Source organism: Mixophyes fleayi, chromosome 12, assembly GCF_038048845.1.
Source record: "Mixophyes fleayi isolate aMixFle1 chromosome 12, aMixFle1.hap1, whole genome shotgun sequence".
In the NCBI taxonomy this organism is placed as follows: Eukaryota; Metazoa; Chordata; class Amphibia; order Anura; family Limnodynastidae; genus Mixophyes; species Mixophyes fleayi.
In genome coordinates, this window is record NC_134413.1 from 26387340 (window position 1) to 26459428 (window position 72089).

The window sequence follows — 72089 nt, forward strand, 5'->3', positions numbered from 1 at the left end:
CCAAAAGCACTGAGGAGTGCTACAAATTATTTAGTAGATACTGCTGACAGATATGACTTTTGACAGCCAGAAATATTAATGCATAATTAGGGAGGACACCCCAAAAGCACTGAGGTGTGCTACAAATTATTTAGTAGATACTGCTGACAGATATGACTTTTGACAGCCAGAAATATTAATGCACAATTAGGGAGGACACCCCAAAAGCACTGAGGAGTGCTAAAAATTATTTAGTAGATACTGCTGACAGATATGACTTTTGACAGCCAGAAATATTAATGCACAATTAGGGAGGACACCCCAAAAGCACTGAGGAGTGCTACAAATTATTTAGTAGATACTGCTGACAGATATGACTTTTGACAGCCAGAAATATTTATGCACAATTATGGGGGACACCCCAAAAGCGCTGGGGAGTGCCAAATATGAAGAAAAAATAATAAACCTCTATCCTCCTCTCTGCACTAGCGATTTTGGTTAGAGCAATTGCAAGAACAATATTGTATTCTCTGTCCCTGCTCTAATTAGCCTATGACTACACCCTGCTCTCTCCCTCTGTCAAATGGCGATGGATTGCTGTGGAGGCGTGTATTTATAAAGTTGAAGTATCGCGAGAACCGAGCCCCGAGATCCGACGACGTCACAATGACGTTCGGCCTCGATTTGGATTCGGAATGGGCGGGAGAGTACCGAGCTGCTCAGCTCGGTACTCGGATACCCAAAGTTCGGGTGGGTTCAGTTCTCGGAGAACCGGACCCGCCCATCTCTACAAAAAATGTGGCCATATTACCCATGCAGGGCTTAAACAAATACACTGGTTGATATTGAAATGAATTGCTGACATATTTTTACATAAATTGAGATTACAATGTATTGTCTGGTTATTTGAACACTTACCTAGCAAATAACGCTAATGTCAAGTACAGAAAACAATTGTGTTTTGTGTTAGTCAGTGTGTTATTGTCAAGGTGTAAAAAGTATACAAATCAAATTGGGAAAATATAAAAGAGGCAGACAATGCTACAGTAGTGTTCGCTCAACTTTATGATGGTGGAATAATAATATTTTCACATTCATATTTTTAATTTTTAGTAACACACACATATCAACTTTAAATTTCAGTGTACAAATAAGCTATCAAGTATTTGTGTGCTACATGAAAAAACAGTCAGTATTTAACTTATGTGCAAAACAGAACACTCATTTGCACCCCTTGCAATGTAAAATGGTTTTGTCCAGGAGACTGAAATAAGAATCCTTTTTATTTAAGATCCTTAATGAATCAGACCCTGAATGCCCATATAATGAAGGAACTCAGTCATCCCCACCCAGTGGAAATATGGATATTTTCCATCTAGACCAGACACAGGGCCTGAGTCCTTAAAGAAAGTAAGGCAAAAAAGGAGTACATTTTCTCCTGGACAAACCATGTTACAATGCAAGGGGTGTAAATTATTTTATTATTTTGCACATAAGGAAAATTCTGACCTTTTTTTGTCATGTAGCCCACAAATACTTGATTGCTTTATTTTTACACTGAGATTTAAAGTTGATCAAGGACATGCCCTAGCCCAACTATAAATCTGTCCCCACATTTTCAATTTATCTCCCCCCTCCAATGCAACATGGTTTTGCCATGGTGCAAAGTTACTCCTTTTTTTGCTTTGCTCCCCTTGATGACTCAGGCCCAGTATTTCTACTTGTGTGTATAATACTCTCGTGACCAACAGTTTCATTTACTTACTTTTTCCATTCCTGGAAAACGGGGCCATCCAAACTGTAGTGATACAAACTTTGGCAAAGGAAATCAGTCTTGATAATTTATCCAATTTTGTGGATATATTTTTCAATGAAAGATACATATTGGTCACACATCCCATTTATTAATAAGGCATATGTACTAGAGACTAATTTATTAGGACCTGAGTTCAAAAGATGGCTTTTTATAGGGACACCTAGTAGAAATGGATGTTTTCTTTCAAATTGTACCACCAAGATATGATAACGTTTTAAATATTTTTTAAAATTTCAGATTTAGGAATACCAAATGCCATACTTAATTGTTCATTAGAATTTAAGTAATTATTAGGATAGAGCTTGCCCAATTTGTCAATTACATACCTTTGTCAAAACCCTCTTCCTTCAAATTTTAGGATTTTAGAGAACTTCACATTACACTAAAGAGGAGAATTTTTATCTACACCTACCTTATGCATTATTGAGTTACAAATATTCCATATTTTGGGGACCATTTGATCTGCCTCTAGCAAGGTCTGCAATGTGTTATGACCAGTATTCAATTGTTGCCTAAATTAGTTCTGAAAATTGTTGTTTTGTGAATTGCCCAACAATGGATGAATAAGAACAATATGTGAAGGACAATAATAGAGTATGAAATTTGGGAGAGAGAGTCCTCAAGTCTTTTTTCAGATTTCGATACCTAGTTTAATTTAGTTCTCTTATCTGCTCAATTCAAATACAATTGGTCAATTTTTCTAAACACATGGCCTGGTGTGAATATAGGTGAGTGTTGAAGTAACAATTTGGGTTGTACAAACATTTTAATAAAATGGATCCTACCAGTCGTTTTAAGTGGTATCTTTTTTAATATTGTCTCCAATGTAATCATTGACCTTGTTTGAAATCCAAATACCTAAATCATTAAATTTCATATTGCATTGGAGAGAGTGCCTTGGCAAAGCATTTTGAATAGTTTCTCCATGAAAACAAAAGATGCTGGATTTGCTCCAATGTATTTAAGTCCAGAAAATAATCCACATATTTCAACTACCTGTAACACAAAGGGCCTAAATCATTAAGGAAAGTATAGCAAAAAAAAGGATTAAATATTCTCCGGGACAAACCATGTTATATTGCAAGGGGTGCAAATAAGTTTATTATTTTGCACATAAATATAAATACCATCTGTTTTTTCATCTACTACACAAATACTTGATAGCTTTATTTTTACACTGAAATTTAAAGTTGATCTAGGACATGCTCTATCCCAACTATAAATCTGTCCCCATATTTTAAATTTACCTCTCCCTCCAAAGCAACATGGTTTTGCCCAGGTGCAAAGTTACTCCTTTTTTATGTTTTGTTCTGGAAGGAACAACAACATATGATCCTTGTAAAGTGCAATGATCTCCCTTCCCTCCCCTGTCTCTAATCCCTCGATATGATTTGCTTCTAATTAAGCATGCTAAAGGTTCAACAAAAAGGGAGGGATACAGTGGGCAGCCTTCACGAGTACCCCTCTCAAAGTCAAAATTCATTATTTACACAAATTCATTTATTTACACAAATTCTAGCAGAGGGTGCATAATTAATAATCTAGCCCATTTAATAAATTTGGAGACTATTCAAAATTGACTTAGTATGTCCAAGAGATACTGTATGGTGTATCCACACCACTGAATTGTGGGCTTTAGCAGCATCTAAAGATACCACCTTGGCTTCAGTATTATTCTCAAGAAAATGTTTACATCTGTAGGTAGCAGAGATATTGGTCTATACGACTTAGAAAACAATGGATCATTATCAGATTTAAATAAGTACTTCCTTCATTAAAAATTACTTTAATATTTGCAGATTTCTAGGGGCCAAAAAAATGCTTATGTTTTTCAAATAATTCAATTGGGAGGCCACCTAAACCTGACCCTTTACTTTAATTTTGGAAAAGATGAGATGAAATTTCCTCAAGAGTTAAAGGAGTATCTAAATATTCTCTACAGAGTGTGGCAGTGCCACTTTAATAAATAAGAAGAAAGTCCATGTATATTGAATAGAGATTTGGTTTGATATAATATTTTATAATAGCCAATAAAAACGGACTTCATGTCTGGAGTTAGATCAAATATTTATCTCCTTTATCACATTGGTCATATTGGCCTTGTGAAGCAAATAATGCCTTTGAAATTATGCCATAAATAATCTGTACAAAACTTTTGAGCCCATAATTAACCTATATGAGTCTTAATTGTATGGGAATTGAAATAGCTCTGTTGCAAATTAAATGGGTTGAATGTTCAAAATTTCTTTACTTGTGAAATTTAGAGATTTAAACTCAGGGGAATGGTCGGAAATACTTCTTGAGCTATAATCCACCTTGGCAAACAATGGGACTGGCTTGCGAGACACAAATTAAATATTAATACAAGAAAAGCTATGGCGAGATGAAGAAATACATGAAAATTGCTTACCATCTTGAATTCTAAGATGCATACATCTACTAAACCCATTTCATGAACCAATTGTTGGAATGCTTTACCTACATGGGACTAGGCAGTGGCCGATTCTCTTCACCTATTCAAGTGTACATCAATTACATGATTAAAATCACAGATGCAAATGACAGTTTACTCTGGGCATTGATTCATAAAAGCAGAACAGTGTTTCATATCCTCAGTACTTTACGAAGGTGGAATATAGACATAAACATCTCAATCTGTGTATTCCTAAAAATTTTACGAACCAAGGGGTCAATCTGTATTTTCGCAGTTTTGATACTTTAGTAGTAGATAGTTTTTTACTTATTAAAACAGAGATTCCCCTTGAGTTTCATGTAAATGGAGCATGATATGCACATTTGATCCTAGCCTTAGATAATGAGAATGATTTATTGCTAACTAAATGGGTCCAGACTCTGCTAACATACTGCCTGATTTTGCTGTCTTGCTCACTCAAAGGATTGAGTCAACAATTTCGGACTTGACACTGTAACGGCCCCAGCAAGCCCGTAAGTGTACTCAATGGGTCTGATGCAGAGGGAGTACTATGTCAGTTTATATAGTGTATTTCACATGAAATTTCTCTGTGTATGCCCAGAACAGTGGGCACACACTTATGTGCCCATGCACATACGTGTGAGAGGTGGATAAGGCATGATGGATGTGTTCTAATATAGGATGAGTAAAGTAAAAGCATGTTCTCGCAATTTTGAGAAAATGCTATTACTCTTTGCTCAATTCGTCTGGTCATAAAGGGATTAAAACCAATTCAGGGCAGAAATAAAGCAGATGGAATTATCCAAGAGAAAATATGGTCTTCCGTGAACCAGGTTTATAGAAATGTGAGAGCTTCCTGCACTTGTCATGCCAGGAAGACTGTAAGTTATGCAATATTTTAGGCTTTAAAAAGTATCTTTACTGGGTTTTATTTAAAACGTGTCACTACTCTCTAAGCATTATCTCTCTTGCATCTTCCACGTGACAGCTTTAACATTATTTGTTAATGGTTTCAGCCTGTGACCAGTTTTATAAATGTCCCTCATAGGTGGTAGCAATATTGAATGCACTCACTTCTTGCAAAAATGTATTAAATACTGAGAATATTATTCATTAATAAAGAATTGCACAGTGCTATTTTTGTGTATGTGATTTGTCATTTAAGGCTATTGGAGATAAATATTTGCACACCTCCTAACTGTCCCGATATATGTTTGACAAACCTGATGTGAAGGCTCTGTCCCACCATCCCACCCACTGACAACTTTGTCCTGCTGGCCGGAAAGTTGGGATGTGTACTCCATTAACTGTTGCTCTGCATAGCATTTATATAAAAAGAACATTGCAGGGGTTAGATTGAGTACATCAAATAATTCTTACAAATACAGACATTCAACACTCAGTAAAAATCCAAGTAGTTTATTGTAGAATTCCACACATAGCCCAAGGTCGAAGGTAAGGAGAAGAAGCTGCCAGGGACTATTTCGATCTCGATTTAACTAGCCTTGATAAGGATCTGTAGTCTGGAATGCTACAAGAAACTCTTAAATTTTTATTGAGTGTTGATTGCTTGAATTTATGAGTTTGTTTTAGATATATATAAAAATATTGTGACATGGACACAATTCAGGTGATCCACGCACGAAAACCTTCTTGCTTTTTACTTTGCTTTTATTGTCATTATGGTAAAGTCAATTGACATTATACAGTTCCCCACTCATTCTTGTGAAGATAGCGCTAGATAGACAGAGACTCCTTAGCCACTGGCCACTATCTGGCATCGGTCACAACTGAGCAATGAAACAGACAGGTTTAAAATAGTTTACACTCCTCCCACAGCCCTAACGTGATGGACAGATGACACTCCCACCTTGCCTTTAAAAGGGAGTTCGTTGCAGGTACTCTGTTTGATTGCTTTGATTGCAGATACACCTTGTCAGGCTGCTGCTTGCTTTGGAAAAGATGTTTGTTTTAAACCACTTCAAAACAAATTAAGTTATATCCGAATCTTTACTATTATTTTGTCACACATATGTTCGCCACCTGTATCTCTTTAACTTAGGTGAACTACTGTGCAAATGTGTAACTCTGTTTGCAGCTTTTCTTTGCAGATTGCCAGCTAAATACCTATCTCCTCTTTTAGAAGTCTCTGTATCAAACACCTCCCTTTGTCACAATATATATGATGACGTGGCAGATTTCCATCATCAAAATGACCTATCCACAAATTAATTTGCAAAGTATAAAACAGGAGTGGTTAAAGAGATGCTTGTATGTATGTATGTATGTATGTATGTATGTATGTGTGTATGTATGTATGTATGTATGTATGTATGTATGTATGTGTGTTTTTGTATGTTTTTGTGTGGAACACAAGGCTCATTCTAGTATAGGAGCAGTGCTGAGACTATAGAAGAAGAAAAAAATGAATTGAAGATATTTGGACAATACTGTACATTATGGTGGTTAATAAACAATTGCATAGTAATATTTTGTGCTGCATGTTTGTTTTAGTGTTAGTTATCTGTTGTAATTCTGTTTTGGCAGGTATAAAATACTGTTCATCATCTACTTTACGATTAGAAATGGGAAAAATGTTCAATACTATTGTGCAGAAAATTTGCCTTATTCTGCATTCGGCTGCTGAATTTTGCTTATTTCTCCAAATAAATTTGGCCCTAAGTATTCTGTGTGTAATTGTCACCATTATTTTTATTCTGCCAGGATTTCAAACCACAGCATAGAGCAAAATGAAGTGACACAGCTTTATTTATAGACTATAGTGCAGAATGGAGAAACCATAATGGAACTCTAAAATTGTATGGATGGAGATTTCACTTCTGGAAAAGGTCTAGTTCCATCATGAAATGTGATTTGTATGAAATGTCACCACTACTTCTTCCAGTTCAATTTATGATGGATGAAATTCTTAGTATCTGTTTTTGCTCATTATTCATTAACAGCTGCATAGTACCATTTATATTATTCATTAGGGTGCAAATTCTCACTAGTAGATATTTAATATATATAGACAGTAGCACTAACATGTTGAAGTTAATGTGTCCTTATTCTGCATGCAAGGGCTACTCAACATTACTTAGTCTGTATAGGGATTTAATTAGGAGTATGTATTACTATTAAACTTGCATTGATAACTGAGGGTTGGGCAACTGTACAATATACTGCATGCTAGGTGCAATTTTTTTCTTACCGTGTAGTTGCACTTGCAACTATATAGTACCTGGTACCTCTTATCTCACCCAAACAAATACACCCACACAGAGCCACTAAACACACACACAAACAGTGCCCATACCCATGAGCCCCCAATGGGGTAAACTGCAACTTTAAGATAATGTAGGATCAGCCGGTCTATTTACTAGCACATGGCTATAGGGCTGGTTTTTTTTTTTATCAATGTTTACCGCAGCAATAGTACACAACCTAACACCATGATTAATCAATAAAAGCTCACAGAGGCGGAGTCGGGAGCTGTAAGGCTGAATTTACAGCTTTGCCGGTCCAGTCTCAGGTGGATATGCGCATGTGTGAGTCCGGCTAGCCAGGACTTAAATAAATAAACTTAAATAAATAAATGCTTAAAAATAGTAACAGATAGATAAAAATATTTTTTTAAATATCATAAAATAGCGTCAGCAGAAGAAGGATTCTCCTTTAGAGCCACAGATCTTCTATGGGCAGTTTGATCTCAAGGAATGGGGAGGGGCAAACGGAAAGGCTCTATATTGATTGTCAGCTTGGAGATCTTTTTCAGGGTCAAACTCTTTGTTGGGCCTGAAATGTATTATATGGGCCATAAAAAGATTAGTCGCAATCGTGAGATTTAGGGACCGTAAACTCAAGTTATTCTTGTTGTATATATTTTTTCATTAATAATTGGAAATTTTATACATATTACTTTGCTTTAGACATCAGATGGAGGTGCAATCAGCCAGCTGCAATTAGCGTCTATTATCAGAAGGAGAAAAGGAAGAATGCTGGCTCTTTATTGGTGCACTATTGGTTTCCCATCTCTAGCCAAAAAGAGAAAGCTAGAAAAAGCTATAGATCAAATCAGGTGTCGGTGTTTGCTGAATGCTGACTGATCCGCTTTAAAAATGTTACTTTAGCTGGTTATGATCTCCGACTCCAAGCTAGAGAATGTACAGGCAGTAAGTAATTCACCCCCGTCACTATTTATATAGCTAGAAACTGGCCTATTAACCGGTATTAATCTTCTAGCACCAGCTGTTACAATTTCAGTCTATCAATACCTGAGGCTCGAAATATAATATCAGATTGAACCACCTATTATTGTGATTGCTCCATATATTTTTTTTTTATCTAGTATTAGATCAGTATTGAACATAAGTCTAAAATATGGGAAACCAATAGGGTATTATGAATAATATTTGTTAGATATTTGCTTCTTCAATACAAGGGTGATAATATATTCTTCTGCCACAAGTGAAGAGACATTATAAATTATTTACATAACCATATAATGTTTAAATGAGATCGAAAGTCGCACTCAGCAGTTTTAAAGCACTGTTTTATTTCACATGTCACGTATACATTTTGCTGCTTTTTATTGACATTTTATTGAGGTTAAGGTTATATTTTTACAAGGGTTGGTCCATGAACATTAAATATGTCTTTTGTGCTGATATAACCTAGGGCAGTTCTAGTGGTAAAATTGTATTTAATAGTAATTTAAGCAGTAGCAAGTACCAAGGGATCTGAAACAGCGCAGAATAGGAAGACTGATTTCCAAGGCCGTTCAGCCTCCATTTGTTTTTGCAACACTAACTTTGGACCTTAATTATTACTGTTTGAGCTAATGTTCTTTTTTTTTGTAAATCACTTTATCTTTGTACTTACTGTCTTGCTATTAAATACAATTTTACCACTTGAATTAAAAGTCCCTGAAATATCCAAAAATAATCTCACTGGTTTCAGATAACTGAGATTAGACCAAAAACCAGTGAGATGATTGAGATTTCCCATTCATTTCAATGGGCTTTCCAGATTCTACGCAACATGCAAAAACCCGTTGTAGTGAATGGCCAATTGAAATGAATGGAAGAAACACTTGCAAATAAATCTATATATAATTAATAAATAATAGAATTTTAAAAGATGGTTAGCTCTACTGGGCAGGGATTGATGTGAATATTTAAAACATTCCCTTTAACGAACAGCGTAAAAAGCTAAGTAATAATAATTGTTCTGTTCAATGGTCAGATCATACTGCGTAGGTAAAGTAAACCAAGTATTACTAATTCACCTGCCCAATAGCAAGGTGTTACTGATAACTGTTTTTATATGTTGTACTCAAGGTAACATTTAGAAATGAAATTAAGATGATAAAACATAATTTCCAACTAATTTAATTTATGCAACTTTTTCTTTTCTCACATTTTCAGTGTTCGGGACTAGACATTATTTTCGATCATTGTGCATCAAAACAAAATGCGGAAGGTTTATCGAAAGCTGGTATTTCTTTTCATCTTTTTTATCCTCTGCGTCTTTTTCTTTCATATTAAATGGCCAATTAAACTGTTTTCCTTGGGTAAGTGTTTAAATGTACAAAAAATATTGTGAAACAATATGTATAAAACTGTGTAAGTAGTTTGCTGGAATTTCTAACATCTTTATTTAAGTGTAACCAAATTTCACCCAGGGACCATTGACACCTTCATCTGTAAATGCTCCTGGTCTTTAGGAAATATGAAGTATATATAAGAATTAAGTTCACCAGGACAGTTAACTTTGTCATGTCAGTTTCCCTGCTTGTATACGTGGGTGAACTTGTTTGCTGTCTTGTGCATGCACAGTGGAAATGAAAAACTCAGATTTGAGTATCAGTTACACTAATTAAAAAAATATCTAAAAATATATATTGTGACAAAAACACAGGAATAGTGTTTTTTGGCAGATATGTTTGTCCCAGGTTTCTTATCTTCATGTTTTAAAACCCCAGGAAAATGTTTGTTTGCATTTAAATATAAGGGCTTGTGGTCCCTTTGGTAAAACCTGGTAAACGGTTCCTAGGATTGTGGATGGAGAGTGAGGGTGGGCTCCATCTATTAGGCCCATTTCAAGTCTTTTGGACCTCCAGCCTAATGTTAGGCTGATTAGCGCTTCGACCTGTGGATGTGTGTTAAAATGCAGTCAGACTAGACATCCTGACTGCTCTGCTTGGGAGGAGGGACTGCAGAGTCTCTATAAGAGAAAGTCTGATATTTGTTGTGAACAAACTGTACCTGTCAAAACTTCTAATGCTTTCTTTTATAATATGACAATCAGGAACAATTTGTGTTTAGTTAGTGCCGTACAGACAAGGTGTTTATTTTGAAGTTTTTCTTTCATTTTTCTGCTTAATATAACTGGCTAGGGCCAGTTGTACCAAAACCTTGGACTTGTGTGATTTCTTGACTGCTGTACATTACCATCTACCCCAGGAGATGGCACCTGTTCCCCTAAGCCATTTACAATATATAAAATTAGGTTCAATTAAACAAACTAAATAAATAATTTAAAACAGTAATGCATTTAAAATGCTTTGTCACGTTTTTGTCCTATTATTGTTGATACTTTGTAAATAGGCTTCCCCAATCATATTTTTCATCCAGCTATTTAGAAGAAACTACAAAACAATCTACAGGTAATTAGCAATGAAAGGTTTTTATTCACTGTAGCCACTGTAAAGCAAGATGTAACATTATACATAAGGTTGATAATGACAGTGTACATAGACATTTCACTAAGTATCATAATTCAGATCCAGAACGTTTGGAGTTTAAGGCCCTTGAGCATGTTGAAATAAACAAAGCAGGAGATAATTGACTTTTATATATAGCCAAATGTGAAACCTTTTAGAGAATTACCTAAGACACATTTGCACTAAAGAAGATATAAGCAAGGGTAGAAGGCATCCCCACATAGAAATATTTGGCTAGAAGCCTGGTGATGTTGCTCTAGCCTCCAAATAATTAATTCAACATGCCTTGTTTTAGTCACTGTTTACTAGTTTTTTTATACTATCCTTCTCCTTTTTCTCACATGTATAAAATATGCTCCATATATAGTTCAGATTGTGCTAACTTTTACTCTCTACAACAATTGTTCCATTTTAGAACACATATATTCTGAAGATTATTTGAAAAATTGGGCTGGCAATTTGTGCAAGTTAAATAGGTTTAAGGATATTTGTTAGGACAATACTCATTGAGATAATGACATTCCTAGAAACGCTTCATGGGGTCTTCACCTTTAGCAGCCCCATTCCATGTTAAGCGTGATATGCTCTTGAATAATCAGCTGCCCCAGGACTTGACTTGTAGTATTAGGTGTTTATTTTCTGTGGATATTGCGGGGATAAATATGGACAAAACATGGTTGAAGGCAATAGGAAAACCAGAAAAGGAATGGTATCTTTTAGAGGTTAGAGCAAAGTCCAATAAACTGAAATCTGAGCTCAGAGGTAAGCAGAATACAGAAGCAGGGTCCAGTAAACAATCCGAGGTCAGGAGCCAAAGACAGAAGCAAGGTCCAATTCACAGTCTCAGAGAGAGGCACACACTAAGCACAGGTTCAGCACACTGGGTCTGAACAAACAAACGCTAGCACAGGTGTACAGGAGAGGAAGCCTAAAAAAAGCCTGGAGAGCTAAGCCGTTGAAATCTGGAAGACAAGTCTACTGATCACATGACCCACCTAAGGAATATGCCACGTAACCTAACAATCGGCCACACCTGTGTATAGACTCTGTCCTGTTGTTTAAGAGACCAAGATAGGAGCATAAACATCAGCTTAAGTGACGTTGACTGCAATCACTTAGCAACCAGTTCTGCAAGCCAGAAAAACTGTCAACACCTGAAAGACACTGACCATCATTGCTAAGCGGCTCACCGTTGATTATAACAATATAAAGTGGAAACATTTGGTTGGTTCATTTGTGTGAAGGTTTATATTGCTTACACCAACAAAATATATTTCAGGATAAAAAAGACATATTGACTTTTTGTGACTATTTCTGCTTACTGAAGCTCCACTTGCCAGAAAAAGAATCTGACTTTTCACGCTTGTTCTATACTGAATTAATGATAGGAGACATCCAGATGAGCCAGAGATGGAGACTGATAACATAAATGTGCTCTGTCCCTAATCAAACACACTTTAAACAATGCCAAAAATCTCATGACTTAACACATATTAATTTTGTACAGCATAGTAAAACATAACAAACCCTTCGGATAACACAGAAAAAAAAAGATAAAACAACAGGCGTTTAGTTCCAATAAAGTAAGAAGTAATAAACTATTGTGTAAAGGTTTAAGTTAGATTGACATTTTTAAATTTGTTGTCTTGTCTGTCTAGCCTTGTCCTTTATTGTTAATGTACGGATTTGGCTCCCACTGAGGTCTAAAGTTTACTGGTACTTGAACCTGTATCAGTGAATGGGATGCACCTAGTGGGTTTGTGCATCCACCATAAAATGCACATGATAGAAAGATTAAAAATTTCTTGTGTTAATTACTCTAAAGTTTTTTCTTTCATGATAGGTTAATACTTAATGCTGAAGGAATGTATGTGTTTTGTTTTTGTTATCATTTATAAGATCATATGCATTATTGCAGTGGTTGGCATCCAGTTCAGTGCTTTGACACACCTGCTGAATTACCGGCTTCTTAATCTGTTTTTAGTGCCACTTAGTTACAATATTGACAACAAAGCTGCATTCATTCAATTGATTTATTTTTAGTTTCACTTGAAATATGTTCACATACCCCCATTGCGTACCTTCAACTTTTTTAACCTTAATAAAGTTTTAACTTATCAGTATTTCCCCTCTACAGTCTATTCAAAATGCAGCACAATCTATATCTTACTCTTTTGCTGCTGCACATCCACTGCACCACTCTGCAAGTCCATACACTGGCAATTCAAGCTACTCAGTATCACCTTCAAAGCCCATACCAACACGTTCTTCCATACACACCATTATCGCAAGATACACTCTCTTCAACTCTCTTGTATCTGCCTCAGACCTTCACCTCTTCTTCTTTTTGATAACCACCTCTCACTCCTGCCTCCAAGACTTCTACTGTGCTGCTCCCCACTGTCGAATCTATATCAGATTGTTCACCTGTAAGTGTCAGATTATCAGTTATGAGCTCATCAGCTGGAGAGAATTAAATACACTGCATGGTTTGAGTGTACAATAAACTCTGCTTTATTAGTTACAAGTTCCTATCTATATAGCAAAAATCACGTATTGCAGAAAACTACGCCCCAAAAGGTTTTAACCACTCATGTTCCCTTCACACAGATGTAAGTTTATTCTCTCATTATCCACTCTAGAACTCCCCAGGAGGGGGGGGGGGCTGGCTTATCTCCTGTCTGGTATGTCCAAGGTTATAAGCTTAGCCTTGCAAATAATGAATTACTCCTACAAAACAGGTGCATCTAATTGTATTTAAGCTATAACAGAACAAAATGGCTATAAGGCAACAAGCTTAGCAAAATCACATTTCTCACCACTTAGGGCCTGAGTCATTAAGGCAAGCAAAGGAGTAAATGTTCTCTGGGGCAAACCATGTTACAATGTAAGGGGTGCAAATCAGTTTATTATTTTGCACATAAGTTAAATACTGCCTGTTTTTTCTTCTAGCATACAAATACTTGCTAGCTTTATTATTACATTGAAATATAAAGTTGATCTAAGACATGCCCTACCCAAACTATAAATCTGACTCACATTTTAAATTTACCTCCCCCTCCAATACAACATGGTTTTGCCCAGGTGCAAATGTTACTCCTTTTTTATGCTTTACTCTCCTTAATGACTCAGGCCCTTACTCTCCCCAACCATCTATCTTTCAAGTGCTCTCAAAACTCACCTCATTAGGGCCTATCCAACCCTCACCTGATAATACTCAACCTGCATGTTCTACCAGCTACAGTCCGATGTCCATTCTGAGTCCCACTAGTTCCTAAACGTCTCAGCATTCCCTTCTCCATAGACTGTAAGCTTTCGCGAGCAGAGCCCTCTTTAATCCTTTGTCTCATGTCTGCACCTCCGTTGACCAACTTAATGATAATGATGATTTTGTTATTATTGTTATTATTATTATTATTATTATTATAGTTTTGTGATAAATCCCACACATTGGGCTTTACTGGTATAATGTCAGCTATTTTAAATCCTCTGAGGAGATCTTGCTGAAAAGTGTTTAGAACACAGCTAGCATCAATGCTTAGTATCCTTTGCTGATGGAACTCTAGCTTCAGGCACAGATTTCAGCCCCATCAGATCGTTCCCAAAAACTTTTGATTACAAAGCCATGAGTTAGAGCTAGGGAAAAATACCAGCACTCAAACAATTCCAAAGCTAACACCATGAACATCATAATTTTTAACTCCATGTAGGTGCACGGGTGTAAAACAAAAGTGGCCTGCGGTGCACATTCAGATTTAGTAAGGAACGTAAATGCTGACACTTGCAGTATTTTGCGTTATATTGCACTGTGCATTCCCGGAAGCTAATTGTACACCAGAGAACGCAAGTGTATGCAATTCATCTTCATGTGCAAAATACAATTAAGACAGGCTATGATTTCATGGGTGGAACAGGGAGGGAAATATATAATATTTAAATTTTTTGGAATAGGAAAATTTAGACCCTAGTAGACATATTTAAGCAATGATAAAGAAACTTTATCAGGATTCATTTAAGATATAAATTTTAGGAAACAAAAGTAAAAAAAAGTGCTTAAAAGAAAAACAAAAAATAAATATTTTACTGCTTGTTTTATGAAAGCAGAATCACAGTCTGTGCCTGTTACTGCATGTCTATAATATTATTGTACAACCATGAGGTTAACTGCTTGTTTTTTGAAAGTAGAATCACATTATGTGCACGTTCCAGTATCTCTACAAGAATGTTGTACAATGGTCATATTCCCTTGGTGATATCTCTGGATCTATTAACTTTGTTCACTTTGCGCAGGGCATAACTACACTATACATATCTTTCTAAAGCAATCAGCAATTATGCATTTACTCAGCAAAATGTGACAAGCAACACAGAGAAAGGGGAAGATGACAACAACTGAAGGTTGATATTGCAGTGACATTTATTGAGCTCAAAGAAACAAAACAGATCAACTTTCTTAAAGAGATATTCCACCATTAGAGTTCTTTTTTGGATTGTACATGCTATCCTGCAACTTTTATTAAATCAATTACATGTCTGTGTTTGTCACCAAAACTCTTGTAGGTTTGAAGGGTGAAACCCCTTTAAATCATCATCATCATCAACATTTATTTATATAGCGCCAGCTATAAATCCATGATTAAGCATAAATGTAGAGCTTGGTGACAGTGTGCTTTCCCCATTACACATTACCCATTTATTCCTTCGGAGGATGATTTACTTCAGGTCTTCCTCTTCTACCAAATTCTAGCTATGCATCTCCAAGATTGACAGCTAGAAGTGGAGAGAGCTATCAGCACTGACAGAGATTTAGGGGTATATTTACTAAACTGCGGGTTTGAAAAAGTGGAGATGTTGCCTATAGCAACCAATCAGATTGTAACTGTCAGTTTGTAGAATGTACTAAATAAATGATAACTAAAATCTGATTGACTGCTAAAGGCAACATCTCCACTTTTTCAAAAAGTTTAGTAAATAAACTAAATATGCCTCTTAGAAACCCAGTTTGTATACTGTATAGTGATCAAATTTAAAGAGAAAGTTCAGCTAATCCAATCAGAAACTGTATTTGCCACAAACCCCCTTTACTAACGGTGTGTGGCTAAGATGGGTTACATTCAGCATAGTGGTTAGCATTGCTGCCTCAGAGTGCTGGGTTCAATTCCGACCAGAGCCCTATCTGTGTGGAGCTTGTATGTTTCCTCCGATTACTCCAGTTTCCTCCCGCAGTTCAAAAACATACTGGTAGGTTAATTGGCTTCTGACAAAAATGAACCCTAGAGAGACTGTGTGTGTTTTACAGGGAGCATGGACCGATGTGAATGACTATGGTTTGTCTGTACAGCACTGTGTAATATGATTATCACTATATAAGCAAAAGATAATAATATGAATTAATAAACAAAACAAACAAAAAATTGCTTACAGCTTTTTTTTCTCTTTCTGATTTTTGAGCTGTTGGTCTTGAGGTTGCATTCTGAAAACAGTGGGTGGGAAGCTGGAGTTATAAATTAAGGAACTTACCCAGATGGCATTCTTTTCTTTTCTGTATAATTTTGTGAGAGGCTTAGCTGGCAGTCCGGAGCCCGGTGGGCTACTTCTGATTGTTGAGACTGCCCTCCTATTGGCCAGGTCGGTGAGCCAATCAGGGCTCACCTCCTGGCCATTTCAATGTTTGGTGCAGTGCTCGCGTGACAACAGCGTGCCTGCAGCTATATTACCCGCTGGGTGCCGTCATTTTGGAGAAATCCAGCAGCGGAGAGACATGACGGACATCGCGTGACATCCAGAAGCGCCGTGTCAAGAAAAGAAGATGGCTGCTGTGACAGGGAGCCCTTGTAAGGGCTAGGAGCTACCCTGTCACAAGAAGACGTTGGTAGAGGCACCCACCGGACAGAAGAAAGACGCTGAGTATCAAGAAAAAGAAGACATGAATGGCGCAGAGCCCTTGTAAGGGCTAAGAGCACCCCCGCCAACAAGACAGCAGAAACCAGTGCACCAAACAGACAAAGAGGCGCTGTCAGCTGAAGGGTTTGGAAGACCCAAAGATGCCTGGGACAAGTTGAGTATTCTGCAGGTAAGTATAATTATTTCTGTAGGTTGGGCATAAGGCCAGTAGGCGCAATTCGGGCACTAGGTCCATGGAAGCTCAATGAGTACAAGTTCTGGCACCAGTAGGGTTCGATTAGACACTTAAGGCCCTTAAGTGGGCACTAGGCCTTAGGCAGGCACCAGGCCCCTTCAGTTTAGCTGGGACACAAGGCTCTTTTAGTTTATTGCAGCACTAAGGCCCTTTAGTTAGGTGGGCCCAAGGCCCATTGGTCTAGGTGGGCACCTGGCCCATAGTAACTGGGGTCTAAGCCCATTAGTTAGTTGGACATAAGGCCCATAGGTTAGCTGGGCATAAGGTACTTTGCAGTTAGCTGGGCATAAGGCCCTTTGTAGTTGGCTGGGCACAAGGCCCATAGTTAGCTGGGGGCAAGGCCCTGCTAGTAGAAGAGGGCATTAGGCTCTAGTAGTAGAAAAGGGAACCAGGCCCTTATTGTTAGCAGGGCACCAGGCCCTTATTGCTAGCAGGGCACCAGGCTATTACTGTTAGTATTGCACCAGGCCCTTGGTTTAGCGGGCACTAGGTCCTTGATCGTTGTGGAGAGGGCGCTCGGCACTATGTATTTCAGAGGATACTAGGTCCTGATAGTTTAGGAGGGCACTCGGCCCTTGATGTTGTGAGAGCTATGGTCCCCGGTGAGTGAATAGAGTAATAGGTTGTTAAGAGTTACATACAGGGCCCCTCAACTCGGTCCAGAAGGGTAGTCACAAAGTCCTCAGTTTCTAAAGTACAGGCTTAGAGGCCGGGGTTTCAGGCTCAGGCAGAGGCCTGCAGTGTAGCTCGGTGTTGGCGAATACTGGTGACCATTAGTAAGTCGAACTGTTTGTGATTTTGTCAATAAATTGTCTCTCTTTTCTGTATATTCCCCTGTAGGAACCAAAGGCAAGGCTCCAGCAAAGGTGACGCAGATAAGGGTGGGAGGAAAACGGTGATCATTTATGAGGTGATCACGGCAGGTAAGATACCAAACCATATGCTTTTGCTGTTTTCTGTGCCATTTCTCTGTTCCCTTCAGTATACCCTTCTGTAGGACCCAGAGGTTGGCTCCTCGGCAAAGTCTGTGCAAAGGTGAAGAGCAGCTATGGTGGGTCCTAAACAGATGGTAGGTGGTCCATCGTGACCGTAAAGATGGATAAAGATGAGCAAACTTCCCATATTTCATTTGGAAAAATAATTGAAACCTATATTTTTGTAGTCTGTTTTATTTAGATCCATATATTTGTGGTTCCATCAACATTGTCACTGTGCACCTGTCCATTCATACATCTCTCTAGGAGTGTGTGTGCCTCCCTGATTTATAGAGGCAATTATATAAGCACTCTTTGTATTATTGACTTGCTAGATGTCAGTTGTCATTTGTCCCTTTTCAGTTGCTGTCTAGGGTTCTACAGCAAAACTCAGTACTTCCTTGCAGGGTTCCTTGGTGAATATTAGAGATGTTCACTGACCTCCGTGTTCTGGTTTTGGTTTTGGATCTGGATTAACTTCGTATTTTGGTTTTGGTTTTTAGCAAAACCGCACTCATGTGTTTTGGTTTTGAATCTGGATCTTTAAGAAAAATTACTGAAATATGCTAAAATCACATAATTTTGCTCTTTTTTTGTTCCAACATTAATATTAACCTAAATATCACTAATTTCAAGTCATTTGCAGTCAATTTTGACCAAATACTGCAGTGACCTGGCTGGATGCTAAGCGACAGAGCAATGACTCAAACACATGGCAGTTCCTAGCACAGCTAGGAAACATTGGCACACAGCAGTGGCAGAATAGAAAAGTGGTGCAATATGGAATTGTCCTTGGATCATGAAACCAGTTATGGATCAGTTGATCTCTCCACCTCTTGGATAACTGAGTTAATTCTACAGCTAATACATGGCAACGAGCGCTGACCCGCCCTTCCTCGGGGTTGCATGCTTTTTTCAGACCCACTCCAATCCAGGGTGCCAGACAATGCACTAAAAAGAGCCATTGTAATTATATTGTAAATATAAATCTCCTGGGATTTAAGGATCAAATTCCAGAAGTGAATGGACTAATAGGAGTTTTTTTTATCATAGTCTTATGTACTTTAGGTAATAGCTAGAGAAGATAGAGGATTTTCACTGATAATGGCATTGTGGTGCCGCATTTAGTAAAGCTATTAAGACATCTGAAAAAAAACTACATGTATTTATAATAGATAAATGTAAGGTCATTCAATAAATAAAGGTTTGTAGAAAGATCACTTACTTGTTAGAGAGACTCCTACATTTACTTTGTACTAATATTCCTTCACTGTTATTGCAGTACAAATTAGTAAGACACCATGGCTCACCATTACTTGAACTATGTACATATGTCCTTGAGCTAGCACCAGAATTCCACAAATGAAGTGTGTTAACATCTAGCTGAGTAAGTTAGAATTGGGTGCAAGTGCATTTGAGTTGTGTAAATAATTTTAAAAGATTTTGTCACAGTGTACATGTGCACATATTTACAGTATTTTGAACTACATGTTTCTGACATTTGCTGCCATTGGTATAGGACAATATTGCAAATTAATAAAGATTGTATATATTATACTTATTCTCTCTCTCTATGTATCATCGTTGTCATCAACATTTATTTATATAGCGCCAGCATATTCCGTAGTGCTTTACAATTGGGAACAAAAAAGTAATAAACAATACTGGGTAATTCAGACAGACAGAGAGGTCCTGCTATCAAAACTTACAATTGATGGTCTGTCTATCTATCTATCTATCTATCTATCTTTTGGAATCACTAAGAAATTTCTTATTTTTTGAATGAGTTGATTGGCTATGGGGGCGGGGGGGTTAATGATTGGTTGCAGGGGGAAGATGGATTGACTGCAGGGGGAAGATGGATTGACTACAGTGGGAAGATGAATTTGCTAGGGGGGTTAATTACTTGGCTGCAGGGGGAAGATGGATTGGCTGCAGGGGGAGATGAATTGGCTGTGGGGTTAATTAATTGGCTGCAGGGGGAGATTAATTGGCTAGAGGGGGGTAATGAATTGGCTGCAGGGGGAGATAAATTGGTTGCAGGTGGGAGATGGATTGGCTGCAGGCGGAAGATGAATTGACTAGGGGGATAGTTAATGAATTGGCTTCAGACTGCAGGGGCATGAAGAATTGGCTAGGGAGGGTTAATGAAGTGGCTAAGGGGGTTATTAATTGGTTTGGGGGTGGTTGAGCAAATGAGTAGTTGGGTGGGTGATGAAATGGATGGGGGCTCATTAACTATATATATATATATATATATATATATATACATATATACATACACACATAATCCACCTTGACCACTATCTATCTATCTATCTATCTATCTATCTATCTATCCCAGTGTCCTCTGCAACAATAAAATGATGACTGCAGAGTGCTGGCCTTATAGGCGGGGCTGTAAAGAAAAGCCTTTTTTGAAACTGAAAAATAGGAAAAAAAAGTTTATAATAGGCAAAAGAGCACATACATTGGATGGTGGATGACTGGAAAAGAGTATTATGGACAGATTAATCTAAATTTGAGGTGTTTGACTCGAAGAAGTAAACATATGTGAGATGTAGAGCAAATTAAAGGATACTAGAGGAGTGCTTGATGCGTCCTGTCAAGCAAGGCGGAGGAAAGGTAATGGTATGGGGATGTTTTGGTATTTTACACAGAGTGCAAGGAATAATGGACCATAAAGGTTACCACTCTATTTTACAATGTCATGCCATACCCTGTGGTCAGCACTTTATTGGCGAAAATTGCTGCATACTGCAGTACAATAATCCTAAGGAAACTTTTAAGCTATGCAAAAACTATTTTTGAAGAAACTGGAAGTCAGTGATCCCTGTTGCAGGGATCACTGGTGAAGTATGGTGGGGGTCTTAGACTCCGTGCCCATGTATTTAGTTATGCCAATCCCACCTACTTGTCATCTGTGTGTGTACTCCGCTGCCTCTACTATCTATCTCTTTTCTAGGGTCACTGCAATATACTCTGTTGTATCCATTTGTTTACTGTCTTGACAGTGCCAACACCTCTGTGTAATTTATTGCACGCTTTGTGCCATTCAAACAGTGCCAACACATCCGTGTACTTCATTAAAAGCTATGTGCTGTGGTTGAAGTGGTTGAAGTTGGTTGCTATATAGTGGTATGCCATCATACGACCAGATTTTTGTCTTGCTGCTCACAGCACTGCTTCCCTTTTGTCTTCAGACTTGTGCAGACTGTTTTTTTGTCAGTTACATGTCCACAGTAAGAAATTTCTTCTTTAGAGAATTCACATATATCTTGATTGGCTCTCAGTCCATGTTCATATAGGTAACCGGTATTCCTTGTAACACTTGATCCATGACTCAAATTGCTGGAGCAGAAGCTATTTCAAAGAAAAGACAGATGTACTCATACAAACCTTTGTGTATGTTAATTGTTAAGTATTGCTCTGATGTTTCTTCAAAATCCATTTGTAAATACAATTGTCCCAGGATATGGCACAATTGATACTTTAGACGTTGACGCCTTCAACGTTTTAATAGATGGCCAGCCAACTTGAATTTTCCTTACCCAATCACAGCCAAACCATATTGGTCAGCCGTTTTGTAACGTACTTCACATCAAGTTTAATGTTACTTAGAGGATACGCTTTTTCTCCAGTATATGGGGCTGATTCAAAGTGGAATGCAAGCGTAAGAGTAACTTGCAATTGAAAAGATCGTACACAAGTGTATGCGTATGTACGCTGTATTGAAAGTTGAAATGTATCCAGGTTTGAATGAGTAGAGACACACCCCTCAGACACTTACGTCCAACTTGCCAACTTGTACAAAAGCATGTTATGAACATAATTGCTATGAAGCATCATTTTATAGGTATCTACTCATTTTTTTTGTTTTAATTTATCTAATGGGCTTGCTTCAGTTTGTGGCATGACAGATGACATTTTTTTCCAGCCGCTGCAATGTTCTTCATGCAGTCACTGGATGTCGCAAATCCCCTGAAAAATCCTCACATACAAACACCCTTTTCCCCCCACTTAATAGCAGCAAAAATAGATATTGTGCAGCTCTGCGCAATCACAGGAGGTACCAGGATAGCAGGAAAACCAAGTTTTGTATAAGAAGCAGGATACCAGGATTACCAAGTTTAGCAGGAAAGCTGGAGATGCTGGATATCATGCATGACAGGTTAACTGCAGATACAGGAGCAGACAGGAAGAAGGCCAGGAAAGCCAGGGTCAGAAACTGGAGAACCACAACAATGCTAGATAGAAGACAGGAGAAAAGTCAAACAAAGCCGGGGCCTGGGTCAAAAGCAAAGGTGAAAAATTGTGGAACAAACAGGAGTCAGATAATCAGGACCAGATCACAGGAATTACTCAAAAATCCCAACAGCAGAAAGAAGCGAACTGGTACCAGTCTGTTGGATGAAGATGGCTTAACTCCTTGCAGGCAAGGAGAAACTATCCAGGTATAACAGCAGCACCTCTGGTAGCACAAAGGTACTTCAGGCCTAATTCAGAATAAAGACAGAGTCCTAACAGAACTAGTTTGGCATACAGCAATAACATACCAGTATATTTTTCCAGTACTCATGTTAATCTTTTTTCCTGTCTGTCATTCCTAGCAGGCCCACATCAATAACACTAATTCCACCATTTTATCCCATAATGAAGATTAATTAAGCCAGTTGTCCCACAATATCAAAATAGGTTCACTGCAATTAATTGTAGCATTTCATGCCCTAAGATTAAACCTTAGTTTTATTTCTTTTGAGCCATTCAGAGGTGGACTTGCTCTTGTGCTTTGGATCATTGTCCTGCTGCATAATCCAATTGCACTTGAGCTTCAGATCACGGACTCCCTCAGAATTTTTTTCCTCAGAATTTTCTAGCAAGTCGTCCAGGCCTTGAAGTAGCAAAGCAACCCCAAACTATCACACTACCACCAACATGTTTAAATGTTGGTATGCTGTTATTATTGTGGAATGCTGTGTTAGTTTGTTGCCAGATATAACGGTACCCATGTCTTCCAAAATGTTAAATTCTTGCTCATCGGTCCACAGAAGATTAGCACAAAAGGTTTGCGGGTCATCAATGTGTTTTTGACAGATGTGAGATGAGACTTTATATTCTTCTTGGTTATCAGTGGTTTTCACCTTTCAACTCTCTTGCCACAAGACTAGGCAAAACGTTAAGATTCTTCGCGGTCTGCGAGGTTTGACTCCACCCACCATGGAGGTGTGGAATCTGACAAAGTGAAGGTGTTCACCAGGGACCCCACAAGGAGGTTTGGGCTTTGCTGTTTCACTCCCGCAGGTCGCTGTTCTCCGGATGGGCACCAGGTGAGACCGTCAGGAGACGATGGTTAGAATGCAGGGCACCCTTATCAATTGGAGTGATACAGACACATAATACCAGGAAACCAGGTTAGCTTAGAAGCAGGAGATGCTGGATACCAGGTACAATTGGACAGATGCAGATACGGGATACCAGGTTTATCCTAGAAGCAGAAGATGCTGGATACCAGGTACAATTGGAGATGCGAGCACAGGATACCAGAATACTAGGTTAGTTTAAAAGCAGGAGATACTGGATTACAGGTACAGTTGGGCAGATGCAGGTACAGGATACCCGGGTACCAGGTTAATCTTAAAAGTTGGAGTTGCTGGATTCCAGGTACAATTGGAGATCTGAGCACAGAATACCAGGTTTTGCTTAAAATCAGGAGATGCTGGATTTCAGGTACAATTGGACAGATGCAGGTAGAGGATACCAGGATACCAGGTTTATCTTAGAAGCAGGAGTTGCTGGATACCAAGTACAATTGGGGTGATGCAGGTACAGTATACCAGGATACAGAGAGCCAAACAATCCACTAACTGAGAAGGTTGTAGGACATAATGATCTGGCACTCAGTGGAAGGACCAGATGCCTTAAGTAGCTGGCGGTGAAGCGTGCTGGACCCTGGCAAGGAAGCCAGAGGATCTGGTGCATGTAACAGTATCCTCCCTTTTAGAGGTTGACACTGAACACATTGCGCTGGGTTTGTTGGGGAAGTTGATATGAAATTTCTTTAGACGAGCAGGAGCATGAATATCTGAGGCATAAACCCAAGATCTTCCTTCAGGGCTAAAAAAGTACAGGGTCTTCCTTTGAGAACAGTTGGCATGAAGATCTGGCACTCAGTGGAGGGACCAGGTGCCTTAAATAGCTGGAGGTGATGATGGGAGGTGATAATCAATCAGCCTATGACTGAAAAGCCAAGTAGTTAAAAGACACAGGAGATGCTGGATACCAGGTACAATTGGAGAGATGCAAGCACAGGATACCAGGACACCAGGTTTAGCTTAGAAGCAGAGACACTGGATACCAGATAGAACTGAAAAGATGCAAGTATGGGATTCCAGGATACCAGGGTTAGCTTAGTAGCAGGAGATGTTGGATACCAGGTATAATTTGAGAGATGCAGGTACAGGATACCAGGATGCATAGAGCCAAATAATCCACAAACTGCGCAGCTTGTATGACATGAAGATCTGGCACTCAGTGGAGGGACCAGGTGCCTTAAATAGCTGGAGGTGATAATCAACCAGCCTATGGCTGATAACCTAAGTAGTCAAAAGATAAATCCAAGTTGGCGCCCGCCAGCATTAGGAAACCAGCTGGAGGTAAGGTAAGCATGCCAGACCCCGACAAGGAAGTCAGAGTCCGACGCGTGACAATACCAAACCTCTTTCTTATGGTGGAATCATGAACACTGACAATAACTGAAGTGAGAAAGGCCTGTGGTTCCATAGATATTCGTCTGAGTTCTTTTGTGACTTCCTGGATGGGTCATCGATTCGCTTTTGGAAGAATTTTGAGTCGACTACTCTTGGGAAGACTGACCAGAGTTCCAAGTTTTCTCCATTTGGAGATAATAGCTCTGGCTTTGTTCACTGTAATCCCAGAGCCTTAGAAATGGCTTTGTAACCATTTCCAGACTACTATATTTCAATAACTTTCTTTCTCGTCTCTTCTGGAACTTCTTTTGATCGTTGCTACTGTGCTGCTTGCTGAGACCTTTTAGCCAATTTCACATTTCTGCAAAGGTTCTATTTAAGTCATGTTTAGATTCAACTGGGCATCAAGTAAGCAAGCATGATTGTGCCTAGTCTAATTGAACCGAAATATTAATTCAATTTGGTTCATTGGTTGAATGAATAAGGGGGCCCTTGCTCTTCTACACAGGTTCAATTGGTGTTGGATAACTTCTTTCCTTCAAAAAACAAAATGACCATTTAAAAACTGTATTTTGTGTCTTTGTCTTATATTCAATTTTGTTTGAAGATGTGACACAATTAAGTGTGACAAATATGCAAAAATAGAAGAAATCAGGAATGGGGCAAAAACATTTTCACACAACTGTATATAATACAAATATCCACTCCTGCTCAAACAGGAGAGCAATTGATTAGTAACAGTATAATTTTGAACTTCTTCTCAGAGTGGGTGAGCTGAACTATAAGATCATGCAGTCTGACTTCTTGAAGGAAAAGGAGAAGCTGTTAAAAAACAAATTATAGGCTTATTAAAATTAGGTCTTATTCAATGAGAATTGTGGTTCTGTTGCTCAAGACCTGTTGTTAGAATCCAGATTTGTGCAAACTTTGGGAAGGTCAATGCATGCTTAAGGTTTAAAGAATCTTCTAACAAACTCTTCGATCATTTCGGTTCTGCCTAGTTTATCACCACCCTATATTTGCAAAAGGGTACTGGCATTTGAAGATTGCTCAGGATTTTAAACACAAGACAGTTTTCTCCACTCCTATAGGATTACATAATGCTTTCTTTGCACAAGACACCTGCATTCTTCCAATGGCTAATGGATATGGTTCATGAGGACTATAACTTTAATAAACATTTTGACAGAAAAATCTAATAAAAAAATGCAGCCCCCCTTAAGTGTCAGGCTGCCTTTGTGTCCCCAAAGTGCCTTCTGTGCAGAGGTCCATAGGTCCATTAATTTCACAAGATACTATGTCCTCCAGACAGATTGCTCATTCTGTCCCAGAACATTGATTGGGTAGAACATTCTGTACTTTATCTAAGTCTGTTCTAGCTTTATTTATGTCTTAAATTTAGGAATAAGAGTGAAGAGACATCATAATTGTCTTGCCACATTTGTGTGTTTAAAAATCTGTTTTACATGGATATTCGTGTATAAAAAAGTTTACCCATATTAAAGACTCCTAGAGGATAAAAAATACAAACTTTAGAAAGTATAGGACAATTCCCAGTTATGAAGGAGACCCTACAATTGTATTTAAATAAGTTTTCCTGAAAACAAAGTCTTATTCTTGCTTGTGGGTACAATTTGAGACATATGAGTGTGCTCAGAGAACATAAAGCTAGGAGGGGTCTGATTTCCCCCCAGTTCATCCCAGCAGAAGATATATAAATCCCCCACCACCACAAATGAGACCCAGAGCCATTCACCACCTGTAAAAATGGGAACATTTCATCAATAAAGGGTACTGTCACAGTTCAATCAGAGTGAATAGTGTTCAGTCAGGATTGACATTGGCAAAGTCTAAAGGGCCTGCGGTCTTCACCAGGAATCGCTGCAAGGTGGTATGAACTTTGCTGCCAGGAGCCCACAGGTCACAGCCCTCTTTCTGCCACCTGACATGACTAGCTGGAGAATGAGGTCAGGAGAGGGTTTGTCATGTGTAAAAAAATCACTTGACTGAAAACAGAAAGTGATGTGAGAGATCACATGTGTACAGAGTTTAAATGAACCAGGAAGTGAAGCCAAAGATCACATGACTGCAAACTCAGAGAAATCAAGAGGTGCTAGAAGCAGAAGATGCAGGCCTGAATGGGAACACCCAGTGCTGAGATCGGTAAGTTAAAAATGGATACTGACGCTGGTGTGTTACAGGTACATTACATTACAAAATGCCATTTATGTTTGATTCTTTTTTATGAAGCCAATTAATATATTAATATATTATGCAACTAACATACACTAAGGCAACCAGGCAACTACTGCTGTAAAGTAGACCATATTCAGCTGTTGGTTTAAGTGAGTTTTATTTTCTGTTTCTTACCAATATCTCTACTTGTTACTAGATTTTATTTCTTCAGTAATAGCTATCGTTAATTTACCGAAGATCTTTTATGATATTGGATGTGAAATTGGAAATTCACGTTGGTGGCTTTCACCTTGCCATATTCAAGGTACTAGCAGTTTGCATTAAAATTAGTTTTTTACAATATTTTTATTTTTAAACATAATTTTAATAATATTTTTAAATAATAAAAAGGTTTCTAAAAATTGTTTTATTCAAACTACAAACACTGTGTTTGAAGTTTGCCGTTCATCTTTGAGTTTCGGCATTCACATTTGCAATTAAAACCTGTTAACATGTATCACTTAAAGCTTGAACGTGTTTGGCCAGTTCACATGTACAAACCAGACTGATCATCTGAGCAAACTGACTGGCCCATGTTCAACATGTTCAATTTTCTTGAATTTAGATATACTTGTTTAATTAAACAAAAATTCGGACAAATTTTGGCATTTTTGTACTAATTCAGCAAACCGGTTCAAACAGGGCCTGATTAAAGGTTCTGACCGCCATTGGCTAATACACCTGTACCGCCCTCTATATTATTGAAGGAAAATTCTGGAGTATTCTTCAGCAAGCAAATTTAGAAGGATTCTCTTACCTGTTCTTGCTGTTTTTTCTTGCTTGTTCTTGCAGCTTTGTTGTTGTTTAGCTGTCTTCTGGAAAGTTGGGGTCCTGTTTTGAAAATGTGCAAAAATTGCAAATCCTGAATGGTTAGGCTCTTTAGAGAGCATCCTCATGAGCACCACACAATACAGAGATCATGTTTCCCCATCAGCCATTTCATCACATCACCCCCCTTTAGTCATTTTCTCAACCCTCAGGAGCCAATTTATGAACCCCAGCCAAACAGTGATTTGCTCACCCACTCCCACAGCCAATTAATCACCCCCTCAGCCACTTTCTCAACCCCCAGAAGCCAATTTATTACCCCTCCAGCCATTTCAACAACCATTCTCCCATTCCATTCCATTATCCCCCCAGACAATTCATCACCACCCCATTCCAATTCACTAGCCACCGCAACTATTAATCAGTGGCCAATTTATTACCCCCCCACCAGCCATTTCATCATTCATCACCCCCCCAGCCGATTCATTAACCCCCTCAACTATTAATCAGTGGCCAATATATTACCCCCCCCACACCAGCCATTTCATTATGCATCCCCCCAGCCATCAACCGCCTTGCCCAAACAATTTAGCAGTTCCTCCTTCCCCCCAGATATTTAGCAGCATGACTTACATTCCTCTCTTCTGGCCCAGGCTGATCCTCTTCTTATTCTACTCCTGACTCCAGCACTACTTCTTCTGACAGGAAGTCAGCAGCATATCTGACCCTGTAGGCTACCCTGTCAGTGCAGGTGCGGTCTGTGTTCTTAATCTGGTCACGTGAGATGTAGTAATCTCATGAGGCCAAACTAAGTGTGCTGCAGTCGCACTGTCAGGACAGCTAGCAACATCGAATTTGCTGTTACCTGCCTGCAACGCTGAACTGTGACAGACAAGGCCACCCCCTTGAGACCAAAGGCAGCCTCGATTAAATAATCATTGGAGATCCGACCCGATCACAGGAATTAAATAAAAACGATAAAGCTAAAAATGTTAATTGTGCCGCCACTGCATCCTCCCAGGACCCAGGGTTCAAGAAACTATATGTGGCTGGTTTGATCACTTCTAGTAGAGTATATACCAATAAAAGTGTACAAAGGTGGACTATTAACATATGGTCAAAGGAAAATTTGAAGCTCATTTTCAGTTGGTAGCAAGACCTGTTTTATAGCGTAAAATGCACATTTCCATACGGCACATGAGCACCTAAAATCGAATGCCTGCTTCTGTATTAAGATTCTTGAGTATACCTGACTTGTGCTTCCTTATGCCTGTAGAAGCGGAACAGAGGAAGGAAAGGGTGTGCAAGTGTAGACAGAGTACAGTAATGGTGTATTCATGTAATTGTGAGGTAATTAGTGGTTGAAGCATTTGTAGATAGTCAGAAGGTGTTGCTGCTACTGATCATCAGCATTGACTGTTGCAGTGTAAAAAAAAAATTAAATATATTTTTTTTAAAACAGCTGTTCTCCTACCCCTACCCCAAATTAGATCCAAGCACTATTGCTCATAAACATGGCTGGCTTCACCAATTGTGGTGGGACAACAGTGGGAGGTCCCACTGCAAAAGCCGCAACCAGTACCAGGTTATGGCAGTCTGGGCTGGTTAGACTGCTGCAGGAAAAACTGCAGCATGGAGTCCTCTTGTCATAATATGACACACGCTCATGATTAATTTGAGACAAAAAGGACTCCTAGTGAAATAAAATGGTGGTTACTACATGGTATCACACAAGCAGATGTTAAGGTTCCAAACAGTGTTAAGGCCCAGCACGAAAATGGCTAAAGCATATAAGATATTCATAGAAATCTATGCTATTTCTCCTAAACCTGCCGCACAAGCAAATAAAATGAGTCACAGAAACTATTCAGACTGTACAAAAGAAATTTTCATGCATTGTTTTGTAGTAGGAGAGTAAATGCTTTAGAATATTGAGGAACTTATCTCTGGATGTTTTCTTACTGACTGAAAATAGCTTTTCATCATGGAGTGCTGTTTGGAGTCCCTTGATATCCCCTACTGGTGGAATGGTGTTGCACCGGGGCCTTGGGTTCAACAATGTTGTCGAGAACTGAGAAGTAGGGTGGTGGTGGTGTGGGCTACTAAGGAACACAAGAAAATAGATGCTATGAATAAGTTGAACATACTAGACTGGAAGCCACATACAGGTGGCAAAGTGTGTTTGGTATTCTATACAGACCACTTCAGGCACAATTTGATTATCTATTTTCATTCATTTTTATACATACCTATTTTACATTTTATTATTTAATATATATTTTATATTATTTTCATTTATACTGTTTTTGTATTCTTGTATTCACTGATTTATTTAATATTTTATCCCATATTTGTACAACTATCTTAATTTGTTTGATATTTCATGAGTCCAAAAGCATTCTACACTTTGATCATCTGCATTGTCTATGATTCTAGAATATTACCGACATTTTTTTACATAATTTTCTGTTCAACAACATCAAACTGAAGCCCTTGTGACTGATGCCCGCTATGAGTTGTTGGTCAACCAACTCAATCACCCGATGACAGAGTCCCAATTTTATTTTCTAGGAGCCCCAAACAGCAGCACCTATTTTTGTCTGAAAGCCTAAAATTGTTGTACACTTGCAATTTGATGGCAACCTCGAAGGTGCAGTAAATTCCTGACTCAGGTTCAAGTTTGAACTACAAGTAGCTTTGTTCCCCACAGAGCAGATCAAAGTGGGACATGTTATTTTCCTGCTAACTGGCCAGGCTTTGGCATGGGCACACCACTCCATGAAATGAATAATCTATTAATGGGAAACAGCAAAGAGTTTTTGAACACATTGAAGCTGATCTTTGATTCTCCTGTTAACACTGCCAATGCCTCTCCAAAACTGGCCTAGATCAAGCAATTTCAATTCTCAGTCACCCCAAGTATGCCATTGAATGTAGGAATCTGGCAGCAGGGCCCATATGGAACCAGGACTCCCTACTTGCCTCCTTTCAGAGAGGTTTGGTGGACTCCCTTAAGGACAAGCTAACTTGTTGGGACCTTCTAACTTCCCTGTAGGGACTCATCACCCTTTGTATTTGACTTGACACCAGCATTTAGAAGCATCAGCTTCAGCAGAAAGAGATGACTACTCTTTTCTCTTGGGGTATCACCCACTGCTATAACCAGAGTCACTCTATCATTAGGAATTTCCCTGAACACACTTGTGAGCAGATCAATTCACATTAATATTTCACCCTTAGACATACTATGGATAATTCTGTGTGGATATTTTTCTTCTCCTCTTTTTCTTTTTAATGGACATCTTTATTGTGGCTGCCAAGACAACTGGAAGAAAGAATGCTTAGAATTAGAAAGATGTGAGCTGTGGTTAGGAAACAACTTTGCTCTTCGCAACAGGTGGAAGTCTAATGAGCATTGAGTCAGTTTTTTATCCATATTCCTTTCTGCAATCTAAGCTGTCTATAACACTCTCCTGTGGGTCTTGCTTCAAAGAAACTGTGGCCTTCTAACATTCCGGTGTCATGGAGAATTTCATAGATTTGGACTTTGCCCGCAAGATGGAACTACCCTTGGTTTGAAAGACCCAGCCAATGGCCAAAAATGGACAGCCGATAACACCAGCATAAGTAAATCACAAGACTGAGGTGAGTGGTGATTCTAGTGACTGGGATATGATCTAATTGAGCACCATCAACACTCCAAAGAGCTCATCTGGGTTACCCCTGGTTATACATGTACAGTCCAGTTATCGATTGAAGGGTTAAAATAAAACAAATTTGGGGTCATGCCAGGGGTTATCTATGACATGGTAAACTGAGAGTTGCTGGCCATCATCCATGTTCTCAACGACTGGAGGCATCTTCTGGAGAGAGCTAGATTCCCTCTCTCTATCCCCACCGACCACAACAACCTGCTCTTAGGAACAGTAGGTAAGTGTTCTCTGAGCTGTTAGAAGTTAATTGCCTTGCTGGTGCTGTTAATAAGCATTCAGGTCTTTAACTTGATCTGCTATATCACTGGAGGCTGACCAGTGGCTGTTCCTCATTGGCTCTTGCTACCTTAAAAACACACTAACATTTCTGTACTCCAGTTCAGTGTTGTTCTGAATCCTGTTTGCTTTCTGGTATTTGATTCTTGCTTGTGACCTGAATATCCTGTCTGCTGCCTGGACCTAATTAGTGCCTGTGACCCCAATTATCCTGTTTGCTGCTTGCTGCTAGAACCGGATTTTGACTATTGCATGTTCTATGCTCTGCTATTTGTTCTGTTCTTAAGATTCTGCACCATCTTATTCTGCACAACATTGGCCTGATTCATCAAGATGTATCTGACGATTTTGAGCGTATGTACGCAAAATCACTCTGTGCATGCCCAGAACTGGAACATATGGACATGAATGCCGACATGTTCCGCGTGATAGTGAGCGTAAAGGACACAATATCTGGAGGTCCTGCAATGGGGACACAACTCACGATTGACAGGGCCAGCATCAGTAAGCAATCATTGTGGTCCTCCAGGAAATCTGGCGGCTGGCTGTTAGGAAAAATGTTGTTTCCTCTGTGCATTTCTGCACTACCTCTGCATGCACTAAGGTGTCACGGACTCTTTCTTGCAGGCTCATGATGTTACTGCCCAATCTCCAAAGGCCAAGGTCATATGTCTCTATGGATTTCCATGGTCCTCCCCAGCTCCTAAAGTATTACAACCAACTTGGTGGTAGTGAACCGCTTCTCCAAGCAAGTCCACTTTATGGTCTTAAAATAGCTGTCATCAGCATTTCAGCTCCCAGATTTTCACCTATCAGGTCTTCCGGCTCTACCAACTTCACAACATCTTCAACTAGGGGGTCCAGATAATAGCTTAGTTTTTGAGGACCTTATGTAAAGGGCTAGGAATTGCACTCCTCTTTTTGTCCAGGTACCACCCCAAGTCAAATTGATAGAAGAAGTTTACTAACCAATCCCTCATGCAGTTTATGTGGTGCTGTGTTTCAGATGTCAAGGATGACTGGTCCCAATTACTTGTGTGGGTAGAGTTCTCCTGGCACAACCTGAGACAGGACTCCACAGGGGCATCTCCCTTATGCTTTAACCATGCTTTCGACCCAGTGGCCTTCCATATTCTGATTCCCCCTTTGGGATACCTCCTGCAGACAAGCATGTGCATGATCTTTAGGGACTGTGGAAGAGGCTGCAGGAGAGACTGAATATGGTGGTAGCTAACAAAAAAAGTTTGCAGTCCAGGGGAGACAGGATGGACCAGTGTTCTCAGTTGGTGATAAAGTGTGTCTCTATGCACATATTGTCCTGAAGATGCCTCAATTTAAACTTGGGCCTAAATACATTGATTTCTACCCAATTATAGGGACCATAAATATGGTAACTTACAGTTTGCGGCTACTAACATCCTTCCAGGACTACCCGGTGTTTTACATCTCCCTTGGAAAACTAGTGGTGATGGGCCTAAGCCAAAAGCTGGTTCCTCCTCCAATACTAGAAGTAGAGGGCCACCAGGATTACATTATCCAGTCAATCATTGACTCCCACAGATTCAGGAGAGGCATGCAGTACCAGGTACACTGGATAGGCTTTAGTCTTGAGGACCGCTCTTGGATTAAGTTAACTAATGTTTACTAATCTGTATGCATCTTGCTAAGCTTCGAGGCTCACACCTGGAGTCTGCTCATAAAGAGGAGCACTGTCAGAATCTGCCGAAATGCCAGCTACAGATGACAGGTAGCAAAACACCATCGACATTGACAACTGCACATTCTCTTTCACTTATTGCAATCAGCTTGCTAAAGCTAAATCAAGTAGGGTTAAGAGACCTCACTGGTATGTAGCCTTTATAAGGTCCTCACTCTTAACATTATTTGCATGAGCATGTTTGGAATTTATTATCTCAGCTGCTGCTTCAAATGGCTTGTTTTATTTTCCTTTTGATAAACTTTGGCTTCATCCCTCGCATTTATACATTCTCCAAGCCATCGACTTTGGCTTTATTCCTCACAATTGCACTTTTTCCAAACCATAAACTTCAGATTTGTCCCTTACAACCTGTCCTCTCAGTACTAAACAGATTTTCAAGTCATTATGTGTCTCCGATAGCTACATCAGCCAGTTGGTTCTCTCCTGGGAGTAACCAGCACTATGACACTCTTCACTTTCTCTTCTATTGTTCCCCCCTTGAATTCCTTTCATTCTTTATTTTTCTTTTTTTCTTTTAGCCTGGCCACATTTCCCAATCTATTTTATTTTACTAGTATATTCATGTTACATATATATCTCCAACTCTCATAGCACTTGATTTTCCATGCTTTCTAGCAGCCCACACCTCTACAAACCTACCCCTTCATCCTCTAAAACAAAACTGTGGACCCTAGGCTCTGGTGCAACATCACCCTAGACATCATCTTACATGATGTCCACATAGTGTTCAATAGTGATTATTGGATGAATTTTACTATTTTTAGGTTTACTAGATGGAAGACATTAGGTTATGTAGAACATAAACCTGAAACTTCCCACTACAGCTAAGTGACTTATTATATCTGCAGCTGAAAACAGCTTGTGCGACACCACCCTAAGAGAGATTTTTAAGGTAACTCCTAGTCAGCAAAAGCTTAGTTTGTAGCAAAGCCATAGGCCAGTATGTCACATGTATGATGCATTAATCCTTAATTGGCGTTTAAAATAAGTATGCTAATCATTTAGTCTTTTTAGGCATAGTTACATTTTAATGTGTAAATTAAACGTATATAACCCTGTTTTCAACTAATGACAATGAATATCTTTCTTTTGCAGCTAATTCACAAAACTCAGTGACTCACGAACACCGGAGGGCTATAATGAAGTCATTTTGCGAGCAGAACAATCTCACCAACTCTTTCTTTGTATTGAACAAAAAAGTTGCTGCTCAGTTGTATGTTGAACACAGCCACAAATTCATATATTGTGAAGTGCCAAAAGTGGGCTGCTCCAACTGGAAGAGAATAATTCTTCTATTGAATGAATCTCTTGGGCTCACAGTAAATAAACTTGAAAAGTATGACGTTCATTTATCTCCTTTTCTGATCAAGTTTAGCTCGTATCCTCCTTCTATTCAGACACAGCTTCTTGCAAGTTATACAAAAGTAATGGTTACTCGACATCCGTTAGAGAGGGTGGTTTCGGCCTACAGAGACAAATTTCTCCATAAAAATAATCCTTACTATAGTACAACTATTGCAAATATAATTAAAAGAAGGGTTAGAAAAAATAAAAATTTCACAGAAAATATTACTTTTGAAGAGTTTGCTCGATACATTGTTCTACAAAATCCACAATATGCAGATACTCATTGGAAGCCAATGTATCTGCTCTGTGATCCATGCAAAATCCATTATGATATTATTGGCAAGCTTGAAACTATAAAACAGGATGCAGATTTTGTGTTGAAGGCCATTGGGGCCCCAAAAAATCTGAGCTACACAAATAAAAAATTTCATTCTAACGAAGCCCGCACAAATGACCAAATAGGCAGACACTATCTGGAAACTCTACCTCCTAGTCTGTTTAGACAACTTATGAAAGTCTACAGTGTTGACTTCACCATGTTTGAATACATTAATACACTAAATCCAATGTTAAGTAATAAATAAATGATAATACTAAATACTCTGGTCTGCTGTTAACATTTTATTGCTATGTTTGATTATATGTTGTTCAAGCCCTTTCTCCTTCTCACCTTACGAAGTCTATGTATACTCAGTTTTTAGAATGACTAAAATAGGTTCTCTGATCCTAGTCAAATGCACCTTACAGTTACTTAATTATACATATTTTTGTTAACATATTAATGTGTTTGTAAGTTGGATCACATAATTTATGCTGATCTAGACTATATACAGAAAAAACTTAATTTCTATAAAGGGTGTTTTTAAGAAATCCATTTTTCCTTAGTAAAACAAGGATGGTAAACTTGACAGATGCAATTTAGACGAAAAAACAAAATTCTCCTGCAAAAGTAGTTTTATTCCTACAAAGTCAAAGTGTACACTATTTTAAAAAAATTCTGATAACACTGGAACCACAACAGTAGGTTCTGCAATATGTAAATAGTGACCTATAGTATACATACGACAGTGTAATTACACTTTTTCTGCAAGAGTTTCGATGAAAATTGTATTTGAATCAGTGCTCGAAGTAGGGTGGTGATAAAGATCCAGCGTTACGCCTTATTCTGTTCTTAGATACGCCCGTTATACACTCTCACTTTTATACACTTTTCCTTAAATAATGTTAGAGCAATGGTTAGAGTAAGAATTAGATAAACAGTAATTATACACATATACATAATATATATATATATATATATATATATATATATATATATATATATGTGTGTTATATATATATATATATATATATATATATATATATATATATATATATATATGTATATACACATAATTGTATAGAATATTAATTCCTTTCTGTAAGGCAGGGAGCTGCCTTTTACCTTTTCCAATCCTTTTCTGTAGTGTGGGGATTTTTTCTGCAGTGTAGTGGACTGCTCGTTGTCCAGGGGCAGGCAAACTGCAGGGAGAGAGAGGGGAAGTCCTGGGTCTGGCTTTTATAGTCCAGACCCGGGATCCGGAAACTCCCAGCCTCCCCAGCGGCCAGGTGTGTGTCATGATTCAATACACACTCATGGATGTTGTGTGGGTCGGCCATGGGTGATGATGTCATCAACCCTGACCACAAACCTCTACTGTGTACGTGCCAACTTGAGTCGGCATGCACAGTGGGATGCCTGAGTGAGACTGCGCATTCGCCGGCGGAGTCAGCCAGTATGACTCTACTTGGGCGGGACTGGCGCGTGCATTAGCCACAATCCCTTCACAGTCCCCCTGTTGTCAGAAACCTGGTACCACAAGTAGAAAATTACCTATCACTTATCTGTCAATAGTTTTTTTTTTGGTGATGACCTAAAGAAAACATATAAAGAGAAAGGGAGAGAGAGAGGCCCCAATAATTTCCAACTCTCTCTTTATCTCCCTATCACTTATGGAGGAGATAACAAAAAATCTATTGTGTTATTGGTGCACAACAGGAAAAAGCCTCCCAGAGGGGGAAATAAAGTGGAAAAAAAAAAAAAGAAATACACAAAAAACACATTCATGCAAAGCAATTACTGAAATGTTCATGAAGCCCGCAAAGCTCATAAAACTCATACCCCCTTCCCTTAATAGTTCATCATTTACTGTCTTTAGTTCTAATATGTTATTCTTCAATATGTAAGTTCACGTTTAATTGCTTAGCCAGGCTTTTAATTTTTCTGTAGAGAGGTATCAAAGCAATGTATGGGACTAAAACCTATAGCATGAAAACTATTAAGGGATGGATGAGAAGATTGAAGAATGATGTTGTTTTTGGACTGTAACATGCTTTCCCACCAGGATACTTTAGCATCTTCCTCTAAATCACGCACAATTTCAGTTATTTTGGTGGCATCATGCTCCAATTTAATTGTAGCTCCATTCTCTGATTCCTTGAGTTTCTGCAGTATATCTTTTTCCTTCCCAAAGTCGAGCAGCCAATTCTTGAGTTCTGTAGCGAAACCAAGTGGAATTTTTTGAAGCCTCACAGGAGTATCTGGGCTGATATTTAGTTGTCACTCTGCGGCCTCTGGTGTTCTTCACATCTCCTCCGCTACATCAATACCTAGAGTGGGAGTAAGAGTACAATATGGTGATTGAAGGAGTGTCCCTTTTGGGTGCAGTTTGTTGCATATATGGTATAAGATGTATTTTGCCATTGATGCCAACTCCAATATCCTTGTCCCAAGTACTTCAAATTAGATGATAGCTTTGGACTAAGATCCATTAAACATGCTCTTTCAGTGTCCCGGCACTCTTGTCCACGTACTCTATCATTATTGCCTTGACACAAAATAGCATCTTCTCGTATTCCAACATCCATCCTTGTTAAATAGATACTGATGGGACCCTTCATATATTAAAATGTCAGATTGCAGACATGAATGGAGTACTCTGTCTTCTGATATCAGAAAACCTACATTTACTGCAGTGTACCCCTGTTCTTCTTTTCCAGAAACTGGGGCTAGAGAAGAAATGGTACAGGTCAGGTTCTGGCAATCATGCCACTGCTTGAGCCACCAGTTTGTATGATTCAACTCAAAGGGGGGGATAAATTGTTTTATCTGCTGTCTAACTTTGAAAAGATAGTGGGCATTATGGAAAGATGACACTATGGGCCTGATTCATTAAGGAAAGTTAAGTAAAAAAATTGAGTAAGTAGTCTCCTGGACAAAACCATATTTCAATGCAAGGGGTACAAACTAGTTTTCTATTTTGCACATATGTTAAATAATGTCTATATCACATATCGCCCCAGTACAAGCTGCTCGATACTCTCACCTGCCAAATGCGGGGATCCCCTTCAGAGCCGGGCACCGCGTCCGCCCGATGGCGGCAGACATCTTGGTTTCAGGTCTGTGCATGCGCAGACCCATCCTGTCATTTAGAACTCTTCCCCTCTGCTCCCATTCGTCCAGCCTGTCATTATCTCACTATATAAAGCACCTAAGCTAACACTCAGTTGCCTGTTCTTTGTTTGTCAGCCCTGACTGTGTGAAGACTTGGTTGTAATGTGGAACATTACACAGCAGGCATCATGGAGGGTGAAGAGGCAGTAACATTCAGATGTCATTAGATGGACAGAGACATCAATAGATATTTAGACAAGTAAATACCCAATTGTTAAAAACTACCTAATTTGCTGTCGATATATAAATAAATGCAGATGCTGAGAGGCAAAGGTGGCCTGTATCTATACTAAAAAAATTCCCAGACTATGCACACGATACATTGCCAGAGCATTCATCGGTAGCCAAGAGCAGGGCTTTAGTTACCTTAATAAAACCAGAAAAAGGAACTGTGCTCCTTCTTGATTGCAAGAGCAGTTCTACCAGTAAGGGCATCCCACCTTTATAATACATATGAAAGGTAGGCGCTCATTGACTAATTCAATATCCTAGTAAATTCTAGATCTTATGATCAGGAATGTTCTATATATATTTAATTAACTATTCTGTTAATGTATATTCCCTAATGATTAAATAACTGAGGGTGTAAATATTTTTCTTATATACTGTTCAACTACCCCGTTGATATGCATTTCTTCATAAATGATGACTATTGAAGCTCAGTTTTAGTCTTTATTTACAATCCATTACTAAAAACTAAGCTAAAATCTCCCCTATGAGGTTTCTAATACATTAATGTGCATACACATAATCCAATTCACATTCTAAATCATAATAACTCAACATAAACACAGAGGAAATGTCCATTGCACTTAGTTCCAGTTGACCGCATGCAGATACCAACTCTAACAATGGAATAAAGTAAAGTCCAATGTCTTCAATATTGGGGAGGTAGTAATATATCAACTGATGAAGTGTACATATATTGCACTTTGTCCCAGTAAGTTGTAATTACATATTAATCACAGGAAAATGGCAACATTAACCTAAAATAAGTTCAATGTCTCCAATATTCAATTAGTTAATATTGATAGACCAGTGAATTGATTGATTTAGCGTCTCTAGTAAACTGTACATGTACATGTCACGGGGGATAGACTCCTATAAGTTACATTAAAGGTGTTCAGTCAGGAGATTAATAGTTTCCTGGAGTTGCAAGGATGAAAAAGGTACTTGCGATTAGTGGTCTGGGCTGGGTACCCAGATGTCAGCTCTTGCGTGCTGTAATGGATAATGTTCGACTCGTGTGTTCCACTGTGGAATGCACAGGCTTACTGGACTTCCTGTACATGGATACCTCACTGTAGGCGTGTCTCGTTTCAATGCGTTTCATCTGAGGTTTCAGAAATGTTCAGGAGAATGTAGTACGTGTACTCCAGCTCATCGTTATTTATGTATCCAGCTGTAATGGGATTGGTTGTTGGTCTGTTTACAATATTGATTAGCCATTCATGAATCTTGATAATAATGCATTAATCAATTATATTCATTATAAATCATTGATCAATTATTGATATAATTTTTTTTAACGATACAATAATCAGTTATTTCTTACATAATTCTTTAGTGGTCATTTTATCGGGAGTTTACCTTGTCTAAAACAACAATACTCAATAATCAGCATTATATTAATCAAAATATATCCCCATTGTAATTTATTAGTTGGTCATTACTTTAAAAGGAGGGGTACCACTAACCACTCACCATATCATATAGTGTATGCAATGATATACCTTTTTCATAGATCCATGAACTAACATTTCCACTTTGAATTTCATGTCATCTATAAGGTTTAATATTTTATAGTTTTCATAACCAGGCTTAAATTCTTTATTAAAGGTTCGTTTCTCAAGGGAAAGACAGAAAGGTGATCTATAATTAAATTAGCCAATATTGGTTTATATGATTGTGACAGGATGGACCGCCTATGCCACCCTGTCTGTTGTTGCTGTGAACCGGCTGGGCTTAATTTGCCACCGTTCCCTTTCATTATCCCAAATGCGCCCTCTTGCCGCAGTAGAAGGGGCTTACACGAGCTGCCACCACTGGACTCCTTACCGGCATCCATTACCGGTTTTCTTCTGGATAAATTATGCTGCTAGCGTATCTCGTTGCTGGTGTACCTGGGCTGGTACTCCTGACCTCTTACTGTGGATCAGGGTTGCTGTGGATGGATCCCCCCTGGCCTATCACACTGACCAGGGCTGCTGTGTAGCAGGCAGAGCGGTGGTACTGGAAAGCTTGGACCCAAACCTCAAACAGCGGGCGAACGGATTAGATTTAGGGTTTAATCTGTAGATCACAGGAATACAGCAATATTGAACATGTTTTCAAGCAGGTCTTGAAGCAAGATGTTTATGATTAGAGGTATCAGTAATCAAGTCAGATGTTGAAATCAGAAGAACACTTTTCACATACAAGCTAGTGCTTTTTATACAGTTCAGAAATAGTCTATCTTTAAAATCAGGATGTACCCTGCTTACCAAAACATAGATTTACATGCATTTCAAGGCTAACAAAATTTACACTTATCTATGAAATTCACTCTGGGCAAAAGGCCACACAGTAGCAACCCCCTGCTGGGCCTTTGGCCAGTGCAGGCATGACACTATATATATATATATACACACACACATATATATATACACACATGCTTACAGTAGATTTCTGTCAAAATCTCCGACACAAAGTGTCTCACGGATGTTCCGGAGACAGTTCTTGGCTAATTGAATTCCCCCAATAGTGTCATGTGTAAAGAGGCATAGCCACAGCCCATGTTGGCTTTGCCCCCATCACTGTGACCACGCCCCCCCACATCCCTTCTCCTGCTATGTTTGGGGAGTGGCAGAAAGTGGCTGTGCCAGGGCCCCTAAATCCTCTAGCCTGCCCTGGTAACAGGCAGAGGTCATTGGATAGACAGTGGTATGAATAAATAGAGTTAGACATTTTTGAAAGTAAATAGATGAAGGTGGTCTGCACCCATACAACAAAAATTCAAAGATTACACACACAATGTATTACCAGAGCAGTCATCTGTAACCAAGAGCAGGGCTTTCCTACCTTGTTTTACTTATATACTCTGTGTCGTAATGCTGCCCTTCTTAATCAAACCAGGGGACTCATAAATATTTTTGGAGAGAGAGGGTTGAAAAGTCATTCCCCTGGGTTAAGCTTTGCCCAACCGGGGTAAAGTGGACTGCCTGAGACTTGCAGCAGAGGCGGTCCCCAAGAGGGGGGGTGTACTCGCAATAGGTGGAAGTCTGATGAGCAGTGAGGCAGTTTTTCATCCACATTCCTTTCTGCAATCTAAGCTGTCTATAACTCTCTCTTGAGAGTCTTGCTTCAAAGAAACCGAGGCCTTCTACATTTCGGAGCTATGGATAATTTCATAGATTTGGACTTTGACCACAAGATGCAACTACCCTTGGTTCTGAAAACCCAACCTATGGTCATGGATGGATGTCTGATAACACCAGCATAAGTAAACCACAAGACTTGTCAAGTTTTAACAGTAATAGTGCTGTTCCACAATGCCACAGCAGTACTGGCCAAATATTCGCATATTACAACTTGGGCAATGCATCCCTCCTGTTCCTCTATTCAAACATGCTACATCAGTAACCTATTAGTGCATCATCCATTTTGCCTGTCCTAGTACCCAAAGTGGTACTCTCAGGTCAGTCTATTATATTTGCTCATATCCTATTGTACAAACCATTCTCCATTAAGTTACTACTTCTCAAGAATAAGTTCTGGGGGCAATCAAGTACCGGTGAACATATCAAGTTCTATAGGAATGGGGGTTGTTATAGCTGAAGCTCTTGTAATTGTTGATTTCTGAAATCTGCAGTATATTTAGGAGACAAAGCTGTTGTCTGCTCAACAGGTATGGTGGGAGCTATCCTTAAAGGGGTTTGACTTCATCATAGCATACTGGTCTGGATACAGCAATGTCAAGTGAAGACACTGTTGAATATGTACTTTTTATCCACATATCCTTTAGAGTTCCTGCCATCTCACACATTATAACTATCTGCATTCAGTATGTGTGTTTTTGCATTACCTATAGCATGCCTCTGCTCACCCCATACTGTTTTTGACTATCAGTCTTATAATTGGTAATATACAAAATTGTGTTATGTTATCTGTTACACTGCATGTGAGGTATTCATGTTAGCACTGGAGCTTCTTATTGTTTAATTATGCCAATGGAGTAAGTCTATGTGCATTCTATGCCTACAGAAATCATAAATCAATAATTAAATTATCAGGTAGACCAGACTATTGTTTAACGGAAGCTATCAGTGTTTACCTAAACCGCAGGAGATCTAGCTAGGTGTAGTGCCCCCCCCCCCCAGTGTTCCAGTGTTCCAAATCTAGTTAGACAGTTGTTATGTTTAAAGTGAATAGCCAACATTACATTATGCTGTAATCATTTATATAGAATGTAAATATTCTGCCCTGCTTTTTACATTGCTATTTGTGCCTGATTTAATCACCTTAATTAGGAAATGTGTATTGTATTCCTATGGCTATACCTTAAGATCCTTAGACAGAGAAAAAAGCCAAGCACACCCCTACAACCTGAGGTTACGCTGTTGGTGTAAGTAGGAGCACTTGAGTGTTCAAAGACTAACAAAAATTCAGGCTGGTGTAGGAGGTTGACGGAGTACAGAGACCGGGGAAAGGACTGCGAGAACCCTTGTTCCTCTTCCTTTGGATATGTTACCCCAGTCTTGTGAATCTATGCGCTTGTCAAAAGCGAGGTGACAGTGAAGCAGGACTGCTGCTTTGCTGGCAGTCACTGAGGCTCAGGAGTTTCGGAACTTGTACTAATGAGCGTAGAAGAAGCTGATAACAAAGCTTTAGTTTATAGTCAGAGAATTTCCCAAAGTGGCCATGATAGGACCGGTATCGAATTGTACGTACTACTCTTGTGTCCATTGTATATACCTGTAACTAGTGTCCCTGTACATATGTTGGTTTTGTGCCTGTTGGTGTTCCGTTAACAAAAGCTAGCATTGGTAAAGTTGGATATCTGCCTGGGTTTAAATATTTACCCACGCACAGGGGAATTTGGTAGGCTGTTCAGCCTCGTGAGATGCCATTTCCACACATCAAGGCTGACACACAATCATGGCAGTTCTAAGAGTGGGAATTTCTCCATAGTTAATGAACAGTATCCAGGTCAAAATGACAGAACTCACCCAAATGCCCAAAGCACTTGTAGGCAAGAAGTTTCTTGTTCCATGCTGCTAGCTGGAGGTCCTACAATGGGAACACAATTTATGTTGTCAGGGCCAGCATCAGTAAACAATAATTTTGGTCCTCCAGGGAATCTGGCGGCTGGCTGTTAGGAATGATGTTGTCTCCTCTGTTCATTCCTGCACTACCTCTGCATGCAGCCAGGTGTCACAGACTCTGTCTTCAAAGCTCATGATGTCGCTACCCAATCTGCAAAGGCCAAGGAGATATTGCTCCATGCATTTCCATGGACCTCCCCAGCTCCCAAAGTAACACCACAAACTTGGTGGTAGTGAACTGCTTCTCCAAGCCACTTTATGGCCTTGAAAGAAGTGTCATCAGCATTTCAACTCCCAAGTTTCACCTATCAGGTCTTCTGGTTACACCAACTTTACTTGGAGATCAACTACAACTAGGGGGTCCAGATCATAGCTTAGTTTTTGAGGGCCTTACGTAAGGGGCTGGGAATTGCACTCCACTTCTCCTCCAGGTACACCCCAAGTCACCTGGATGGAGGAAGTTTACTAACAAATCACTCATGCAGTTTATATGGTAATTTGAATCAGATGTCAAGGATGACTGGTCCCAATTACTTGTGTGGGGAGAGTTCTCATGGAACAATCTGAGGCAGGACTTGACAGGGGTATCCCCCTTGTACTTTAACTTGGTGGCCTTCCATATTCTGATGCCCCCTTTTAATACCTCCTGCAGATAATCATAAGGGACTGAAGATGGTGGTAGTGTACAAAAAAAGGTTTGCGGTCCAGAGGAGGCCGGATGGACAAGTGTTCTCAGTGGGTGATAAAGTATGTCTCTCCGCACACATTATCCTGAATATGCCTTCATTCAAACTTGAGCCTAAGTACATTGATCCATACCCAATTATAGGGACAATAAATATGGTAGCTTACAGGTTGCGGCTACTCCCATCCTTCCAGGTTTACCCAGTGTTTTACATCTCCCTTGAAAAACTGGTAGTGATGGAACTAATTTCAAGGCAAAAGATTGTTCCTCCTCAAATACTAGATGTAAAGGACCACGAGGAATACATTAACAAGTCAATCATTGACACCAACAGATCCAGGAAAGGCATGCAGTGCCAGGTACATTGGAAGGGCTTCAACCTTGAGGACCGCACTTTGATTAAGTTAACTGATGTTTGCGCATCTGTTCTGCATCCTACCAAGCTTTGAGGCTCACACCCGGAGTCTGCCAATAAAGGGGGGCACTATGAGGATCTGACAAAATACCAGCTACAGATGACAGGGCACCATCAACACTGACAACTGCACATTCTCTTTCACTTATTGCAATTAGTACCTTACTAAATAAAGTAGGGTTAAGAGACTTCCCTGGTATGTAGCCTTTATAAATTCCTCACTCCTAACATTATTTGCATGAGCATATTTGGAATTTCATTTCTCAGCTGCTGCTTCAAATGGCTTGTTTTATTTTCCTTTTGATAAACTTTGGCTTCATCCCTCACATTTATACATTCTCCAAGCCATCGACTTGGCTTCATACCTCACGATTTTAGTTTCTCCAAAACTTCAACTTCGTCCCTCACAACCTGTCCTCTCAGAACCAAACAGATTTGCCAGTCATTATGTGTTTCTTATAGCTACACCAACCAGTTGGTTCTCTTCGGGTAGTAACCAGCACTGTGACACTCTTCACTCTCTCTTCTCTTGTTTCCTCCTGAATTCCTTTCGTTCTTCATATATCTCTTTTTCTTTAAGCCTCGCCACATTTTCCAATCTTTTTTATTTTACTAGTATATTCATCTTACATATATTTCTCCACCTCTCGTAGTATTTGTTTTCCCATGCATACTAACAGCCCACACCTCTACAAACTTATCTCTTCATCCTCTAAAACAACACTGTGGACCATATGATCTGGTGCAACATCACCTTGACATTATCTTATAGGATCTCCATATAGTGTTCAGTGGTGATGATTGGATGAGTTTTACAATATCTAGATGGAAGACATCAGGCTATGTAGAACATACACAAAAAAACTTCCCACTACAGCTAAGTGCATTATATTATCTGCAGCTGAAAACAGCTTTTGCGACACCACCCTAAAAGAGATTTTCATGGCAACTCTTAAGCTGGGTACACACTACACAGTTTTCGTCCAATAATCGGCTCAATCAGCCGACATACGACCGCTCGTTCAAAAGTCGGGTCAGTGTGTGCAGTGACACAATGGTCGAAAGTCTGCCCAAATGGACGATTGTCGCCTCATTTGGTTGGTCGTACCGTTTAATATTTTCATTCCAATCTCGTTTCCATTGTGTAGTGTGTATAAACTTCCGACCGATCCACAACAGTGAGTACGAAATTACAGTCATTGCTCACGACAACAACATGGCTGTAAAAAGTCGCTAAAGGGACGTTCGCTCTTCCCTTTATCGCCCTAAACAAGGCTAGTGTGTATGCAGTCCATGGACCGAGCGATCGGAACATCGATGGAATGTAAAATCGATCGGCATAAAAAGTTGGTGGAAAAATTTTGTAGTGTGTACCTAGCTTTAGTTAGCAAAAGCTTAGTTTGAAGCATAGACATGGGCCAGTATGTCAGATGTATGATACATTATCATAATCAATATTTATTTATATAGTGCCAGTAAATTCCGTAGCGCTTTACAATTGGGATTTTTTAATTGGAGTTTAAAATAAGTATGCTAATCATTTAATCTTTTTTTGCATAGTTACATTTTAATGTCTAAATTAAATGTATATAACTACTGTCTGCAACTACTGACAATGAATATCTTTCTTTTGCAGCCAATTCACAAAACTCAGTGACTTACGAACATCGGAGGGCTATAATGAAGTCATTTTGTGAGCAGAACAATCTCACCAACTCTTTCTTTGTATTGAACAAAAAAGTTGCTGCTCAATTGTATGTTGAACACAGCCACAAATTCATTTATTGTGAGGTGCCAAAAGTGGGCTGCTCCAACTGGAAGAGAATAATTATTCTATTGAATGAATCTCGTGGGCTCACAATAAATGAGCTTGAAAAGTCTGACGTTCATTTATCTCCTTTTCTGATCAAGTTAAGCTCGTATCCTCCTTCTATTCAGACACAGCTTCTTGCAAATTATACCAAAGTAATGGTCACTCGACATCCTTTAGAGAGGGTGGTTTCAGCCTACAGGGATAAGTTTAGCCATGCAAATAAAGGTTACTATGGTGCAACTATTGCAAATATAATTAAAAGAAGGGTTAGAAAAAATAAAAATTTCACAGAAAATATTACTTTTCAAGAGTTTGCTCGATACATTGTTCTAGAAAATCCACAATCTGCAGATACTCATTGGAAGCCAATGAATCTGCTCTGTAATCCATGCAAAATCCATTATGACATTATTGGCAAGCTTGAAACCATAAAACAGGATGCAGATTTTGTGTTGAAGTCCATTGGGGCCCCAAAAAACCTGAGCTACCCCAGTATAAAACATTATTCTAACGAAGCCCGCACAAATGACCAAATAAGCAGACACTATCTGGAAACTCTACCTCCTAGTCTGTTTAGACAACTTGTGAAAGTCTACAGTGTTGACTTTACCATGTTTGAGTACAATAATACACTAGAGGCAATGTTAAGTAATAAATAAATGTTAATAATAAATACTCTGGTCTGCTGTTACCATTTCCTTGCTAAGTTTGATTATATGTTGTTCTAGCCCTTTCTCCTTCTCATCTTATGAAATCTATGTATGCTCAGTTTTTTAGAATGACTTAAATAGGTTCTCTGATCATAGTCAAATGCACCTAACAGCTACATAAGTATAAATATTTTTGTTAATATATTAATGTGTTTGTAAGTTGGATCACATAATTTATGCTGATAGAGACTTTATACAGAAAAAACTTAATTTCTATAAAGCGTGTGTTTAAGAAATCCATTTTTCACTAGTAAAACAAGGGTGGTAAACTTGACAAGTGCAATTTAGATGGCAAAACAAATTCTCCCGCAGGAGTAGTTTTACTCCAACATAGTCAAAATGTGCACTATTTTAAGGTTTTTTTTCTGATAACATTGGATCGACAAGAGGAGGTTATACAATATGTAAATAGTGACCTATACTATACATATGACAGTGTAAATGCACTTTTCTGCAACAGTGTCCATAAAAATGTTTGAATCAGTGCTCGAAGTGGGGCAGTATGTGCTGGTATGACATGTCGGCCCTTCTCCGTCACAGGTCGGAAAGCCTTATATCATTTCATAAGTTTTATATTAAATAAATTTTGTTATAAACTATATAGTGAAAAAAAATAATCTAAAATTAATTTCACACTATAAAAATCCCTAAACCTTCTAGTGGCCAAGACGGCCGCCAGGACCCCAGTCGTTCTATTTAATTTTCCATACCAGCACTTCTAAATTCCCACTTCGACCTCTGATTCTAATTTTGATGATGGATGTTTCAGTATATAAAGGATGAGCAGTAGAAGCAGTCATATTTAAATGCCTCTTGAGGAGTTAAGCTATTGAGTAAGAAATGTATACTAAGAATACAGCCTTTGCTTAGATTTTTGTCCTATAGGTGTGGAATAAAAAGTGCACCTCCCAATCCTTTCACCAGTCCCAGTGCTACACAGCGTGAGCTGTTCTCTACTAAAGGAAGGCCAGAAGCATAGAGCCAACCTGCTATGGTGCTATCCAGCCCCAGGTTGCTCAGCACAGGGCTGGATTCTCTATTGGGGGCACATAAAAAGGTGGCAACATTGCATTATATCAAAAGAGTGAAAAATAAAGACACATACCTAATGTTAACAAATTTTACTTGAATATATTACTCTTCAAGACACTCATTCACCACTATTTTATATGCAAAAATAAATAATATACTGTAGCTCCCAAGCTTCAATAGCATTTAGGCTTTTTCTGGCACCTGTTTGTATGCAGGTGCCAAGATAATGGGTGTTGTAATAATTTAGTACATTTGTGAAACAATATGTCCTAGTACGCAATGACATCCATTAACTGCAAGACTATGCTGGTAATTGTTGAACTACTAGAGCCAGCATGCCCTGTCAGCAAAGCTTGCTGGGACATATCCTTCTACAAACCTACCTAAAAGAAGTAAAATTTGAACTTTCAAAACAAATTAATTCAAATTAAAAAAAACACAGCCATCATTAATTATTTTACTAAATACCAAAATCCAAAGTTAATTTTTCGCCTACAATTTAAAATTCAACAGGGCGCTAGAAGTTCAAGAGATACTCCCTAAAATTGGAGTTTTAGTCATTACTACCAAGGGTAAAAGTGGCTGCAAGTCCCAAAAATTGTAACAATATGTTATAGAAAGAGACATCAACTTAATCCCCAACAAATCAGTATGAATGAAAGTGGTCTAAAACAAAATGACTAGTTTATTAAAAATATAAAATAATAGTATTAAATGGTGTGCACATACAAGCATGCATTCTACAATTACTACCTATTGCCACTGCAATCCAAGACTATTCATAAAGTTATTTCATTCACCGGATATGCTATATGAAACGATATTCGGGAAGTCCAAAATTCAATAACATATGTAGGAGAGAGAAATATTCACTATACAATGATTGTGTCCCAATCTAGCAGAACCATGAAATGTCTCTCACCAATGATCGCTGCTCGTGACCGAGCAGGAAAACAGCGGACCTGTAAAAGGGTCAGATAGAATAAACACAGCCCTTTTTGTAATTGTAAAGGAGATATCTTGCTGGATTCCAAGATATTTATTTGAACTCCAAGAGTATATTGCAAGCTTACATTAAGAAGCAGCAGTCAAGAGTCACATGGAAGAAGCTGGAGGCTGCTTCTCTTCATGTCAGCGACTGGTGATCCATGTGTGGGAATCAAAAACAATGGACAATGGACATTATTTCACTCATTCAGTTTCTTAGGTGCTGCTAACAATTGATGCCCTAGGCAACTGCCTAGGATCACCTAACTATAGTACTTTTTTTATACCTACTTTTAGCAGTCTATTGCCAAATCATTCAATTACTCAACTAAAAACAAATACAACAGTGGCTTTTGTGTACCCAAGTTAAAAGAAATGAGGGAAGATTGCTACATTTGTCACTAAATAGCTAACACTGTACAGAACCTATATTCTTCTGTGTTATAGCAGATACTTCCTAGGCTTATGCCATGACTATGTACACTACTACTGTTAATACTGTATGCCAGCTACTTATTCAAAATCAATGTTATATATGTAAATTAATACAATCAGATTTAAATAAAATGAGAACTTTTAAAAACAAACAAATATATGATAAAGAAAAATAATAATAAATATTTAAGTTAAAAATGAGAACAATGCAACCACATCACATAAAATTTGTTGGTCGACAACCAGCTGTCACGATCTGCATCCTGCAGCTCCCCTCTGCCAGGTACTTTGTTGGACCTTTGTATGTATTTATATCCTGCCTGTAGTACCACTGTCCACCAAAGGGGCCACTGTGGTACTTAGACTGCTCTTACCTGCCAGAGCTGCCTCATTATTGCTGGAAGCTTAAACACCTGCTTCTGCCCTATTTAAACCTGCCTATACCAAGCGACCTTGGCCAGATCATCTGTTGCAATTATCTGTGTTGCTGTGCCTGTTCTCTGAGTTTCCAGCACATCCATCCGCAGATCATCTCAGCCACTGTGTCTACTCCAGTATCCTGTAGTAACGCTCTGCAGATTATTGCTACCTATTCTCTGAGTCTCCAGCACATCTATCCGCAGATCATCTCAACCACTGTGTCTACTCCAGTATCCTGTGGTAACGCTCTGTAGATTATTGCTACCTGTTCTCTGAAGTTCCCAGCACATCTATCCGCAGATCATCACAGCCTCTGTGTCTACGCCACTATCCTGTGGTAACGCTCTGCATATTATTGCTACCTGTTCTCTGAATCTTCAGTGCCTTGCTCTGCAGACTGTCGCACTTTGTGTGCCATCTCCACTACTTCATGGTAAATTCCTGCGGACCATAGCATTCTGCATCTGTTATCCACTGTGTTCTTTAGCTATTCTGTTGAGAAAATGCTGAGTGATTTGCAGACACAATGCGAGGTCTCTAACAAGAGTACTCTGATTTGAGAGAGAGACAGTGTGGCTTTTAAAATGGCTGAATGCCTGGAACCTTTTGAGAAGGCTGTGTATGATGGAATGATTGAAATCCGGGAAGAGACATCAGTGTCATTCAAGGGGGCTGTGCTAGGTGATGATGAGATAGGAGTGGCTTTGAGCACGCACCCAGGTGACGTCACTCTAACATTCCCTGTTTGTGAGATTAAGGATTGCCCCTTTGAGGAAATCATTTTTTCATGAAATGGAACACATAGTGTCACAGTTAAGCTACATAGAGAAACACGTAAACAAGTGTTTAATGAGCAGCCACTCACTGCACAAAATGTTCACTGATTAACTGATAATGGTTTACAGGAGAGTGAGGGAAACACAGTGATAGGGGGTGGACACACACTGATTGGCAAATTGTTTAATACCAGAGCGGATAAAGTAGTAAAGTCAGCAGCAGAAAAAAAATGTAAATTAATGACAGTTACTGTAATCCCTAATGAGCAAACAACCTGTATGCAAAAGGTTTGTTCTTAACAGAAGGTCTCCAGCTGGCAAGCAGGGAGGATGTGAACCTGATCACACAGGTTTGTGGCACAGTAATGATGGTAAGCTTGTTGTACCAAAAAAAAAAAAGTTTGTACCCTGTTTTGGCACAGCTTAGTCGTGGTTTAACACACTTACCATAGACTGCTATGGCTCAATTGATTATGGCCTATTGGTATGCTCTGAGATTCTTTACACTAGCTGCAAGTTCTGCTAGCTGTTTAACCTGTTTATAGGTAAATCTTCGATGCACTGTTCTCACAGACCAACACACCTCCAAACTACAGAGAGAGAGACTCTTTAGGTAATCCAGATTGAATTTATCCAACTCTCAATTAGAAGGTTACAATATGTTTTTGGTTGTGTGAGTCCACAGCCACAAAAACATAAGTAAACTCGAGAAAGATTTACATGATATAGATTTTGCTGAGTAATGACTATTGTGTTTTAGAAAAAAGACTTACGACTTTATAAGCTATTATTCGTGCTCCTGCATTAGCACTTCAGGACGATAGGAAGTCATTTACACATTCCCCTGAGAAGGAACAAATGTTTAACCAACTGAAAGCTGATGTAACCTCAGCGCCAGCACTGGCTTTGCCAGGTTATAACAAGTTGGTTCATCTGTTTTGTCATAAAACACAGGGACATGCCCAGGGAGTGCTCACACAAGCACATAGAGGGAAAGAAAGACCCTTAGCATACTACTCTATGCAATTGGACCCTGTAATCAGGGCAGCACCAACATTCATTAAATCAGTATAGGCAGCTGGACTATTGATTGGGGTAAAAAAAAAAAACAGCCCCCATGGTATTAGGACATGAACTTATTATACAGTACCACATTCAGTAACAGAAATTCTCAACCAGGCACAGACAAAACACTTGTCCTCAGCCAGGATCACAAAATATGAGGTGGCTTTGCTTACCCCCTCTAAATGTCAAATTAAAAAGCTGTACAACTTTAAAACCAGCAGCATTATTCTATAGCTGCTGTATTCAAAAGAGGGGAAATAATGGGTGCATATTGACACAAGGAGCAGATATTAATCAGACACATAGTGAAAGTGACAGTCAGTCACAGCAGCAGCAAGAGACAGAAAATAGATAAACTTTTTCTTTTACTCCTGTGAAGGATTGCATTGAACTAATGCAATTAGAAAGTGTTGTTATACCTGACATATCTGAAATCTGTATTCTAAACGTGGATTTAGAACTGTTTGTAGTTGGTACCTGATATTATGTTGATGGCACACCATTCACAGGGTGTGCAGAACTCATTATGTCACTGTTTGCTGCTCTTCAACTGCCTAAGCAACTAGGGGTGATAAAGGTACAGGCACACACTAGAGAGCAGACAAAAGGTAATACCGTAGCAGATGACGCTGCAAAGCAAGCTGCTGTAATGTCACTGTAATGCCACTGAACCCTGTGAACATAAATGTTGTGGCCCGACCCCCAATCCCAGACTTAGAAACACTCAAAGTCAAGAACAAGCCCCAAATATTGAAAACAGGCCTGGAAAAGGCTGGGGGCAGAGGAAAAAGGAAATGAGTTGCAGGATCGCTATTGTTTGCCAAAAAACACTGTACCCAGTGATGGCACAACCCCTACATGGAAAGGTCCATGTGTCCAAGGACACCATGTTAAAGGACCTGGAAAGAATCTGGGTGGCTCCTAGATTTGCACAAGCTGCACAAGCGTATGTATCTCGATGTGTTATATGTGCTTTACATAATCCTGGTAAGACTGTAAAAGTCTCAACCAAACGTACCCCACAGACTCTGTACCTTTTCCAAAAGCTGCAGATTGACTTCATACAGTTGCCAAAAATAATCCTCATGTGCACTGACCTATTTAGTCACTGAGCGGAGGTGTGGCCTTGTAGAACAGCAACCACCATAGCAATGGCAAGCAAACAAATATCAAAAGTAGTAAGTTAATATGGGGTTCCAGAAGTGATTGAGAGTGACAGAGGTACCCATTTACAGCAGGTTCTAGAAGAAGTGGGCATCACGTCAGCACTACACACCCCCACAGTAGTGGGCGGGTACAAGGGCTGATTGGTACATTAGAATTGAAAAAGCAGAAACTAATGACAGAAACAGGAAACAATTGACTAACATCCACAACAATGTGTTCTCTTCATTTCCAGATCCAAACCAGGGGCCTGATTCATTAAGGATCTTAAATGAAGAGGATTGTTATTTCAGTCTCCTGGACAAAACCATGTTACAATGCAAGGGGTGCAAATGAGTGTTCTGTTTTGCACATAAGTTAAATACTGACTGTTTTTTCATGTAACACACAAATACTTGATAGCTTATTTGTACACTGAAATTTAAAGTTGATATTTGTGTGCTACATGAAAAAACACAACAGTTATTGCAACCAATTAAGGCTATGATCAGTCCTATTATGAAGCTTCTTCGATACTTAAAAAACTAGGTGCTGGTATATTCTTTAAATTATTGTTCTTTGTGAAAATGACGTGATGAATGATAGTTTGAAGAACACGGTCTTGTTGTAAAATGGAAAAATCCCAATTTATAATTTTCTTAATTTGAAGTGAGGCCCCATCTAGATCTAGAAATAAAGGCCATATATGTGAATTATTCCTTAGAAATAACCTATCGTGTTTAACAGACAGAAGTGTAGACCTGTTTATTAGTTTAACCTCACTTTTGCTGGTGGTCCTCAGGTTAATGCCTTTCTCTAAATGAATCAATCATTTCCTCAGCTTGTTGTTCAAACATGGTATAAGAACAGCAATTCCATCTCAAGTGCATTAGTTGACCCATAGGTTTGTTCTTCTTCCAAGCTTTATAGTGGGAACTGGTATAGTGAAGAAAATTATTGCTGTCCACCTTTTTCTTGAAAGTGGAAGTCTCAATCTTGGAACCCTGAGCGGTTAGCATTAAGTCTAGGAAATCTATGTAAGCCCTTTTAAATGTGTGAGTGAATTTGAAATTATACGTGATGTTATAACTCACCGGGCTCTCTGTCAGAGTAACTAGATAGTTAGCTAGAGATAGGTAGATAGATAGTTAGTTAGGGATAGGTAGGTAGGTAGTTTGGTAAGTATTAGATAGCCACTTGGGTGTTTAGATAGGTAGTTAGTTTAGTTCTTAGATAGGTTAAGTAGATTAGTTTTGGTAGATCAGATAGGTAGATAGATAAGCTAGATAGATTAGATAGGTCTTAGATAGGGTCAGTTAGGTCTGTTCTCTGTGAGAATCTGCCCTCAATGAGGCTGTCATTTGTATGTAATGCCTCACCTGGCCAGTCTGTTTCTCTGAGCTCACTCACCTGGCTCCTCATCTCATTATCACCTACAGCCCATTGGTTCTGCTCTGCTTAAATAGCCGGCTAATCCTCTGCAGGATTGCCGGTAATACGTTTACCTTAGTGTTCTGCTCCCTTGTGTTTGCCCTGTTACCTGCTCCTGTTGTTTCCTGCCGGCTTAGTGTATTCCGGTGTACTAGACCGTTTCCCGTACCTGACTACTCTTCATTGGATTTCCCTGTATACCAACTTGGCTCTGCTTTGACTCTTCTCCTGTGTTGATATCGTGTACCAGACCTGATTCTGTTCCTGACAATTCTACTATCTACTCAACAGTTCCAGTCAGTTTTCTCCTGGACCCTGGTAAAGTCGTGCTCCTAGGCATGGCTCCGGCATGATCTGCAGCTCCTCTGCTCATCCTACCTTATACGGAGACGCAGCCCCAGCAGCATCTCTGCGCTCAGATTTCAACAATCTTGCTCACTCAATCTTGCCACAGGTACTATTGACTGTTTACATATATCACTGTGTGCCTATAATAATAGTTACCCCTGGCGACCGCCAAGGAACTGTTTCCCTCCAATCTCCGGACTCTCACCGGTACTGTGGGTTGTAGTTACCCCTGGCAACTGCCTAAGAACTGTTACCCCTAAATCTCCGAACTGTCACTGGTACTGTGGTTTGCAGTTACCCCTGGCAACCGTCTAAGAACTGTTTCTCTCAAATCTCTGGGCTCTCACCGGTACTGTGGGTTATAGTTACCCCTGGCAACTGCCTAAGAACTGTTACCCCTAAATCTCCGGACTCTCAACGGTGCTGTGGGTTGCAGTTACCCCTGGCAGCCGCCTAAGAACTATTTCCCTAAAATCTCTGGACTCTCAAAGGTACTGTGGGTTGTAGTTACCCCTGCCAACTGCCTACATTCAGTTTCATAATCTTTACCTATCATTGCAAGTTCTGTTCCTTTCCGGACAAGCACCAGTACAGAAGTAGCTGTGGATCAGGGGACTTCTCTATCAACTGCTCCTTATTTATTCCAGTGGCCACTGGGGATATATCAGTCTTGACACCATTCACTCAGTGTCTCATCGAATTCCCTCCTGCAATTCCTACTCTACGGCCTCTATTCCTGGGTTCTCCCCAGCCAGTGCACATCTCACAACCCTCTGTCTGCAGCCAAGTCTGTCCCTACCACTAGGGGCAACAGTGAACACCAAACTTTCGGAGCAGACTCCGGGTTTTGCTGTATTGGCTGGAGGGGTTCCTAACATGTGCTATCATTAAGTTGTGAAACTAATTAAATTGCAGAGTGCTCACTACCCTTCCAAATAATAAATACGGCATCAATATAACAGCCATAGAGGACCAGGCTTGCCACTACAGATTCGCTCAACTTTGTGAATCTAGTACTTCAGTCAACCTATTTATAACTGCCAGGCAGTAAAAGTTTCTATAAATAAAACATTCTGAGACAACAGAGGGGGGATTTCAGATTTAGGCAGGTGTAAAAGCACAGCCGGAGAGAAAGGGAAGAATATTTTCTACTCTAAAGTTCTATTAGTGAAATCTTCAAGCCGTAGGAATCAATCTGAGATGTTCCAATACATTGATGTGCTAGTGAATGCTAGGATATTTAGGAAACCTACCCCTCACTGTCGATTAAGTAGATACAATCTTTGTCTCGCTACTCTAGGTTTTTTCTGTTGCCAAATAAATTTGCTGAAGTTGTGGTTGTGCATTTAAAAGCATCCACTTTGCTAATGCTAATTGGTATCATTTGAATGAGATAGGAGAGTTTAGGAAAAATGACACTCTTTATGACCACCACTCTTCCCAGCAAAGATTACTGCCAATGATTCCAATTATTCAAGTGAGATTTTATTTTGAATGATGGCAGTAAAGTTATATTGATAAAGATGGTGTGGATTCGAAGTAATAAAAAGCTCCAGATATTTAACCAGAGGCTTAGCTATTTGGAATTCTTTTAAAGACTGCAATGGGGGATCCGTGGTCCGGAGGTTTCTAATAAAAGGAACCTGAGACTTGTGAATGTTAGTTTTGTAACCTGTGAATGAGCTAAATTAGAAATAGTCTCAAGGATTGCCAGTATTGAGATGGATGGATTGGATAAGAAAAGAACATATTGTTTGCTAACAAAGAGAGTTTTACTTCTGTTCTGCGTACAGCAGTCTGGGTATAAAGTTGATTCTGCTGAAGTGCTAAAGCCAAAGGCTCCAGCACCACTGCAAATAATAGGGAAGATGGAACAACCCTGATGGGTCAGTCTTTGACGGAGTGTGTATAGGGTCTAAATGATATGAATGCACTGAGAAGAAAACTCAAATCTATGGAGATTTTCATAGAGATGGTCTCAAGTTACCATATCAAATGCCTTTTCGACATCTAAAGACAACAATATCTCAGGACTATCACCATTCGTTACCTCCATAGACTGGAGGACAGCTACAACTTTATGGATATTAGAGACCAAATTCCTGCCCCATATAAAACCACCCTGGTCTCTATGGATAATACTGGGTAAGATAACTTTCAATTGTTCGGCCAATATCTTAGTAAGTATTTTATAGTCAGCATTGAGGAGAGAGATCAGCCTGTAGGAGCCTGCTAGTTCTGCATATCTTCCATGATTAGGTAACACTTTGAGAATTATGGTGTTAAAATTAGGAGGAAGCATTCCATCAGTGAGAATAGTACTATAAAAAATATTTCAATGTGTCTGAAATACAATGCAACAAAATCTTATAGAATTCCCCAATTAAGCCATATGGGCCAGGGGATTTAATAGGTTTCAGATGTTTTATAGTCGCAATCATTTTTTTACTTGGATTTTGGGCATATAAGAGTAGACATCTAAGGCAGCCGGATCTGCTCCCAAAAAATTCGCTTTTTATCCATATTGGGTGGATCCGGAGAGTAAAGCTGTTCATAAAAGGATTTTAAGATAGTCAAAATGTCATTCCTTTTATTTGCATCCCATAAGGAGGTGGCAAGGTTAGGTTTCTGGAACCTTGCAATAGATTTGATAGTAATCTACTCACCTTATTACAGTGTTTATAAAAAAGGGATCTCCCCATCTTATCTTACTTATTCCCTTCATGGGTAACAATATTATCAAAGTGAAACTTTTTTTTATGATATTGAGCTTTTTGGGCACTTTTTATCTTCTTGAAACCCGCCATAAGATCCCTTTGCGCCTTCAAGCACATCTCAGATTGATTCTATCTAAACTTATTGGAGAACAATATAATATCTCCCCGTAGAACAGCCTTTGCCATCTGCCAAAACAAAATCGGATCCCTTACTTGGTTTACATTATTGTGCACATATATGGCCCAGGCTGCCTCTAGCATATTTTTAAACTATTGAGAAGTAGCTGGAGAAGAGGAAGAGTCTATGGTTCCCAACTTTAAAACCTGTCTCCAATGTGAACCAAATAGGTGCATGATCCGACAAGCCAATGGGTTCAATTTCCACCAAAATGATTCAACCTGCCAAGGTATTGAAAATTAAAACATAACCGATCCTAGAGAAGAAGTTATGAACTTGGGAATAATAAGTATATTCTAAGCCTACTGGGTGACGATGTCTCCAAATATCCAGAACCTGTAAGTTTTGTGCTATATATTGTATTCCCACTTTATATTTACAGGGTTGTCCAGGAAAGGAGCTTTGCCGATCCAACAGCCGTGAGAAAACAATATTAAAATCTCCCCCTAAAATATTTGGAAGATCTAAATGAAAATACAGTTTACCTACAATATTTAAATAGAAAGATTTGCAATACACAGTTGTGTAAATATTACAAATAGTATAATGGGAACCTACAAATGAAACCTCCAAAATAACATATCGTCCCTCAATATCAATATGCTTGTCATGGATCTCTATGGGAAAACATCTACAAATTAAAATGGCAACTCCCCTAGATGTAGACGAATAAGCGACAACATTTTGTTTGAACATATTTAACTTCTCATGTTCCAAATTTAGGAAATGAGTTTCTTGAAGGAATGTGACATCTGATTTCAATTTATGTTCCTTTCAATCGCTAGGCTTTTCATCTGTTCTGTAATGTTCAGGATAGCAGGAATATCCACCGAAAGAAACTTAACCATTGCTGGACCCTTGATTGTTTCAGAGAGTCACACGAGGCAGAGATTATTACGCCTTAATTTTTTCTCCAAGTCATCGATTTTGTTAAGCATTTGGTTTTGCGGTTTATGCAATGCGGTAACTTGACGTGTCAATGTAGAAATGTCCTGCATCTGCTCGCCTATTCTTTGCTCATTAATCTTAACTTGTTTGGCTGTAGTTAAAATCTGCTCCGTGAGCTCTTTAACAGCATCAATAAATGTAGACACTTGGGCATGTATCAATGGTTCCATTGTTTCTTTAATAGCCTTAACAACCGTGATATAAGGTAGTGGAGTTTCAGAATCAGAAACAGCGGATGTTGGGCTCATCAGACTGCTGCGTGGTATATCAGAGCTAGGATCTAAGCTACTATATCCAACAAGTGAAGTTTTCTCTTTGGTTGCAGGTTTATGAATTCCTATTCTAAAAAAAATTCCAGACCACTCCCTAAAAAACCCAACACGCCTATAAGAGATATTATAATATGGAATCGCGCTCTCCTCCCAAGGTTTGTGAGAGCTGCACCTGCTAAGGGTAACCCTCCCTTTAGAATAGATCAAGAATTTTATAGTGCTGGGCGCTCATCAAATGTTTTACCTAATAGTGCAGAACCTAGTACTCCAATGATGTTATAAAATCATTAAATAGTAGCTAACATTTATTAAAATACAATAAAAGATATGATCATGTGTTACTATGAATAAATGAATAATTGAATAAGTGATATATACATTTAGATGGAAATTAATATCACTTTAAATAATAATGTGATCTACACAATAATGTATAAGTTACCAACCTAACTGCATAGAAAACAGATAAAAAGCAATTGACAATTAATAACAATAAATAATCCAAGGGATTGCATAAGAAGAATCAATCTCATCAATATATGATCTCTATCAAAAATCGTCCATGAATCACAGTTCTAATTATCCGGATTGATGACGCGTGCTGCTGAAGATAAATACCCTATATAAATAATAAAAAATATATAAATATAAATATAAATAAATATTATCAGTCCTCATGAAGGTTATAAACTTCCGAATCAAGGAGAATCCGTCACGCTTAACATCAATATATCAACAAGGTGAATGAATCAGCCTACTAGTTGTGTTGTTCCATGCATTTGTCCCAATACAACAATGTCTAACTCCGTGTTTTATGATGATATGATACTTGCGGTTTGAAGTTAAACGAGTGTATGGTCCGAACTTGGCAAAGAAATCCAGTATATTGTCCCGATGATAAAAACAGACATACACAAATACAGCTTGTCCCAAATGGAAAAAAGAGAGTTTCAGCAGCGGGTGATCACGCCGCTGCTGTTAGCGGCTAACGGTGCGTTCCACTGTGGAATGCACCTCTGGTGGAACAGAAGTACTGCACACCACATAACATTTCAGGGCAGAAGTCCTAAAAGGTACTTAGTGGGATCAGTTCTCCAAATATAAGAGGGAAATGACTAAGTCTAAGAAATATTCTCTAATTATGAAAGTTCAGTTAAGTTTAACTCAGAAGTCTGTATGTGCAAATCCTAAATATTCAAAGGACCAGAATATTTTTTAGAACAGAATCAGTTACCCCAGAGATATTATCCTATATTTCACACAAACCGCTATTATCCTCTGTATCCCGGGGCTCCGAAAAAGGCAGTAGACGCAGATACAGAGGAAGGAGAGGAGGAAGAGGAGTCAAAAAGAAAAAAAAGAGCAATAACAGTTCGAGCTGTTGTCTAAATAATTGTCCCCTGCTTGTTAGCTCCTTGTTAATAAAAGCAATAAACAAATAAACAAAAAAACCCGTAGACTTATTAGACTGCTTATCAACACGTTACTTATGTTGGCAAAGGTGGTGATAGCTAGAAAATGGATGGCACCTGAAGGCCCGACTTTGAGTAGCTGGATTGACCTTGTTAACGATACAGTCGGCCATGAAAGGTTCATGTACACCAGCAGGAAACTAGTGGATAAGTATGAAAGAATATGGTATAGGTGGAGGATATCCCCATATGTTACAGAAGGGTTGAGGGAGGTGGAGCTCTCCTAATGAATGCTCGGGGCAGACATCCAGCCGCCTATTGTTGAGTCATTAACGTCAACGATTATATTCTGTATTATCAAAACTGTAATATTATTTCATTGCATCTTGAAATGGTGGGAGGTGTACATACCTTGGCTTGTATATCTGAATGTCAATGTTTTTTCTTTTGTGATACTATTATATATGGTTACTTGATAATACCTGTAACACTGTGTGGATTATAATTGGGGATTAAGCCCAATGTTATGGGCTTTTTTTGTTGTTTAAAATGTTATAAAAAAAAAAAAAAAAGGAAAATGCAATAAAATTTTACCTAATTTAAAAAAAAACATGTCACTGAAGGAAGAGAGCAATATATTTTGCTTTGTGTTGTTGTAAAAAAGTTTTGCTCCAAATAAATATTTTCTTTGTTTAGAGAAAAAAAAAAAAAACTGCAATAAAGAAAAGAGCATTAAATATTACAACTTTTAATACAAGTATGTTTATATACACCTAAATGTTATAAATGATATAAATAAAATATACACATATAAATATATATATATAGCTTAGTGCTATTCACTATACATAGGCTACTTTTGCTCTCAACTCCATGTATTCACATGCTAATAATATACACAGTCCACTGTATAGCAACAGTATAGTAATAATGTATATATAATTAGGGAAACCTGGCAGAAATCGCCTTAAATTAAACTGAAATGTAAATACTATATTACTTTATTACAAGAATTCAATAACTTTTTATATACTACATTACATGTAGAAATGTTAACAACGGAGTATAGTGAATAAATAACTTATATTACAGTTTGGATTTCTAGCCATATGCCATATGCTCACTAGCCTGTTGAGTATTGAGGGTATAAATTTGGGTGTAACTTGGAGTAATTGCAGTATCTGAATGCAAGTTTCCTATTAAGTGACATACAGCACCATGTATTCTCAAGGTGTATGTTCTTTGGCCAGATAACTTAGCAATATTAGCTTTGAAAGATGCAAAGGCAAATGCAGAGTTGTAACTGAGGACATTATGAAGATAATGAGTACGTAATTTGAGGATATTTATCATAAATAGTTCTGCTTAATATTGTCACAACCACATAGGGCAACAAAACCTTTCCATTGTGACATCAGTAGTAGTAGTAGTAGTATTGAGGCGAATACATCATATCCAATGCAAGTGGCATATCAGTTGTTTTCGTTATGAGTTGATTGTGACAATAATATTCTTGACTGTCAGATCCTTGAACTGCACGCTCTGGGCGACCTGTAAGATTTCCACCATGTCGACGTCCTCAAGGGCGACCTCTTGGCATGTTTGTTGTATATAAAGTGCGGATAAGTTAATATTGAAATAACACATCAGTCCTTGATTGAGGTCACCGCAAGAAATGCTGATGCAGGTGGCTGCAAATAACTGTCACAGTTTCCAGACCACCCAGCAGGTCACATGTTCCAGGCCACCTAGCAAGACTGCAAATAACTGTCACAATTTCCACAATACCCAGCAGGTGCACAGGGAGAGTTCACTAAATGTAACAGTTTCCAGAGCAACCGGCAGGTGCACAGTTGTATTGCCAACTGTCATATTTTCCAGAGGACAATGGTAATGCATAGTTGTAAATGGCGGGCGGACGCTTTGTGAAATAACTCAAAACCAATTACAACAGTTGCAACTGCAAACATTTTTCTGCAAATCTACAGACCAAGATCTTTAATTTGGTATATGTGCCCTGCTCAGACAACGGCGCTATAGAAATAAGTCCCTCATAAAAGTCCTAATTATGCTATTAATATATAGATTGTTTATTAAGATGCTCCCTATATTTGAATAAAGGTCACAAGAATGCTTTCAATATTGTGTATGGATTACTAAAATGCTCTCTGTATTTTAGAGGCGGCTAGAATACTCCACATATATTATATTTTAGTCACTAGAATTATATCTGTATTGTATAGTGTTCACTAAAAAGAACTTTGTACTGTATAGATGTTACTAGAGGTCTCTCTGTATTGAGGGCACTAGAATATGCTGTGTATTCTATATTATCCAGTCGAATGGTGTCTGTACTGCATATTAGAGACTGTACTATCTGTTTTGTATATCGAACACTAAGATAGTCTGCATTGAGTATTAGTCTGTGGGGCTGTAGTGTATTTCAACATAGCTTTTTTTCATAACAGTTTTTCTTATAGTTGCCTAAATAAAACCACAAATCAAACAAATAAAACAAATCTTACCCACACAGTTTTGTTATGGCCATTTTTCCATTGCAGCACTTTGATAAAAATGTCTTGTAATTCACAATGACGATTGCATTTATATTTCTATTTATGTATAAACATATATCAGGCAATGCTTTATTGTGATTTCTGCAAGGCAAAAAAAATTATGGGATCTTACTATTAGTATAAAATTGTACCTTAACCTTAAATCTCTCCAGTGAACTGAAAACAAGTGTCCCACAAAAGGTCTGGGAATGTTCTAAATGTATTGTCTGGGATTTCCTGCACTGCTGGCTGATACTTGTACAAGTTTGATAACCTACAGTCAAAGTTAAGTAAACACTAAGGGCCTCATTTAGAGTCGGACGCAAAGTCCATTTTAGGCGCATCCTGCACATTTCCACTGACGGGCATGTGCAGTAAGCAACAGTTCCCTGAAGTTCTGTCTGCTTTTCAGACGCAAGTGTACACTGCGACAGCTTGTGTTTCAGTATGAGGGAAAGGGTGCGACACAGAGTTATGTAGGCGTGACCGTGAATAATTCAAATACTTTGGGCGTCTACCCGCAAAAAATACCCTAGTCGGATCCAGACGCAGTCGGAACACACGTCAAAACAAGACTGAAAAAGTGCGGCAGGAATTAGGTGGCGCAAGTTGTTAGCTAGCTGCAGGAACTGGTCGCAGCTTGGTAAGGTATTACGAGTGGGACGCAACTGGGGCTGCATGCCACTCGTAATACCCTACCAAGCTGCGGCACCTTCCCACTTCTGCTCTTTCATCTATGTCTTAGACGCACATTGCGTCTGACTCTAAATAAGGCCCTAAGGGGCTAATGCAGAGTTGGGTACAATTGAAGCAATTGCGTGTATACACAAAGTTGCAACTATCTGAAGATGTGTGCAGGTTGGCAAGATTAACAGATGCGACACACATAACAGACACTTACGTCGCACTTGCGCCCTCGTTTTAAAGCATTTCTTTTATGTGCATAAAACACATTTTCTATTAGGCAAAAATAAAGCTTAGAAATCCTCTGTAATACACCAGAAAAAAAATGCACTTATTGCTTAACCATGCGCGCATACCTGAGTGATAAAGAAAGCACCAGCAGAAGGGCAGCACAAGCGGAGCATTTGCAATAAGCGGTTTGTTAGTTTTGGCGACCATCATCATCATTGGGTATTTGCGCCTGCATCTGACCACCCGCAAATAGTATTGCTTTCCCTGGTGGAAATTATTATTTTTCCTTGTCTATATCTGTTCACAATTGTGTGAAAATGCTATTACGGTACTTGGCCTATGTTAGAATGTCCCTGTCTCACTTGGTCCCATGGGAGATAAGCATGCACCCACTGCATTGAGCGTGTGCTGTGCGAAATCACACAAGCTACACCACACCAAATGGCAAAGTAGTCACTAACTCTTTAATCACTATACCTCTATTTCTGTTATTATTAGGGCACAACATCATTTAAAATAATTTAAGGACACTTACAATTTTATATCTCAGAACTGTTGTCTATTTTCCCTTAAATTATCATCTAACCTCAAACACATGTTAAAACACATGCAAGAGTTGCTAATAACATTTCCAACCATGTAAATGTTCCCATTACTGCATCTTGCAAACTGATCCATGTGCAAGTGTCTTCAGTCATAAACTGCAGACTAAAGAGTTCTTAACCTCTGATACCATACCCCTATAAACAAACTTAACCAAAACCAAACTTAACACTAAGAATAACGACAGCGGACAACTGTTAAATTTGACTATAATTTACGTTGCAATTTATTAAATTTCAATTGGAATCTGCTTCTTAATTTAAATCAGTGGTGGAGAAGGCAAGGATGGTGAGGCGACCCAACCTATGTCAAAATACCAAACAGTGTATGGCTGTCAGGCACTAACCACGGATCCCAGGGCAAATCTTTTACGGTTGGTCAGTGCTAACTCTGGCGTCTGCACTACCAAACAGTGTATGGCCATCCGGCACTAACCACTGGTCCCAGGACAAATCCTTTACAATTGGCCGGTGCTAAATCTGGCGTCCGCACTACCAAACAGTGTATGGCCATTCGGCACTAGCCACTGGTCCCAGGACAAATCCTTTACGATTGGTCGGTGCTAACTCTGGCGTCCACTCTATCAAACAGTGTATGGCCATCCGGCAGTAACCACTGGTTCCAGGACAAATACTTTACGATTGGCTGGTGCTAAATTTGGTGTTAGCTTGCATGCCCCCCTCTGGGCTCACAATGCCCTGCCCGTACAGAGCAGGCCAAGGAGTCCTGTTTAAAGAACCAAGAGGCAAGGTGCTTCGAAGAGGGTAGTGCCCTTCGAACAATCAGCAATAGCACCGTGTGACCGTTTGCCGACTCACCAAATTTGCCTTCCCGCCACAAACCTGTTCCGCAAAGCAAAAGGTTAATGACAAATAAGAAGATACCAAACATATAGGGAGGGTGCAATGGGATTTCCATCCGTGTAAGAAGGATTGAAAATGCTTTGTCCCGGCGTATATCCTCTCCAGGGAGTCAACACCCACGCCCATCCCATTGGATGGCAATTGGAGAGGAGTTAACACTTAAGCTGTAAGTACCATTTGTCATCCCTATCATCTGAGTTTAAGGACGTTTCGCTTATATCTGCACTTGTCATTGATACTCCAGAGCTCAAAGTCTGCAGGTGTGACGTAAATTCCTAGATGCAGGTTGTAAATGAGCTGATTAGCTGTTGGAATTGGAATCTAGTAGTTATGCCAGATAATGGTGTTTATTGCAAAACTAAACATTTTCCATGGGATTTCTTTATGCATGTAGTCTCAAATGTTAGGAACGGTCAGAAATATAACAGAACAGCCAAATTACGGTGCAAAACAACAGCCCAAAAACAAGGTGAGTGTCAAGCTATATAAATAAATAGATGATGATGATGAAGATGATGATGAAACTGCGGTTAAATAGGATAACAAGGTACCAATTTGCAAGTTAACATTTTAGTAAGGGTCGAGTAAAAAGGATACATTGCTTTCTGGCTCATTTTCAGTGCTGTTCCTTACAGCAGTTAATCTGTACAGTAGGTCTGGTTGTACATAACAACAAATATATTTGTGGAACTGTTTGCAAATGTCAATATATCCACTGGACAGGCAAAAAAAGGCAGTTAGGCTTAAATAAGAAGTGAAACTTAAGTAAAGTAAAGTAAGCCAAGTACATAGAAAATAAAAAATAAAGAACAGAGAATTAAAATCATTGTGGAACAAATGCATTAGAACTAGAGTGTAAGTGAGAAAGTGTGATTAAAAATCTATGTGTTAATTTGAATAAACATTCACCTACTGCATTACTTATGTTATTATTACAATGTTTCATTGGTATAACAGCTTGTATGACCTGTTTGTATATTATACACAGCTACATATATTTTGTTAATACTTATTTACTTGTTTTGGGTTGAATTTATTCACTTCTTTGTTGACAAGTAATTTATTTTATGATTGATAAGAAGGAAATACACTATGGATACTGTTAGAATTGTGGCTAATACTTGCATAGTCTTGAGTCTTGTTATTGGAAAATAAATGCAAACTTTAAAATTGTAAATATTGATAGTTTTTGAATCCCAGCTTAAATGAGAAAAGTTATAAGATTGTCTACTTCACTACTATAATAAGGTTTTGCTTAGATGGTTTTACAGACGAGAAATGATACAAAATACACCAGCACCCACATGCTTACTGCATTTCCAGTATAATTCTCTTGGATCTATGTTCAAGTGGAACGGACATTATAGTTTTTACAAGTGACTGTAAGGATCACTGACTTTATGCAGATTTATCTAACTTTTTTCTATGAGAGATGTATGTGGTGTACAGGAAATAAAAATAGACTTTGGTGTATATTTACGAAACTGCGGGTTTGAAAAAGTGGAGATGTAGCCTATAGCAACCAATCAGATTCTAGCTGTCATTTTGTTGAATGTACTAAATAAATGATAACTAGAATCTGATTGGTTGCGATAGGCAACATCTTCACTTTTTCAAACCCGCAGTTTAGTAAATATACCCCTTTGTGTTATTCAACTACACAAACCTGAGTAGTTCCTTTTGTTTTGTTTTTAAATTAGTTTTTCAATAGATTTTGCAGGTAAACGAGTTCTCTGTACAGTGCTGTGGAATCAGTGGCTCTATATAAATAAATGGTGATGATGATGATATGATAAGCTTGAATGTTCTTTTCCAACTACAAAACAGCAGAAAATAGCATTGTATTATGACCATACTCAATGGTCATTTCATTTTTGGTAGGTGTAGTGTCCCAAGTTTATACGCTGTGTAATAAAATTTGGTTATGATCATATCCAGTGGTCAAGACATGTTGGAGTTTGTAATATCCCATGTCTCCAGAGAGTGCAGTGAAATTTTACTATGATATTTTCCAGTGCTCTGGTCAAGTCAGATAGGTGTAGTGTCCTATGTTTGTATAGAGTGTAATAGAATTGTATGTTAAACAAACCTAGTGGTTAGTTTACATTGGGTAAGTCTTCAATCCTTTGTAATTGTATTATGATAATTTCTAGTGGTCAAGTCTTGTTGAAGGATATAATAGTCTACCTATGCATAGAATGCAACAGAATTGTATTATGGTGATTTCCAGTGGTCAACTGACCACTTCTTATAGTCGTTGTCAAGTTGTGTTCTACTCTGTACTTGGCTGTGAGTGGACGTGCTCCTCAATTGGCGTGCTTTATGTAAGCATTATAGATTCAGTATTCTAACATGGATTTTATTATATATCTGGAAAAATCTTTTTTCCAAACCTTGCTTTGCTCCTGATCATTATTCCTTGGCATTTGCCCTGACATTTTACCTATTTTATTGGCCTAAACTTCCGTCTGCTGATTTTGGACTGGTTGCCTGTCTGACGACTCTTGCCATTACATTGTTTTCTAGCTGTAACCACACTGGTCAGTGACAATAGTTGCCTGTACAATAATTGGAGGTAATTTGCTATATCACCTACAGGAATATGATCTTGATCTAACTATGGTATTTTTAAGGGCAGATTAGCATGAGATCCGAAACGGCTAGAACCACTTCATGAGATAATCACCTTTAGCAGCCCCATTTCCGAGGAACTAGTTATGTTCCACAGTACTCAGTTGCCTTTAGAACTTAAGCAGGGGTAGTAGCAGTTCTTAATCTAGCACATGCCCAGGTGAGTGCACAGAACATGGAAGGAGGTAGTAACTAACAAGGATGCTATTGGCAGAACTCAGAGCTAGACAGGCAGGGATTAATGCAAACTAATCTGGCACTTGCCAAGTGGAGTGGACAGCACATGGTAGCAGGTAGTGAGAAATCAGGATGTTAATAGCAGAACTCAGAGCAAGACAGGCAAAAGTTAATGCAGAGTAAAGACAGACCTAGGTCAGAAGCATGAGAAATCAGCAGTTTCTTTTAACAAGCCAGATGTCAGGGCAGGTAGAAATATGAGAGCAAGTCTGTTAAACAAGCCAAGAGCAGAATGCAGGAGAATACAGCAGTTCCTTTACATAAGCCAGAGGTCAGGGCAGGTAGAGATATGCGAGCAAATCTGTATAACAAGCCGAGGTCAGAATGTAGGAGAACACAAAGAATCCTTAGAACAATCTGGGTCAGAAAAGGTCAGGATACAATGCAAACTAGGTCAAGCAGGAACTATCACCAGCACTGGAATGATAACAGGGATTACTTTATAAAGCCAGCAAAGCCAATCAGAAGTTTGCTGGATGATTAGCTGCATGGCTGTAGCAGTAATTGCACAGCTGATGCTTGCAGAGAGTTGAAGCAATGCTGGTTGCTATAAATACTGCAAACAGCTGTATCAGTAAACTGCAGAAATGATCCTACACATGGTTGCAGCAGTAATTGCGCAGATGACATATCAGTCAAACAGAAGAGATTCTTATTTCATAACAGCTATTCTGACGGTCACTGCACCGCATTCTAAGTCTTATATATCTAGCTCTTATACATATTTGGATTACTGCACATCACTATAAGTAAGCCATAAATTCAATAAGAAAATGTTGATATCATTAATTTATCAACACGCGTTTACCAACACGCTCAGGGAGCCGCAAGCAGAAATCCGCTTTAAAATGACTGTATTAACGGTAATAGAACACATGCCCCGTTACTTTCGGCAGTAATGAGGCCAACTGAACTCCCCTCTAAAAGGGATACATTCATACATTCATAGCACTATAATGTTATTATACTCACAATGTAAATTTAAACCAGTTAATACTATACATATAGAGCTCGGAAAATAGAGATGTCTGAGAGGGAATTAGTATTAAAACTGGGATTTGAGATGTATAAATAATCAACAATGGGACTATAATCCCAAATACATATTGGAGAGGGAGCATTAAAACCACCAGATACCAAACAAAAGAAAAATAGGTTGTACTGAAATTAAATTAATTAATCCATAACAGTGTTAAACATCACTCAGCACACCATTTTAAAATTATTTAGCAGATTTTATTTAGTAAGATAATCATACATATTTTTTAAGAGTTGGGTACGATCGACAGCCAGACTGTTGACATCAAAATGTTGACAGTCAGAAATGTCAACAGGTTCAGTGTGTCTACTTGGAAAAATGTGACTTTCAACAGGTAGTAAAGTCGACCTCAGTGAAGACATGGCAAAGCCCCAGGTCAGAAATAGACCTAGCGACCGTAATTCTCTCATTATGCAACAGGTGCTCTTCATGTTAAGAGTTAGTGTGCAATGAATTCTAAAGTGTTTCTTATTTTGCCAAACAAGAAGCAAGAATCCTCTGGCTTATTTGTTTTTGTTCAAAGCTGCCGGACCGCCAATTTTACTAGAATCAGCCTTTTTTTTATGTATTGATGTTTTACTTCTTTGTTTTTTACTGTATTATTTACTGTTTTCTGCTGGTGGGTCCGGTGGCAGTATTGATGTGCCAGCAGGACTGGTGGCTGTATTGTGTAACTAACTGTCAACAGTCACAATCTCGTCATTTTAACCATGGAGAAACACTGAACCTGACAACATTTCTGACTGTCGAAACTTCGGTGTCACCAGTTTGGCTATTGCCAGGTTCAGCGTTGACAAATATATCCGTTCTTTAATGCATACTTAATAAAGGTCATGATTATAATGAATAAAGTAACAATAAAATAAATCTGATGAATCAGCATAATAAATGTGTTTTGCACTAAACCAATTAACTTCTTGCTTTCAAATCTTGTGCTGTATAATTAAGCTAAGTAGTGGCACCTCCCTTGCATGTTAAATTATTATCAGCAGAGGCTGAAGAACACTGGGAGTTAACAGAAGAGTTTGTTTATTTAGACATTGGTCTGGTGGGGTAGTTCACATTCTCTTCCCCCTTCCCAGACCAAAGGCATGCTGGTAGGTTAATGTTTGGTGTGGTAAATAATTTAGATTTTAAGTTCAGCTGGGGCAGAGATTGATGTGAATGATTAAAATATTCACTGAATCATAAAAACAGGTTTACATTAATTGCCATGTACAATGATCAGATCTTACTGCGTAGGTATAATGCATGAAGTTTTACACATACATGTACTAATTCACCTGCCCAACAGCAATGTTGTGCAGGATTTTCTTTTTTCGAATGCAGACCTCAAAGTAACATTTCTAGAAAAAATATATGAAAATTGTAAAAAATAAATTCCAACTAATCTAAGTTACAAAACCTTTTCTATTTTCACATTTTCAGTGTTCAGGACTGGATATTATTTGCGATAATTGTGCATCGAAACAAAATGCGGAGGGTTAATCGAAAGCTGTTATTTCTTCTTGTCAGCACTTTTATCCTCTGCACCATTTCCTTACATATTAAATGGACAAACAAATTGTCTTTCTTTGGTAAGTGTTTTAACCTATAAAAAAATGGACAAGTGAAACTATATATACAAAGTTCATTAGCTTGTTTGGCTTTCTAACATATTTAAGTAGGTGTCACCTTATTTCAGAGGTTGGGGGATGGAGATGTAATATCTAATATAATATCTTAAAATGCAATGCCATTTATTCATGGCTTTTTTTCTTCATGTCACATAAGTTGCCTGCACTCCACACTGTCAGCTGAAAAGGTTAAGAGGACAAAACAATGATAATTCCCACAGAGATACAGTATAAACACAACCAGTATCATAAATAGCAACTGAAGGTCCACAGTTCGGTAAATACATTCCACAGTCTTTAACAATCAAAAGTATTCAGACCTTTGATTCATTTTACTGAATAACAAATCCTACACTGCATATTGATCTCTGTGATATTTTCTTTCAAAGCACTGAGACTCAAAAATTATTTATATTTTAATGTGACATTGTACTATGTTACATAACTATAATTTAGAAAAATATGAAAGTTGCTATTTGCATAAGAATTGAATCTCCACTCTTTAAAATTTTGTAGAGCCACCTTTTGCAGCAATAACACATTTAAGTCTTTTGGAGTACATATGTTTTAGACCATTCTCTGCAGATATGGTTCTTCAGGCTAGTCACGTAATGTTTGTACCCCTCAATATTGAAATAGTGCCACAGATTCTCAGTTGAATTGAGATCAGGACATTGACTGGGCCAGTGTAGAAAATTTACCTTTCTGTTCCTAAGCCACTCCAATGGTATCTTGTGCTTTGGATCAATGTCCTACTGAAAGATGAACTTTTGCCCAAGCTTCAATTTTTTTGCAGACTGAAACAGGTTTTCTTGCAGTATTTCCCTATATTTTGCACAAATTATTATTTTTTCTATTTTAACAAGATGCCCAGGCCTTGCTGATGAAAGCAGCCCCACAGCATAATACTATCACCACCATACTTCATGTGTTTGGTGTGTTTTGAGGTATGGTGTGTTTTGAGGATTTTAGATTTGCTCCACCATTTAGAAAAGGGTTGCCCCCAATAGGCCCAGGCTGCCAAGATATTCAGGCCTGGGTCCCCAACAGCCTCACCCCCCCTTTCTAGGTTTTCCTTTCCAGTGTCGGACTGGGGCATGAAGGGCCCACCGGGGGACTGCAACTCTAGGGGTCCACCAGAGGGGGTGTGGCCAGCCATCATAGAGGCGAGACCAGACACTAGAGGGGGAGTGGTCAGCTCACAAAGGACAGCTA

At 38.8% G+C, this 72089-nt stretch overlaps 3 protein-coding genes across 3 annotated transcripts in view; all 3 read left to right on the plus strand.

Moving 5' to 3' along the window:
* Nucleotides 1-9701: 9701 nt before the first annotated feature.
* LOC142108987 (carbohydrate sulfotransferase 9-like) lies at nt 9702-35416 on the plus strand. Its single transcript, XM_075192966.1, has 2 exons — nt 9702-9801; nt 34581-35416. Exons 1-2 carry the CDS (start codon nt 9702-9704, stop codon nt 35414-35416), a joined length of 936 nt encoding a protein of 311 aa, XP_075049067.1.
* Nucleotides 35417-36489: 1073 nt separating this feature from the next.
* LOC142108988 (carbohydrate sulfotransferase 9-like) lies at nt 36490-47200 on the plus strand. The gene is made up of 3 exons (XM_075192968.1): nt 36490-36532; nt 38175-38270; nt 46365-47200. Exons 1-3 carry the CDS (start codon nt 36490-36492, stop codon nt 47198-47200), a joined length of 975 nt encoding a protein of 324 aa, XP_075049069.1.
* Nucleotides 47201-70732: 23532 nt separating this feature from the next.
* The window catches only part of LOC142108989 (carbohydrate sulfotransferase 9-like), a 9066-nt gene continuing 7709 nt past the window's right edge, over nt 70733-72089 (plus strand). The window contains exon 1 of the mRNA XM_075192969.1: nt 70733-70835. Coding sequence (XP_075049070.1) covers nt 70733-70835 — 103 coding nt within the window. The remainder of the gene's footprint in view (nt 70836-72089) is intronic.

What these genes read in the sequence shown, in the direction of transcription:
- LOC142108988 (XM_075192968.1), top strand. Translation starts at nt 36,490, where the DNA reads ATGGGTGATGATGTCATCAACCCTGACCACAAACCTCTACTGT. An exon ending in TGACCACAAACCTCTACTGT is followed by an intron (nt 36,533 to 38,174) that starts GTACGTGCCAAC and finishes ATATCGCCCCAG; the next exon opens with TACAAGCTGCTCGATACTCT. An exon ending in GGCAGACATCTTGGTTTCAG is followed by an intron (nt 38,271 to 46,364) that starts GTCTGTGCATGC and finishes TTTCTTTTGCAG; the next exon opens with CCAATTCACAAAACTCAGTG.
- LOC142108987 (XM_075192966.1), top strand. Translation starts at nt 9,702, where the DNA reads ATGCGGAAGGTTTATCGAAAGCTGGTATTTCTTTTCATCTTTTTTATC. An exon ending in AATTAAACTGTTTTCCTTGG is followed by an intron (nt 9,802 to 34,580) that starts GTAAGTGTTTAA and finishes TTTCTTTTGCAG; the next exon opens with CTAATTCACAAAACTCAGTG.